The 72,089-nt window shown below is 35.0% G+C and overlaps 5 protein-coding genes and 2 long non-coding RNA genes across 7 annotated transcripts; 3 read left to right on the plus strand and 4 right to left on the minus strand.

The window, feature by feature from the left end:
• The first annotated feature begins 8,841 nt into the window (after positions 1-8,841).
• On the plus strand, positions 8,842-11,541 carry LOC110801673 (putative serine/threonine-protein kinase-like protein CCR3). The gene has a single exon (XM_022007069.2). It carries the CDS (start codon positions 9,021-9,023, stop codon positions 11,415-11,417), a length of 2,397 nt encoding a protein of 798 aa, XP_021862761.1. The 5' UTR covers positions 8,842-9,020; the 3' UTR covers positions 11,418-11,541.
• A 3,221-nt stretch (positions 11,542-14,762) lies between these two features.
• LOC110801674 (NF-X1-type zinc finger protein NFXL2) lies at positions 14,763-24,514 on the minus strand. The gene is made up of 13 exons (XM_022007070.2): positions 23,294-24,514; positions 23,090-23,203; positions 22,954-23,009; positions 22,365-22,431; positions 18,946-19,038; positions 18,701-18,786; positions 18,411-18,573; positions 18,022-18,195; positions 17,362-17,552; positions 16,339-16,420; positions 15,967-16,173; positions 15,371-15,460; positions 14,763-15,272 (listed from the first exon to the last, which is right to left on the minus strand). Exons 1-13 carry the CDS (start codon positions 24,443-24,445, stop codon positions 15,114-15,116), a joined length of 2,634 nt encoding a protein of 877 aa, XP_021862762.1. The 5' UTR covers positions 24,446-24,514; the 3' UTR covers positions 14,763-15,113.
• Positions 24,515-29,337: 4,823 nt separating this feature from the next.
• Positions 29,338-35,936, minus strand: LOC110801699 (phosphoinositide phospholipase C 2). Its single transcript, XM_022007102.2, has 9 exons — positions 35,228-35,936; positions 33,303-33,499; positions 32,997-33,132; positions 32,621-32,851; positions 32,311-32,549; positions 31,284-31,401; positions 31,032-31,184; positions 30,832-30,918; positions 29,338-29,981 (listed from the first exon to the last, which is right to left on the minus strand). The coding sequence occupies exons 1-9, from the start codon at positions 35,534-35,536 to the stop codon at positions 29,688-29,690; spliced, it is 1,764 nt and encodes a 587-aa protein (XP_021862794.1). The 5' UTR covers positions 35,537-35,936; the 3' UTR covers positions 29,338-29,687.
• A 5,020-nt stretch (positions 35,937-40,956) lies between these two features.
• Positions 40,957-46,848, plus strand: LOC130470043 (uncharacterized). The gene is made up of 5 exons (XR_008930115.1): positions 40,957-41,283; positions 42,054-42,206; positions 42,469-42,720; positions 42,809-42,868; positions 46,598-46,848. It is a non-coding gene; the product is annotated as an uncharacterized lncRNA (long non-coding RNA).
• A 7,711-nt stretch (positions 46,849-54,559) lies between these two features.
• LOC110801686 (aspartic proteinase CDR1-like) lies at positions 54,560-56,088 on the plus strand. The gene has a single exon (XM_022007086.2). The coding sequence runs from the start codon at positions 54,634-54,636 to the stop codon at positions 55,990-55,992; it is 1,359 nt and encodes a 452-aa protein (XP_021862778.1). The 5' UTR covers positions 54,560-54,633; the 3' UTR covers positions 55,993-56,088.
• Positions 56,089-57,856: 1,768 nt separating this feature from the next.
• On the minus strand, positions 57,857-64,169 carry LOC110801697 (uncharacterized). The gene is made up of 6 exons (XM_022007099.2): positions 63,926-64,169; positions 63,553-63,678; positions 61,035-61,075; positions 58,433-58,516; positions 58,277-58,336; positions 57,857-58,188 (listed from the first exon to the last, which is right to left on the minus strand). The coding sequence occupies exons 2-6, from the start codon at positions 63,668-63,670 to the stop codon at positions 58,111-58,113; spliced, it is 381 nt and encodes a 126-aa protein (XP_021862791.1). The 5' UTR covers positions 63,671-63,678; positions 63,926-64,169; the 3' UTR covers positions 57,857-58,110.
• A 1,325-nt stretch (positions 64,170-65,494) lies between these two features.
• On the minus strand, positions 65,495-69,569 carry LOC130470055 (uncharacterized). Its single transcript, XR_008930116.1, has 3 exons — positions 68,092-69,569; positions 67,904-68,007; positions 65,495-65,721 (listed from the first exon to the last, which is right to left on the minus strand). It is a non-coding gene; the product is annotated as an uncharacterized lncRNA (long non-coding RNA).
• Positions 69,570-72,089: the final 2,520 nt, after the last annotated feature.

The following is a 72,089-nucleotide window of genomic DNA, read 5'->3' on the forward strand; positions in this document are numbered from 1 at the left end:
AATCTTGTTGCAGAAACCCTGAACCTACTCATTCAAAAGGCAGTAGGCCAAAATCTATGGGAAGGCATCGCAATATGCAGGGAAGGGACAAAAATCTCGCACTTACAATATGCCGACGATACGATGATTTTTTGCCCTCCAAAGTTAGAATATCTGATGAATGTTAAGAAAGCTTTAATTTCCTTTCAACTCGCCTCTGGTCTGCAGGTTAACTTTCATAAGAGTTCTATTATTGGGGTGAATGTAGATGACTCTTGGATCAATATTGCGGCAGCCCTTGTGGTGCAAGGTCGATAAACTTCCAATCAAGTACCTTGGTCTCCCAATTGTTGGAAATACATCAAAAATAAACCTATGGGGTCCTGTCATCAATAGAATGGAAAAGAAGCTGGCCTAATGGAAAGGAGGGTTGCTGTCCATAGGGGGTAGAACAACTCTCATCAAAGCATCACTCTCCAACCTTCCCCTATACTATATGTCTATCTTTCCTATTCCAAAGGGAGTCATTGAGAAAATCACCAGACTACAAAGGAATTTCTTATGGAACGGTACTTCGGGTGCGAAATCTCTCCCACTGGTTGCGTGGGAAACCATTCAGCTTCCGAAACACCTAGGCGGCTTAAACATGGGTAACCTACTGTATAAAAATATGGCTCTCCTTTTTAAATGGGTTTGGCGCTATTTTAATGAGTCAAAATCATTATGGAAGCTGATTATAAAACAGAAATATGGATATGGCCCGACTCACAGTATCCATGATTTCTCCCCCCCTGTCCAAGGAGGCTCGTGGCGCTCTATTTGCAAAGAAATTTTTCGTCATGAACCCTCAAAGTCATTACTGAGCAAATGTGTTAGGATGAAGACTGGTAATGGCTCCCAAACACTTTTCTGGCACGACCTTTGGATTGGAGTTTCCCCCCCTTAAAGCAATCTGCCCGCGGCTGTTTCGAATTAGCACACTACAAAACGCCTTTGTATCCTCTTGTGGCTTCTGGGACGGCTGTCAATGGAAATGAGCTCTTTCGTGGAAGAGAGCTCTTAGACCACATGATACACAGGAAAAAAAATTGCTCATCTCTATCCTCAACCGCGTGGTTCTCTCGCCAGATGGTGCAGATCACCTCATATGGACACCTGATAAATTGGGGGATTTTTCTGTTAAAAGCTTTAGCATGGAGCTAGCCAAAACTTCCACCCCGAATCATATTGACTCCATTAAAGGCATGTGGGGCGGACTTATTCCATTCAGAATTGAAATATTCTCGTGGTTTGCCCTCCTTGGCAAACTAAACACGAGAACAAAACTCGCAAAGTTAGGCATGATAACATTGGCTGAGGACAAGTGCACTCTATGCGGGGAAGCTAACGAATGCTGCGATCATTTGCTACTGCACTGCCCTTTCTCTTGGAATTTATGGCAATGGTGGATGAACATATGGGGTATATCATGGGCCTTCCCTTCAAAAATCCGATCATCAAATGAGCAGTGGCAATTCCCAAGGGGTGGAATTTTGTTCAAAAAGGTCTGGAAAGCTAGCTTTTTCGTCATAATGTGGACAATTTGGAAGGAGCGAAACATGAGAATCTTTGATAATAAACTCAGCTCAAGGGAGGAAGTTCGTGACTTGGTCTTGCTAAGGCTGAGCTGGTGGATAAAAGGTTGGGGAGACCCCTTCCCATACAGTTCATCGGATATTTTACGTAACCCGACATGCTTGCACTGGCCTGCCTGCACCAGTAAAGCCCCAGGTTCAGCTGCGGCTTCACCTTCTCAAATCTGGTCTCCTCCCTCCAGTAACATCCTCAAATGGAATGTTGACGCCTCAGTCAAAAGGGACCATACCAACGCAGCTATCGGAGGAGTGCTTCGTAACAATCAAGGGCACTTTGTATGCCTATTCTCCACTCCCATTCCTAATATGGACATCAATAATGCTGAGATACTAGCAATTCACCGTGCAATCAAAATATCGAGAAGCTGCGATCGTATTTCATTCTCCAAGCTTATAGTTGAATCGGATTCCGCAAATGCAGTAAAATGGTGTAACGAGAGTCACGGCGGGCCTTGGAATCTCAACTTTATCATCAACTATATACGAAATTGTAATACCCCGAAATTTTAAACTCGATTTATTAAAATTAAAAATATTTATTAACTTAATTTCGTTTTAATTAAATTATGAATAATCGAATTTCGTTATTTTAATCATTTTTTTTACGATTTATTTTAAACGATAAATTTATAAACTGAAATTATTTATTTTCGTTAACGATAATTTATTTTAAGGAATCATTTTTAATTAAACATTTTATTACAAATTCTGAATTTTTGCCAAATATTGTGAATTTATTATAAAAAAAAATTAAAAAAAAATGAAAATGTCAGCTTTATTTTCTTGCTCCCCACGCTCAAACCAGGAAGTCAACTTCCTTCCTTCTCCTTTTCCCTCAATCTGATACACATTCATTGCCAAGTTCAAATTGGATTCTTACTCCTTCCCTTTACAAATTCAACAATCAGAGATCAATTTCCTCAACCAAAAACCAAAATCAAAAACTCCAATTCCACTCCCCTCCTCTTCTCTGATTCGAACCACCACCGTGACCACCATCGATAACCACCTTCGACCACCACCACCACAGCGAACCACCTTCGACCACCACCACCCCAACAATCACCTTCGACCACCACAACACCCTCCCCTGCTCTCTCCTCCTCCCGCGTCCCCTGCCTCCTTCTTTCTCCCTCCTCTTTCGCCCCACGCCACCACCACAACCATCGCACCACCATCACCACCTTATCCCTCCGATAACCACCAGCAACCGCGTCCACCCCAACCACCGCCCAGAACCACCCTTTCGTACTCGCTCTCCCTCACAACCCTCCCCTGCTTCCCCTTCATTTTCGCACTCCCTCCTCCTCTCGCCTGGACCACCACCGCAAACCACCGCCCTCACCGTCGCCTTCCGGCGCTGCGTCGCCCAGCCAGACGCCTCACCCCCCCCTTCCCTCCTTCCTCCTCGTGCCCTCCTTGCTCCGCCTCCCCTGTTTCGCCCCATCCCCTGTTCTTGACCCATTTCCCAGGGAACCGAAAACAAAAAAAACAAAAAAAAGAGAGAGAAAGTTAATCTCTAAATTTTGGAGCCTTGATTTGTTTTTCAAACCTAACTCCAAATTGGGCCACATTCCATTTGGGCCTTGGGTAAGACTAAATCTGAATTTTCAGATTTTTAATACTTATGGTTTAATAATTTTTACAAAATAATTATTTACTAATAAAAATTGTTTATTATTTTTCAGATTTTATTATCAATTTTATGAGAATAAAGATTCTGGTTTTATTTATCAAAACAGAATTTTTAATATTATTTACATGAAAATCAATTATAAAATATATATATATGTATTTCGATTGAAAATTCGATTAATAATAACATTTTCATTAAATTCCGAAAGTATATTTTTTTTTTAAATCCATTATTTATATTAAAACTCGTTATTTATAAAATTCATTACTTATAAAATTTATGATTTTATAAAATATTGATTTTAAATTATATTATCGATTTAACTAAAATAAGTTACTAAATGGATTTATCAAGGACAAAATTTAAATAAGATTTTCGTGTAAGTTAATTAAGGAAAATATATATATATTTTTCGATTGAAATTTCAATTAATTATATTCTTCACTAAAATTGGCGTTTAAATTATATTTTCATTAAAACTATGAAAATATATATTTCTTTAACATTATCATTAGAAAATTTGGTTAATTATAAAGTTTCGAAATTATTAAGTTAAATTATTTATCAATTTGGTACTAATTCAATTATTTAATATTTTTAAAGAAATTGGACTCGGAGCTCAGGGCGAACGAACCAACGAAAACCCTTAGCAAATCGCGGAAGTGAGGTAACGGCTATTGCTAGTACCCGCAATCCCCTTATAAATGTATTATGAAATTATGACGTTATGATTGAATTTATGAATTAAATGTTTTGACATGTTTTATGGATTGTGGGAATGAATTATGATTTGATTGAATTATTCGTTATAATATGATTTGATTGAGTTTTCTCATAAAATGATGTTCTTATGATGCCACGAATGAAATGATGTTTTATGGATCCCAGGATCCAAATGATGCTTTATGATCTACAAAGAGTTATGTTGTTTCAACTGAAATACAAACCAAGGCTTGGTAAAAATACATAAAACATGATAAATGAAAGTGAAAGACCTGGTTTGTCTAGCGGTATATAAACTACCATCTTCCTATCTACCGGTCATGCATGCACCACGGACACCTATCCACCCATGGATCACGAGCCCAGGCTCCCATGGTTTATGAGCCCAGGCTCAGGGCCCCGGCCCATGTTACGATGATGAGCCCAGGCTCAGGGCCCAGGCCCAGTGGAGAATTCCTTCACGGTTCGTACTTGCCGACAACTAGCATGTTAAATTGCAAAGTTTATGAATGAATTAAATATGATGTTTTGTTAAATGTTTTAACCCTTCTATTCTCCCTGTGTTATTAAATAAAATGAATTGAAATGAATTTACGCTGCTAGAATAGTTCGTTACTGAGTCTTCGGCTCACCGTTTTGTTTTCCGTTTTAGGTACTGCGGAGGATGATGGACACGAGTAGTGGCGAGGAGTTTCCTTTAATATTATCCACCTAGTTTATGTTTACGGATCTAATAGTTTTAATAGTTTTAATTAAAGACTTTTAGTAAGTTATGCACTTTTATTTTGATAATATAAAGGATTATATATATATATATTTTGGAGTATTTAAAGGCTTATGGTTGATGGTTGCCTGGTAATTCCCGAAAAGGAAGTTACGGCAGGTAATGCCCTGACCAATTAGGTTAATTCCGCTGCTAATTATGCTTTAATTATTGAATTAGAGGTCGGGGCGTTACAGAAATGCATCAAAGGAAGGTGAAAACATCGAAATCATTCACAAGAGCAGGAGAACAAACTTTGTTGCTGATTCAATGGCCAAACAAGGCCTAGTAAGATCGGATGAATTCATAGCATGGTTGTAATAGCTGATGACACTTCTCTAAGTTATTTCTCTATGATACAGATGTAATGTGTAACATGGTGGCTCTCAATTGCTGCCCATCGGCTTATTAATAAAATGCTATCCCCAATTATCAAAAAAAAAGGGACAACCTAAAACATCCTTACGAATGATAAAGGAGAGGGAAGAAAACCAAAACGACATAGAATGACAAACAATACCCTTTGACACCATTAAATCTGCCGCTTGATTAGCCTTCCGATAACATTGATCGATGGAGAAAACTCACATGTTTGATCCCTTTGACACCATTAAGGCCTTGTTTGGCAAATGGCTTTTTGATGGCTTTTTGGTTGGCTTTTGGCTGTTGGCTTTTTAATCTGGTCAAACAGCCAAAAAATATGTTTGGTAACTGGCTTTTTAGCTTGCTGAAAAGCCAGCTTTTCCGCCAAAAATGAAAAGCTAGTAACACTAGCTTTTTGGAGTTGGCTTTTGGCTTTTCACTATCTAAATTACTTTTTTGTCCTTATTTTTTACTAATTAACTACTACCTCCGTTCCTTAATGTTCTTTACGTTTACTATTTGCACGCACTCCAATGCAATATTTAACCAATTATATATCCATTTCTGTATGTGAAAAATTTATAAAAATTTGATATTTTGAAAATACATAACGAGACCAATCTAACAAGATCTTATATGATAACGTTTTGATGTATACAACAGTGAGAATCCACGGTCAAAGTTTTCATACTTTGTACACATATTCCAAAGCGTAAAGAACATTAAGGAACAGAGGTAGTAATAGTTAATAATTAATGATTAACAATTAATAATTAATAATTAACAATTAATAATTAACAATTAATAATTAATAATTAATAATTAATGATTAACAATTAACAATTAATAATTAACAATTAACAATTAACAATTAATAATTAATAATTAATAATTAAAAATTAACAATTAATAATTAACAATTAACAATTAATAATTAATAATTAGTAATTAATAATTAACAATTAATAATTAATAATTAATAATTAATAATTAGTAATTAGTAATTAACAATTAATAATTAATAATTAACAATTAATAATTAATAATTAATAATTAATAATTAATAATTAATAATTAATAATTAATAATTAATAATTAATAATTAATAATTAATAATTAATAATTAATAATTAATAATTAATAATTAATAATTAATAATTAATAATTAATAATTAATAATTAATAATTAATAATTAATAATTAATAATTAATAATTAATAATTAATAATTAATAATTAATAATTAATAATTAATAATTAATAATTAATAATTAATAATTAATAATTAATAATTAATAATTAATAATTAATAATTAATAATTAATAATTAATAATTAATAATTAATAATTAATAATTAATAATTAATAATTAATAATTAATAATTAATAATTAATAATTAATAATTAATAATTAATAATTAATAATTAATAATTAATAATTAATAATTAATAACTAAAAGTTAATAATTACGGAGTACTCCGTATTAATTAATGGCTAATAACTAAAAGTGAATAATTAATAAATAATTAGTTATTAATTAATAATAATTAATCATTAATTATTAATGATTAATTAATAATTAATAATTATTATTAATTATTAATTATTAATCATTGATTATTAATTATTAGTTATTAATTATTACTCCATAATTATTAATTAAAATAATAATTTATTAATACTATTGCATAAAGTAATTTATTTTTAAATTTATATTTTATTTATTTGTAATTACGTTTTACTCCGTACATAATACAAAGTATGTATTGAAAAATGAAATAAAATACATTAAATGTCCTTAAATGTCATTTTACATAGCTACAACCAACAGCCAACAACTGATTTTACCAAACATATTTGTAACCAATCCATAGTCAAACAGCCAACAAAAGCAGCCAACTTGAACAGCCAGTCAAACCCGCCAAGTAAAACAGCCGACAGCCAACAGCCAACAGCCAACAGCCAATTGCCAAACAGGGCCTAAATCTGCCGCTTGATTAGCCTTCCGATAACATTGATTGATGGAGAAAACTCACATGTTTGATTTGTGCATGTGAATGTGCCATATTGTACTTTCTCCCATGCCAATTGTGTTTTTGACTTTGGGCTGAAATTCATAGTTGTTTGGTAGGTGCGTGATTGACCATTTATTGAAATGTTGATGTACTTTTTGGTACAGATTTTAGGTTGTGATTTAACTACTCATACATGTTTCTGTTTAGGTTCAAGGAATTCCCATTCAATTTATACCAGATTCTGATTAGTGACCTTTTTTCCCTTACGATTACGAATCCAGCATGTTGAAAGTCTTGATTCTAGTGAAATCGATGTTGTAGTATGACAAGGTCCTCTAATAAAATGGCTCATATACATTGTATTTTTGTTTTAAAGAAGGAAATCAAACATGATGAAAATTACTCTCATCTTATAAAAATACTGCACTACTCCATATTCCGTACTTGGTTTATGTGTTTTTTTTTGGTAGTTAAAAACAACTCTTATTCCTTTCATCACATGAAGATTTGATTAGTAAAAATAATTTCGTTTTAGTAAAATAATGGAAAGAGTATATTCTACGAAGTACATCTTTGTTAGATGCTTATTATTTTTTAATTATTATTTAGAAAACTAATACGGTGCATACATGGAGTAAAAAATGAAATTGTGAAGCTAAATCAAACATTAATTACACAAATTGACGATCGATTTTATCATTCATTCTAAGTAGTATCAACTTACGGAGTTTCAAAAAAAAAAAAAAAAATATGGAGTATCGATTTACTAAACATATTTTCTTTGAAATTTCACACAAGGAATACCTGTGCATAAAGTTTGAAAGAATAGTTACTCCCTCCTTTCCGTAATACTAGCCCACTTTTCTTATAAAATTGTCCCTTAATACTCGCCCCGTTTCTATAAATGATATACTTTAACGAATATTATATCATTTCTCTTAACCATGAACCCACATATATTTCTACTTTTTTAAAAAAAACACTAAAATATTTAACTCATCACACCCGTTTATTTGGCACATTTCTCACTAACTATATTAAAAAAAAAGTACTCCACTATCAACTATCACCTAATAAATTACTCCGTATCAGTTAAGTTGCCTAAAACTATGTATCGGTCAAATCGGATCGAATATTGAGACAGAGGGAGTACAAAATTATAGCATGCGATTTTTGAGTAAATAATTTTCACTTTCTACAAGAATATACCACGCAAAAAATCATAAAATGAAAACAACACATGAATATGAGTACTATTGAATTAAAAAGAGCTGTCTAGTCTCCAAAAGCGGATGCCAAATCCTCAATCAAATCCATTTGCCATTATTCCTTTATATATTTGTGTAACAATTAGCTAAATTCCTATCACACTGTCTAATAATTAATTCGTATTTAGATTTTCAAACTACCCTTAATAGAATATCAGTTGGCTAAAAAACAGATGATATGTCAATATCCCCCTAATAATAATCTGGAGTATCATTTAAAAATCACAAAATTGAAATAGGACTCCCAAAATAAAATAACTTTTTATTCAAATTCGGACACAAAAATTTAATATGTGGGATGTAAAATGAGATGGATAATTTTTTTTATATAATCTCCGTACAAAAACAAAGTAACCAAAGTCCAAATAACAGTCGCACTGGTCAACCCAAGTTAATTTCCTAGAATAAATATTCAATTTCCTTTTAACGGAAAATAATAATTAAATTCCCTCCTTAAAACCCAAATAAATAAAAAAATTCCAACCTTTATGGTTTCTCCTCTGTTTTCTGTTCATACTTCTCTGTTTCCTCTTCATTTTCACTTCAAACCTTTCTCCTTCTTCTTCCTCCTCCTCCAATGAAGAAACCACAAATTTCCATTTTTAAACCCCTAAATTATCTCTTAATTAATCTCAATTTATGATGATCATAAAAAACCCACATATTTCTGCCATTTTTTTCTCTCTCTTCCTCTATCTTCCCACCACCCTCCATGGCCTCGGCTCCGGCTCAACTCTTTCAATCTCCTCCGAAACTAACACCGTTTGCGGCATCGTTTCTGGCGAGGTAAACCGTCGTATAGAGTGTTTCAAAGACGGTCAGTTAATTTTTATTCAACCCAATATTTCTTACGACGCCATTGCTGGTGGTGGGAACTTTTTCTGTGGGCTTAGATCAGGTGGAAGAAGCTTACTTTGCTGGGATACAACCACAAATTCATCCACATTTACCCCAAAAAGGATTTACTACAGCAACTCATCCTCATTAACAGATATTTCAGTTGGGGATAATCAGGTTTGTGGGGTAATTAATGGTACAAATGAGGTACAATGCTGGAGAGGAGTGATGGGTTCAGATCAAAACCCATCTGGGTTTGATGCTTTTGGGTCAATTTCATCTGGGTCTGGGTTTTCTTGTGGGATTTTGATGAATAATAGTAGGGTTAGATGTTGGGGTAGTAATGAAACCCTAGCTTCTGAAATTCAAAATCAATTTGTGGGTTTTTCTATGGTTAATTTAACAGCTGGTGGGCAACATGTTTGCGGGTTTAATTCATCTGGGTTTTTGGTTTGTGTCGGTAGGAATTTATCTGGGCAATTGGATTTTCCTTTTCATTTGAATGAATCATCTGGGTTTACAAATCTGGCACTTGGATCTGATTACAGTTGTGCAATTAGAAAATTGAATGGTTCTGTTGTTTGTTGGGGTGGAAATGGTTCGTATTCAAGTAATTCCATTCAAGGGGTTGATTTTGAGTTTTTGGTTGGTGGGTTAAATTTTATTTGTGGGTTAGTTACTAGGAATTCTTCAATTATGTGTTGGGGACCTGGATGGTTGAGTAATAATGCATCTTTGGGGATTGAACTTCCTTTACCAAAGATTCTTCCTGGACCTTGTGTTCAATCTGATAACTGTCAATGTGGTGTGTATCCTGAATCTGCATCTCTTTGTTATGGTTCTGGTAATATTTGCAACTCTTGTAGTGCTCCACCATTAGTACCGTCTATTGAAGTACCTCTGCCACCTCCGGTTTTGCCACCCTCAACATCGAGGGGATTAAGGAGAGGTCTTTTGGTGTTTGCCATTGTAGGGTCAGTTGGTGGGTTAGCTGGGATTTGTGCTATAGTTTATTGCTTGTATGCTGGTGTTTGTTTTGGTAGAAAGAAGATTCATAATTCAGTTCAACCAACGATCACTCGAGGGGGTTCGAGTAATGCTCATACCTCTAGCAATAGTCCCCCTTCGAGGTCCTTGACTCTTAGACGTCAAGGGTCTTTAGCATTTAGACGGCAAAGGAGTGGAACATCTGGTGCTAAACACGCGGATAGAGCAGAGGAGTTTGCCTTCCAAGTACTAGCTAATGCTACTGACAACTTCTCATTGGACAATAAGATTGGTGCTGGTAGTTTTGGTGTGGTGTATAGGGGTAAATTAGTAGATGGTAGGGAAGTAGCAATCAAGAGAGGTGAAACAGGTCCTAAAACAAAGAAACACCAAGAAAAGGAGTGTGCATTTGAATCAGAATTAGCATTCTTGTCAAGGGTACACCATAAGCATTTGGTTAGGCTTGTTGGGTATTGTGAAGAGAGGGATGAAAGACTCTTGGTTTATGAATTCATGAAGAATGGAGCACTTTATGATCATTTACATGGTAAAAAGAATGTTGAGAAAAGAAACAGTGTAATCAATGCTTGGAAAATCAGGATTAAGATCGCGTTAGATGCTGCACGTGGTATAGAGTACCTACACAATTATGCAGTCCCGTCTATAATCCATCGCGATATCAAGTCTTCAAACATCCTTTTAGATGCTGATTGGATTGCAAGAGTGTCTGATTTTGGATTGTCTTTATTAGGTCCTGAATCTAATCAAGATTTCAGACCAACAAAAGCAGCAGGGACAGTTGGGTATATTGATCCAGAGTACTATGGGTTGAATGTGTTAACTGCAAAGAGTGATGTTTATGGTCTTGGTGTTGTACTGCTTGAGCTATTAACAGGAAAGAAAGCAATATTCAAGAATGACAGTAGTAACAATGATGGAGATCCGATTAGTCTGGTGGATTTTGCAGTACCAGCAATTTTGGCAGGGGAACTGGTGAAAGTGTTGGATCAGAGAGTAGGATTGCCTGATGTTAATGAATCAGACGCGGTTGAGCTTGTTGCTTATACTGCGTTACATTGTGTCAACTTAGAGGGTAAAGACAGACCTACAATGACTGATATTGTATCTAATTTGGAGCGCGCTTTAACCCAGTGTGATGATAGTCATGGTACTATGTCTAGTGCCGGAATATTATCTATTGCATCAGATTGAAAATCAAGCAAAATTGATTGGGATTTTTGGCATTCTTTTCTTTTAGCTTTCCTACATTTTGTATTGATCATTTTTTACATGACTAATACATGTTTACGGAATGTATATAATTCATTATCAGGCATATTTGTTGTAGAGTAGGAAAACTTGATTAGTTTCGCCCCTGAAAATTTACAAAGTAAAGTGTAAATTTAAATTTCTTTTCCGTTCACTATATTTACTTTTTTCAAACTTTTCTTTCGAATCTGAGACATGTACGCAAACCTTCAGTTTTAACCACTAGACCAAGACATTATTGGTTTCGCTGTCCTTTTTGAGATTTCCCTTATGGGTATGATGCATGAATTTGGGTCAAGCAATCAAAATCAGAAGAAGGAACAAGGAAGACCCTTAAATTAGATAAGAAAATCTTGTGGAACTCTTGAAAAAGGATGTTATACCAGGAGACTTGGCAATGACCTTAATAACCTTTATAAAAAATAGAAACGGTCTAAAGAGACGACGGTCTTAAGCGGAGTCTATGAATTTTCAAGTCATACTGGCGATGGAATGGCGTTTTCTAAATAATGGATTTGGTATATTGACATGCAACATTTTTATATTTATTTTAATTGGAAATTTGGGTAATTTTTCTAGATATAACATCACAACTTACGAACATACAAGCAGCTGAGATGTTGGGTGTCATGAGTAGCTTAGATATCCTATTATGGAAAATGACACTAATAATTGACTCATTCCATTGTATTTTTAAGAAGTAAATTCAAAGAATAATGTACGTTCTAGAGATTTTTGTTGGAAATTTGTATCTATAAGAACATTTCATGTCCTTCGGATTTCATCTATCTATCATAGATTCCTAGAAAGTGTTGTTTCATCTAATTGATCACACTAGAGAAGTTGCACACTTATTAGCAAATACGAAGTACTTTTTATATACTCGGTACGTATCTATGACATGTATGTAGTATCTATATCAGTAATATCACACATCCAAAGTATAGTGCCACACTAAGTCACAATGCGACTTGGACTAGTCCATGCTACTTTGTGTTTTTTACAGTGTAAATAAATTGACAAATAAGTGATTCATGTGGACTATGTCATCTTTAATAACACCTTACTATTAAAAACGTATAGGAAATGAGGTATATAGAGTAATTAAGTATAAATAGGTTCACATGGACCATGAAACTATAGGAAAATGTTTGGTTGACCCTAAGAGTTGGCAACCCCTAAGATACATAAAACATAAAATAATATATAAGCATAATTAATTGGAGAGAGAAAGTGTTGTATGTAAAGTTTCAATGCATTTGTAACCAATCAAAATTCAATATTGAAAGGGTTACCAACCCTTAGGGTCACTCTATCATTGTCCGAAACTATAAAAGTATGGATTTGTTAAGATATGAAAACTAGAGCCACAAATCCTAATAAGTGGATAGGATATGGATTATGATTGTTGTAATACTAAAAACCATAAGAATAGAAATTCCAAACCAATAAATATTGGCATTGAATTTGGTCAAAATAGGTGGACCTAAATAAATATAATTGATTCCAAAAATATAATGTGCAAATGTGCAATTGCTGTTTTCTTCCAAAGTTTGATGCATACATTACATGCCCAAAACCAAAATAATCCAATTTGACACTCTAAAAGTAGAAAGTGACAAAGGAGGGCTCTTCTTCTTTCCTACATTTCTAAGGTCTAACAACCTAACAGAAGAACCCACCACCTTGTTAATAATAAATAAAGCCTTACACTTTTCATTATTAATTAGTTTTATAATTTAAAAATTTATACAAATCCAGCAATTTTATTAAATTAGTCGGTGCCTCAGCCTTTAATTTTAATTTAAAATAATCCAACGCATATGTTTCATTTGGCCGGTGTACGTGGTCTCTATGCATTATCCATCTAGCTCTGTTGAGTTGTGTTACATATTTACACTGAAATTAATGTGTGTTTAAAGTGCAGTTTATTTACTATTGTGAAATATAGGCCTGAATTGCACCCATTAGGAGGAGTCATAGTCTAATGTTAACGTGTATTGAATATGATGAATTATCTTCATAGATTTAGTTAGTGAGACTAGTCACAAGACATTCTATGTACTCTTCTATCTATAAAAATAAATAACGATCGTAGCTGTAACAATTTACAAATTAACCGAGTATGTAGCACGGAGTAATTCATATAGATTACAGAAGTGGGGCACGAATATTAATTTGGACACAAAGAAAACCCTATCGAATATCATAGTAATCAAAGAAATGCTTATAAGTTATAACTAAAGCATGTCCTCACCCAGGAAATGTCACTTGGTAGAGTGGAAGTAGCTGTTTTAGCATTTTATCAATTTATTCCCCTTTTTGGATCCACATGTATGGATTGTGGAAACATAGCTGCATACAACTAAATTCACCATATTTCATTTTTATTGCTATCCAATCCATACACATTATAGATATACTCAACCAAGTGTGTCTTGGCCTAGTGGAAAGGATTCCACCTTCCAATCAAAATGTTGGGGGTTCAATCCCCACTAGGGGCACTTTGAGGGAAGGTTCCCCTTATCACTCCCCCCACTCTCAAAGTGTCTAGTCTGCTTATCACTTAGGATGATGCAAGACGAATAAAGCACAAAGGAAATGTAGACATGGAAGAGAATAGTCGTCCAAGATAAAAGAAGGAAGTCGAAATCATGTGGTTCAATCTTGTAGCTCTACGTACAATACAAGTTAAAGGACCAAACAAACATATTTGACTGTCATTCAATTCAGATGTTCTTTAATTTTGGCAGGGATGCTTATTGCTGATTGCTTTACCCTTTTCCCCTATTAATACTTCCCCCGTTTCACAATAGATGCATCATTTCTCATTGCACGTATACCAACGCGCTTATTTGAACATTAATATCTCTAAATGCGTATAAGTAAAAATTATAAAAAGTTGATATTTGGAATCCTTGCATTAATACAATTTAACAAGATCTCACTTGACTATGTTTTTTCTTACACAACAGTGAAAGAAAGGTTGTCAAAGTTAATTGATGAATAATGCGCAAATGAGAAATGATGCATCTATTGTGGAACGGAGTAAGTATTAGATACTCCGTATTAGATTGTTGACCCCTCTTTCCATTCCTCTTTTGACCAGATGCCCTCACATTCCCTGCCACCCTCTCGTATATGTTACACAAACATAAACTAATTAAACAGCCCTCAAAATTTTTACAACATATAGTTTAAACCACTCGATTGGTAGGCAGTAATAATAACTAGTTACAGTACCCACTTACCAATTACCATGATGAATCAAAAGAATTACAGAGTAGGTAGGCCCGTACAGTAATAATTTCCAACAACACAAGCTAGGCAACATACTGTACTTGTTACATACTTGATACTTCGTATTCCTTTATATGTCCACAAGTAGGATGTTACAAGTTACAACTCTCATAAGAGATAAGATACAAACTATTTTGTATAACATTTTTCACACTCGATGTACATTTTAAACGCCTGATTTACAACTCTGCAAGTAAAAAAACTTCTATAATACGGAGTACTAGCTACGTAGAATATAATTCCATATTGTGTAACAAAAATAAAGTATAATCATGTATTCATGTCTGTAAAATATCCCTCGTTTTCTAATCACAAACAAGTAGAATTTGCTAGTGGTTGTTAAATCCTTTGGTATCTTGTCTTTGCACGCTGTTCTTCAAGTTCATTCATCCAGTCATTGAGCGACAAGATACCCTTGTATCCATAGTATGCTAAACCGACTAGAGCTACCAAAACAATGATCAACATAACAAATCTTTGCAGATAGGTTAAGAATTTCTGTTCATAAGCAGATAACTAGTATTAGTCAAGTCCAGGAAATCACTATGGATTTAAAGATGGATAATATCATTCACTAGAGAGGGCATAAAAAGCACCTGGAATTTTGAAACTTGGTTTGTTTCTTGTACTCGCTCACGCCTCTTTCGTCGCTTTGGTACATGTGTTTCATTCTCGATCACCTTTTCCTGTTTTTCAAGCAGCAAGTAAAAAAGAAGTTGATTTTACATCCAGAAAGAAGTGGAAAAGTGGTCATTCGGTTAGTTCTGGTCCCATATTCGGTTCAATCAGGATAATACCGGGCCATCTAAGTTTGAGTTTGGGCAGGGAAATTGGCTACAATGGTAAGCTTTTCCAGGTCTACATCCAGTTGGGATTACAATATGAAATTAAAATTAAGTACTGGAAATCAGCTAAGATGCTCAACTTTGTATATATCTAGAAGAATTAGACTAATTACCGAACTGTTAATAGTGAAGGAGTATTTTTTTTTTATTTTAAGACTTCTTTCTACCATCAAACTTCCGGTCACCTAGGTAGCAGTATGTATGCATTGCTTTAATATAGGATGCATTAAGAGGAAGCTATGGGAAGAGTAAGAACTGTTATTTATCAAGTGCTATATAAAATTTGTGTTGCATGGCCAACGCAATAGCAGCAGGAAAGCAGCTTAAGCCAAGCAAGAAAAGGTTACCTCTGGTGCCTTAGATTTTCGCTGCAGTAATTCTGACTCAACAGCTTGGGCTTTTTTCTTACAGCTGGAATCACAGGAAAGAAGTCCATTTCCAAATTGTGTTCTATGTATATCTTTAGGGTCACGACCAGAATTTCTATAACCGGTTTGAACATCAAGACACAACCACTCCTTTTTCAAGTTGTTGCATCTGCATCGAACAGTAACCTTGCAAATAGGGAAAAAAAACTACTTTAGATGAAAGGTGGAACAAAGAATGATAGAATGTAAATATTGAGCTATGGAAAAAGAATATTTGCATTCTGAAATGTGTCAGATTGTTTGTGCAATACTTAAAAACTCCCACAAAAAGAGCAACTCAAGAGTAGCCACCTTTTTACTGCATTTCTCTGGTGAAGGACAAGGACCAGGATGACAAATCTCCGGGCATAGATGCGTACAATTAGATAACTTTCTGCAAATACAACAAAATACATCATAAACTGGGAATAGATCCTAAGTTCATCATAAAAAAATATTTTTAAAAAATCACTCCAAGATCCCAATTTTTTTTTAAAATGCATATTCACATGATCTCTACTCATCCAGTTGAAAAACTGTATTTAATCCATATATTGTTTAATAAAATGGCATTCAACCAGAATTGAATTGTTACAGAAAATATGCTTCCTCAATTTCAACATATAAGACATTTTAGTCGATTCTTTTTTGTTTGAAAATATAATTCATGCTACAATATCAATACAACATTTAACCAAGATTAAAAGGTGTTTTTTTTATACATACACTATCAAGCATCAATACAATAATGTATGTCATTTGACGTCCCTAAGTAAATTTACATTAACCAAATCTTAATATGCATAAAATGGTCAACATGTTTTTTACTTAAAGTCAACAAGGTCGAACTTTTCGAACTCGCAGGTTTACCATTATCAGAAGTGATCTATGTGCCCTTTATATTTTACATAAACAATTTTCTTGTTTAGCTGACAATATTCTAATAGTGTTCCTGTTTTTACTTCGTAAGCTGATCATACTGTAGGGTCTAGGACTCTAGGTGACTATGTTATGAGAACTTATGACTGTCTCCTCATGGTTCAAGGCTTCAACTTATGCCTATCGAAGAAGCAAAATCCAGAGGTTTCAGTGAACAACTAATGTCTTTGTTCCAACACCATATTAAACCTAAACGAATACTCCATATAAATATTTTAATTTTGATATGTATTTGTTAGTTTTGACTTCTATTGTAGATGCCGTATGACTTCAAATTAATGATTAATCTACTTTCAAAAAACAAAAACATAAGTAATGTTCGCACAGGTACAGACACCTGTTAGAAGCGTGAATCTCTTTGTAAAATTTCCTTTAAAAAGGATGTATAGGTTTTACCTGTGGCAATCTCCACCACATGAACGAGCACTCAGTTGTTCCTTTTCGGATAAGGTGTTGTAGTATATACATACAAAGGCATGGGTCATTGCACCGCAATGACATGAACGCTTCAAGAGCACTTTGCACGGGGGGCATTCTTCAGGATGGCATCTCAGTGGGCAAGGGTGTGAACATGAAGGTGCCCTTTTCTGAGATCAAGGAAATAGCACTTTAGTCATCAGCAGAAAAACATACTCTGTGAACTCACAAATAACTGAATAACTGAACAACTCCAGCTGCCGAGGAGGATCACAGAGACAAAGAGCTAAACGTAAAAAAATAAACAAAGAGAAAAATTACAATATTTACAATGAAAAGGAACTCCAATTACAAAGAAAGAAGAACTACAAAAAAGGGGGACCAGAAGTCCATGGACTGCTGTACATTACAATTCTACTATTATAGGTGATATCTCTCCTTCACTACTCCCAATCAACAAAATAAAAATTTATGGTGGATGTCCGGATGCAATTTCTTTACTGATCTACATTAGTTAGGAGCAAGACCGCAATACTAATGCATTTAGACCTCCCCAAAACTTTTGATCTGTACAAGGTAGAGGCTATTGTACTAACATGAAATGTCAAACAATAATTGGACCAAAAAAGTATATTCTACCTTTTGGCAGGGGAGAGTACATTCTTCACACAGCACTCCTCTTGTACGCTGATCTGACGAAGATGATGAATTCTGACGGGGATGACAAATCTTCGTGCAATAATGATTGCTACAAGCAAGGGGACTTCCACACAAGTTGTCACATGAAAATTGCGGGTTTTTTGAACAAATCATCTGCAAAGAAGCCCACAAAAGAAGTATAACCATATTGTCATGTAGTATATAATGCAATTGCAGCCTAATAAAAAATAATAGAACTAGTTGGAAACTAAATAAGACTTTAAGTATGTGCTTCGAGCCTTAGATCCAACATTATTTACTTAAAAAAAAAGGCAAAGAAAGCAGTCAAAATTAAACTAAAAAGAACTTCGATTCTATATAAAGCCAACCATTCTTTCTGCTGCAAAGTGTTGGCCGAGACAAGACCTCCACACAAGCTCCGGACAAGGTGGACATGGAGTTCCAGCTGTTGGTTCACTTTGGAAATTGTGTTTCTTTCTCTTCGGTTTCAGGGTGAACTCTGGGTTAGGCGGAGGTTGAGGACCATGGCACCTAATATTAGGGGGGAAAAAGAACGGGAAGATAAAACTCTTTAGTAAAAAAAAACAAAACAAAAAAGAAATTAAGACTTTATCACTTCATACACAATCTATTTCGATAGAGCAGGCAATACACTGACCTTAATTTGCAGGCATGACCGCAAGGATACTCTTCACCACAAGGAAGTCGACAAGGTGGGCAAGTTCCATAATGACATTTGTGCGGCTAGTGCATAAAGGCAGTGTAAATTGTATAAGTGATCATGTTGGTATGATAAACCATGGAATTTGAAGCTACGAGGTATTCCATGTTATGAAAAACCGACAAATTCAGCAGAAACATTTTATCAGAAAGACAAACCAGAATTTTGTGGAGGCCACATACCTTACAATTTGATCGGTGCCTACATAAAGGAGCTATCTGACATTGTTTACGGCAACGAGGCGGCTTCTGTTCTGTTTCTGTACCACAAGGGACCTGGTCACAAGTACCCATATAGCTTATAAACAAACATAAAACAAAGGGAAGTGCAAAGAACAACAGTTCCTCCTTTTTAGGTGACACACTTTCCTTTTTGGAAAGTTCTTTCCCGTTGACACACTTTTCATTTTTGGTAAGTTTGTAATGTAAATTTCCTATTTTACCCTTAAATGAGTATGTGGATATGTGGTTACATGGTTAGTGACTTAGTGTATAGGGGTATTATTGTCTATTACCTTCCTTTGTCACCTTTTTGTTAATATATGCGCCAAAATAAAGTGTGTCAACTAAAAAAGAACCGAGGAAGTAATAAATAAAAAAATATAAAAAAGCATATTAAGCTGCTAACTTTGAACTAGGCAACATGCATGCCCACTTAATATGATTAAATAGATAGGCTAGAACCTGTCCATTTTCGATGGAGCCAAAGGTTCATTTGTTCTTTTGGTTGTGGGATGTAATGGACTAAATCAAAATGGCTCTTAAAACCTTTTCGCTTCCTTTCCATGAAGTAGGAGATGGTCGTCCCGTTGTCGTCCCGTTATCACTTTTGGATCAATTGGAAACAACCTCTCTGCACGGGTAAGGTTGCGTACACCCGACCCCCCCTTACCCTGCTTCTTGCGGGAGCCTCTTTGAGGCAATGGGGTAATGATAATGATAATGATAATGAGATAGGCTAGAACCGGCAACGATCAACAGGACCCGGAGGTGTTGGGGGTTGTTAGTGTTGTTATAGCCCAATAATGATTTGTCCTCACACAAGAGAACATTGTTCATATTGCTTACATTACAAAATGACCATAATGCAATATTTCAAGATAGTATATAGATACTGCTTTCACTTAGATACTACTTCGGTCATAAATTGAACAGTTGCATTCTATTTACCTATCAATTTCTAACTGGTATGGAGAAGATGACATTTTTGAGTTAACAAACAAGGGAAACTGTAAAGAAATTCAAAAGAAAACAATGAAGAGAAAAGGATCCTTAACTGGGAACACGGAAATGGGTGCTGATCTCAAAATTGTAAAATAAATTATGGGTGGGAAGGAATGCTTATAAATATAGAACACATAAAAGTATTAGAATGTAAAAAGAGAGAAGATATGAATGGTTCGGTAGGCACAATTTGATAGCGCAGATTCCAAAAATGTGTTTTTCCTCATGATGTCTATCAAGGGATGAATACTAGTCCAATTGGCATTGTAACAAGAACTGTATTGGAATTTGGGAAGATAGTTGGCATCTTGTTCCACCAGATTTCCGCTATTCAGAATTCTAATGTCAATTTTAATTGTAATAAGAGGATTTTCAAGGTTTAATTGCTGGATACAGGCCAACCAAGCAACCAGAATAGGTTTGATGATGATAATTTTTTGGGTCTAACCATCAGTGTAGGTTGGCTGACCTTTCATGCAGCAAACAACAGAATGTCATGGAATGTAACACATCAAGGAGAATAATAATTTATAATACCTTCCTACTCTAATAAAGTCCCTCTGTCTCAGAATACTCGTGATAGTCATGGCACATTGTTTAAGAGATAAGTTGTTATTTGGTTTCAATTGTTACTTTATTAAAAGGAAGATGCGTAGGAGTTAGTGGGGTATTTTTTATATTAAATGATAGAGTATGAGACCCTAACTTTTTAGCAGCAGAAAGAAAGGCATTAAAGTATTAGTGGGTTGTTCCCAAAATAAAATTGTGAACAGTATATAGCAAAGCATGGAAAAGTGTAAAGAGTACTCTGAGATGGAGGAGTATGTGGTTGTGAAAAGGTATTAAGATTGTTATGTAACTTTGATAAGATTCTGTTGTCATCGGAATTGCAGTAATTTTTTCAACAAATTTTGAGATGGTGCAACAAAGCTAATTCTTATTGATAATTTGCCTTTACCGATGATGAGACAATTAGAGGTCCACTATGAGATCTATATAGAGAGGATGAAGGATAAATATTTATAACCCAAATGTCAGCACATGGCTCCTGTTTATATTTCTGGGGATCATGTCTCTAATTGAGTGAATAAATGTAAAAATAGGCACATCTAGGCTCCGTTTGGTAGGGCGTAAAACGTTTTCATTGTAAAATGATTTTCCATGGAAAACATTTTTCAAGGGAAAACACAATTTCAAACTAGTTTTCCTTTGTTTGGTAACTTAAAGGAAAATGGGAGAAGATGGTGAAGATTGAGGGGGAAGAAAGGAGAGGGAGGTAAAGAGGGAAGAAAGAAAAGTGGTTTCCCTCTATTTCAAATGGAAAAGGTTTTTTACCTTTAAGGGAGTCATGGAAAATTGTTTTACATCCCTTACCCAACCAAACAACGTAAAATGATTGAAAAGAGGAAAATCATTTTTCATGAAAACGTTTTACGCCCTACCAAACGGAGCCTAATCTCAATATGAAAGATCTCCTCCATATCCATCTTAGATGAGACAGGTTAGCTGTTAAAATCGAGTTAGAAACTGTTATTGCTGTCCAAAAGCAAGACTAAAACCAATTCTGACTGATTCTGATCCTGAAACAACAGTTTACAATTCAGCCATACATCACTCTATAACCAACCAAAGTGCCACTTGACACTTATGCACAGGCCGAAGTTAGTATACTAGTTCTTGTATCTATTTGTTTGCCACTAATATTTTATGTCTTGCGCCACTTAGAACAAAGTCTTCAATCCTTATAAGTTATACGACTTTTACAACACACTCTTTTGGAAATTCTATTATATAGCTTTCTCATTCTAGAGACAGTTAGTAGCCTTTAGGTAATAAATACTTCCACTATACATGTGCTCGCTAAAATTTTGAATGAAATACACTCAGTTTGGGAAGCGTGTCAATTATCAGAGAGGTTCCTTGTATCACTTATCTCCGACAAACAAAGGATAGTTGGTTATATTTTACCTTCGGTGTTATCAAGATTTTGAAATGAATTAGTATTAGTTTCAGGAATAAGTAGTTTGGTTGTTCTGAGTTTTTTCTCTTAACAAAGTCCCTTCAAGATGAACTGACTAGGAGATATCTTGGAGAACTTCCCACCAGCAGTGAAGGGTTATACCATTTGACTAGTCTCATAGGGGCATGGTAAGGAGAGTAATTTTTAAAAAGAAGAAAGCAAAGTCCATAGGATGGTATCTGTTACTGCAGGGACAGTATTGTGTGCATTCGACCCGCAATGTCCATGCTCTAGATAGGAGTTAATTAAAAAACACTAGGATAACATTGATGTTAATGTAAGGAAATTTTTTTTAAGTTCATTGAGATTATATAACCACCTGTTCAAAAGTCTGAAACTATAAAGAGAGATTTCTCACCTCAAAATGTGTCTCACCACAAGCGCATGAAATGGTTACCATGAGCGGGCAAGGTGCACAGGGTCCCCTATCAATAAACCACAGAAGCATAAATTACATTCTTCAGTGAAAGGAATAACAATTATCAATTACTCCGTACTATTTATGTCCAAATACATCAACGATACAGAACGATACATAGTTATGACTCCTAAAGAGGACTGATGATTTACAATTAAGATTGACGATTGAGCTAGTATTTTTTTTCCCTACAAAAGCTTGACATACTTGCTTAACATGATGGCAATGAGCCAAAACAAAGAGTTGAGCTAAATAACTCACACCACATCGAAATCAGACCTTAACATCAGTAATTAATTGATCCCTCACAAGTCACAACATACAAAGAGATGACAAGCACAATAAGCAGATGCTTCCTTTTTATTCTGAAGGCAAAAGGAAATACAGCACCATATAGTTAACTACTAAGAACATTTCTTCAAATGCTATCAGTGATCATGCAACACAATACCCACCACAACCTCAATCTGACAACCAGGAAGTCAGCAGAAAGATGAGAAAAACTAAATGCAGGAGACCAGTAATCTACCTATGACATGGAGAAGGGCATTTGTGATTTCTACAACGGAGCTTCCTGCCACAAACCTGAAAAACAGAAAGTTCACTACATTCAGAACATGTAAATCACAAAACTTATGTAACAGCCTTTGAATATTAAGATGCACCTCTGTACAAGGTGGACAGTCCCCGTCGCAGCAGCGACGCCTGCATGCATGGCGCTCACAATCACGGTCTCTCTTACATTTTCTTTCACATACCAAATCTTGATAGCAGGGAACCTATATAATTGTTAGTGAGCATTGGCCATAGCAATTTAGCAATATTATCATTTAAATCCACAATCAACCAAAAGGAAGGGAAAATTTCACCTGTTTGGTCTGGCTTCCACATCGACATGACTTTGTCATCATGATTCTACATGTCTCAACACAAGACCCGCGATGACACCTCTCATGGCATGTATGCTTGCCACAACTCAACTTCTTATCACAAGTTGCCCCACACAATTTCACCTCCACATCACAAGCTATCCCTTCATAAACTCTCCTACCACAGGGACAAGTCCTCTTCCCTTTAAGAGGGCATTTACCGCACACACCCCCATGGCACCCTCGCTCGCAAACATGCTTCCCGCAATCCAAACCTTGCGCACATGGATTATCACATCGAAAATTCCTATCACAGCACTCTCTTTCCTCCTCCACCTTCCCACATTGGCACTTATACACACCCTTCTCCCTACATGGTGAGCACTCCCCATTATGGCAAATCTCAGCACACCTATGAATCCCACAATCCAAAACCTTAATACATTGCTTATTACATGAAAATTCCTTAAATCCACATCTCCTAACATCCTGAATCCCCCCACAAAAACACCTACTGTTCACTAATTGAGGGCAAGAAGGACAAGGTCCAGGGTGACACAACAAAAGACAAAAATGCCCACAGTTATTCTTCAATGGCCTCCTACAAATCTCCCCACATGAATGAGGCAAAATCCAAGGATCATGAGGTGGGTTTTCTAATTTACTACAAAAGCAATAGTAATTCTTAGGAATTAAAGATTTAGAGTACTCAAATCTACATTTAGGACAATTCCATACCGAAGTCTCGGCGGCGGTCTGGGCCGAGATGGGGAGGCGCGTGAGGGCGCGCAAAGCAGCTTGAGAAGTTGCTTGTTGAGCCCATTGCTGAATACATTGGAGATGAAACACAGAGAAGCAAAACCCATTGCAAGACCATGTGGGGTCAGTGGATTTGATGCGTTCGAGGCAAATGAGGCAAGAAAGAGCACCTGATGAAGAAGAATTGAGGAATGATTGGATCTTTATAAGGTCTAAAGATTGTGGGGAGGAAGAAGAAGTTGAATCATGGCCGTTGGTCTCAAGGTAGGCTTTGAAGATGGTGGTGGAGAGATCAGCATGGCGGAGATATGCGGCGGAACTTGCGGCGGTGTCGGAATCATAGTCAGAGGTGTCGGAAGAGGGAGATTGTGACTGGTTTATGGTGGTAGACATTCTTGGGATTTTTCAAGTAAAGACTAGCAGGAGAATGAAAAGTGTTTTTGTTTTGATTCTTTTGAACAACAAAATTGGTTATGTACTGTATTTGTGTTACCTCTGTTGTGTGTACGGGACTTTGACTTTGTAGGACGTTTTTTCTTACATAAACAAAATCATTAATTTCGTAAATCACACAATGCAAACTTTTATATAAGGCAGACTTACACAAAAGACCACCTTGTGTCATATAAGTTAATCAATAAAATCAATTAGTTAAGCACTAGAGCTAATTAGTTAAACATTGAAACCAATTTGTTAAACAATGAAACTAATTAGTAAAGCGCTAAAACTAATTAGTAAAGCGCTAAAACTAATTAGTTAAACAATAAAACCAATTAGTTAAGCAATCAAGATGGTCTTTCCGGTAAGGCGGTTAATCCCTTATTTATTTTATAAGAAATATTGTTACATGATAATCATATTAAAAATAATTTAATTTTACGGATTTTTCATGAAATGACCCCGAGGTTTGCGTTAATGCACCAAATACCCCTAATGTTTCCAGAATGCACCAAATACCCCCGAGGTTTTATAAAATAACACAAAATGCCCTTAATGACCATTTTCCGCCCATTCCGTTAACTTTTCCGTTAGCGTGAATTTACTTTTTTGCCCTTACTCAACTATTTCTCTACTAATCCTAATATTAAAACTTAATTATATTAATTAACCCAAAAATATTAATTAACTACAATATTTTAAAAAAAAACCCAAAATTTTTTTTGGGCTCTTCTTCTTCAACTTCTGAAACTCGAGCTTCCTTCTGAAACTCTTCTTCTTCAACTTTTTTTGGGCTCTTCTTCTGCAACCTCCGAAACTCTTCGTCGTCCTTCGTCAACTCCTCTTCGTCCTGTGTCTTCTCCTCTTCATCAGGTGATTTTGATGATCGAAGAGAGGGAGCAGCGGGTGGAGCTGCGGAATTCGAAGGCGGTTGTTGGGGTTGAGATTGAGGTGGCGATTTTTGTGGTCGTGGTTGAGGTTTAGGAGAAGGGCGAGAGAGGACGAGAAAGCCGCCATGGCCGAGGCGGGAGGAGGCGGAGAGGGAGTAAGATCCCCAATTTAATTTGAATAAATTCACTCCAAAAATCAGATCCCCAATTTAATTTGAATAAAATTACTCCAAAAATCTTGATCTATTTGTCGTATTTTCCTCTGTTCTTCGTTCTGGGTTTGATTTTTATGGAGTTTTGGGTTTGTGTTTTCTGGATTTTGAGTTTGTCCTAGATCTGATCGTTTTATCTGGGGTTTTGTTGATCTTGGTTTTTCGAGGGTTTTTGAGTTCGTGTTTGTTTTGATTTGGGTAATTGTTGAACTGGGTTCTCTGTTTGGGTTGAAGGTGAAAATTGGGGTTAACAATGAAAATCGAAAATGGAAAGAGAAAGAGAAAGAGAAAGAGAAAGATTAAGGGGGAAAAGGGGGAAAAAAAATTGAATGTTAACGGAAAAGTTAACGGAATGGACGGAAAATGGTCATTATGGGCATTTTGTGTTATTTTATAAAACGCCGGGGGTATTTGGTGCATTTTGGAAACATTTGGGGTATTTGGTGCATTAACTCAAACCTCGGGGTCATTTCATGAAAAATCCGTTAATTTTATGAATGATGCCCAAATTTAAAGCGAAATTACTAAATTAAATCAAAACTTGAAACCTGAAAATATCTGATCTAATCCGAAAAAATGGATCTGATATGATCCGATCCAATATGAAACGAACCAATAATGACCCGAAATCCTGACCCTATCCGACCATCAAAAAACCGAATTAAACTCGAAACCCGAAAGGATCCGACCCATACCCAAACCCGATCCAAAGTGAAAGTGACCCAAAATAACCCGATATGAATTCGATCCAAACCACCTGTTTGCTAGGTGTAGGCCTAATAATGGATGTCATTATTTGTTTAAAAAAGACGCTCAATCAAAGAATCAAACCTCGATTGTGTATAATTAGTCAGATATTACCACTGGGCCAAATTAGTTTCTTGTTATCATTCACACTTAATGCTATAGATAGTTAGATACTTAATTTCAAGGGGGATTTTTTTTATTGGGCCCTGTACGGTCGCTCCGCTCACACCCCCTCTCCGCCGCCTTTGATCTCGATCAAATATATCTCAATTACTTAAGAATATATCATACATTAAAAGAAAGAATCAATAATTAATTGATAGATATATTTCCTTCAATTCTTTCATTAAAACAAATCAAAAATGATATGTCATTTATAGTAGAGAATAATTTGTGATCGATTAAGTATAACATACATCCTATAAAAGGTTGGATTAGGTCTTCTCCTCCGATAGTTCAATACACATAAATCTTCGGCCAAGCCACAAAATAAAAGATAATAATAATCTGTAGTGAAAGATCGAGCAAGTGAAGTAATGGAGATGAAGAAGGCGGTTATTTTGCTTATGTTGATAGTCTTTTTGGTGGTTGTAACAAAACCTCAATCAACCTTGGCTGTCCGACAATTCCCCTTACCCTCAAACGTTGTATTACAAACTATGGATCCTAATGGTTTCAAATGCTCTCATTATGGTGAAGCATGCACTCTCCACAACGACAATTGTTGTCCGGGTCAAATTTGTGCATCTAACGGGTTTTGCACGGACGCTGTCGCAACCCTAAATTTGAATAGAAGCTAACTTGTAGATGTTTAACAAGAACAACATTTTAAATAAAATTGTTTACTTTTTATTAGTCTCATGAAATAATGTTTAATATGCTCTTTCTTGTTATCGTTTTTATTTATCTTTATTTAAGATTCAATTTCCTATCTTATTTTTACATCTTGATTTAAGGAACATCTCAAACATTTTTAAAATTGAATGATATCAGTAGCGTTACCCGATATGCAAATTTTTAGATTTGGTATCCGATCCAAAAACCATGTTGGTTAGACTAGCCTATTTTCTAAACCAAATATCTGTTTGGATTTTTAAATAATTTTATTAAACCCACTTTTTACACGTGCTCTACATAAAATGAAGGCAAATTTGTCAGAAACCACCTTATAAAATAGAAATTTTACGAGAAACCACCTTTTAAAAATAAAATTGCGAGAAGAAACCGATTTATAAATATTTTTGCGAGATACCACCTTTAGCCAGATTCTTGTAGTTGACTCTTTTTTTCGACTTTGACTCTACACGTGACTTGTACATGACTTTTTAAAACAAAAAATTAAATCGTTTTTTCTATTTTTCCCTACAATTTCACTCTATTTCCTTTCTCTCACTTCTATCACGACTCCATTTTGTCGAACGATTAACGTTCTTTTTTTCGTCCATTGAAAGCTTATTGGGCTTCAATTTTATTTTTGAAAAATTAGTACCTTCTTTAAGCTATGTCAGTATGTCACTCTAAATGGAAAACTCCAGAGAAGATTTAAGTACGTACAGTGAACATCAGAGGAATCTATCAACTGAAGCAGTAAAACATTCATCGCCGACTTTCTTGTTTGATTTGCAATTTTATTCCACTTGAATGCGATGGACAAGTTCTTTCCATTGACTTTGCTTCAAAACCAACATACATCTCTTTATAAACTTACCGAGTCAACTGGCCCAACAAGCTTTCAATGGAGACAAAAAAAATGGCGCAGTGATATAAGTTAGCGCCGATATACCTTTTATTTTGTAAGAGATGTATGACTCTTATAACCTTACTGTTTTGTGTTTATTTTTTTGAAATTAGTCTCGAATTTGTTTTTTTTATAAAACTATTAATTTATTAATTAAGCGTTTTAAGTAAAGTTTCTAAGTTGATAGATGCAACAATAGGAACACGACGACCCTCAGTCTCACAAAAAAGAGGATAAATTATCGAATTGCTCATAGCACCTTAAATTTTTCAATAGATGTCCTATGCTATCGATATAACTTGGATCGCTAGGATTGTATTTAATAGTGGGGGGGATTTTTCAAATATAACTATGAAAAGTTGTTACTTTGCGAGTTACTAGCTTAAAATTTTATTTTTGCAAATTACAGCCTTAAAAATTACCCGACATTCAAAAACTACAACCTCGAGTCAGATTGCGATAAACTTACATTGAAAAGGACATCAAATATAATTCTTACAAATTTTATATAAGGCGCTCTTACACGGTGTCATATAACTTAAACAATGAAACCAATTAGTTAAGCGATCAAAGTGCTTTTTTTGATAAGGCACGGTCTTACACAAAGTTGCCGCATTATTTTTAACTCATTCAAAATGCAAAGCCTAACCTATTTCTGGGTATGTTTTTGTATAGCTCCAATAGATCCTTTTACCTTTTAGTAGAAAAAGGATCTAAGCTAAATATAGATGTGAATTTAGCAGTATTACTAAATACAAACTATCCTCTTATTTTTTGTACATATAAATAAATTAAGTAGCACGTAGTAGAAGGCAAACAAATACAATTATCCTATCCTTTTAAAAAGAACAACCACGTGCAACACACGTAACTTTTACTAGTTTACTACTAAACAGTATAGATCACTTGATCATAACAAAAACAAAAATTATGCCGTTTTTCTTTGCCACCGCGGATGGTAGATTGAGAATTTAATGAAAAAATCGTACTTCGCAAATTTTGACATCTTTTAGGATTTAAGCCAGAAATTTGTATTTTTGGATTTTTTTTAGAATTAAATGCTGATTAAAACAAAAATTGCCAATATGTTATGATGTTTATTCATTAACCAACTTTTGTTGATTCTCTAATGTTTTTACTAGCATGCAAAATTGAAGACTGATCAAGACCAATTTTTCTGACTTTTGTAGAACCTGCACTGGTACTTGGCACCAAAGATTGAGATGACTTACTCACTTACAGAATAATCATAAAACTGTAGAACACAAACAGAACATGCTGTCAACTGAATAAAAGAAAAACATAAACAGAAGTTAACAAATGAATGTAACAAATCATAATTTCACTCACAAAAAAAACAGTATTCTCAACATCCAAATGAACCATATTTACAAGGACAAAATCATGGTCACCAACACCTCTAACCGTTCTCGTAGCACTCGTACAAAATGGCAGTTCAGTTCATGCATACTGAATACTCTGAACTGCATGCATGATGGCTCAAATGCCTCGTTATTCCGTGGATCTAATGACTTGTCACGTTTCACACACAACGAACGGCAAAGCAATACAGCACACAAAACGAGGGGCTAATGATACAACAGGATAACTCAAATGAACTGGAAACGCATAAGAAGCTTGACTGATGGGTACTTGATTCCCTCACGGTTACAAAGTGGAACTGACCGAATACCTTCGCTGATCTCCCAAACTGGCAAAACTGTTTGACCTCCAAAATCATCTTTCTCGGACATGTCATACTCATGAACTTCAATCCGGAGGAGTGCAAGTTCAGGAACGCTCAATGGAAATTCAAACTCTTCATTCCAGGCCGGTATCCAGTTATCTTCCAGTGTTTTTGTTTTCTTCATCACAGTATCAGCTGCCACTCCAGCGATCCCAACCTGAAAATGAATATTTATTGGGATGAATAAAAAGAAACCTAACGGTCACCAAGAAGATATAATGTTTTTCTTTCCTCCTAAAAAAAAACAAGACTTAAAGCATGTTGTACAGAACAATGCTCAGTTCTTTTGTAAGCTGTTGTTTCAAACTCAAGATAACAAAACACCCTAGAAGCAACCCTCTTATGTTTTTTAGGGGACCAAAATCACCAGAGAAATGCAGTAGACAGCATCACTATCAGCTCAAACACAACCCCCTCCTTCTTAAGGTTAAGTATATATTTACTCTGTCCAGAATTAATAGCCAAATACCATTTTAAGATGTCCCGTTACATTCTCTAAAGTAGTACTTCCTCCGCCCCCTTTCATTTTCTACATGGGGTTCTACACAGTTTAAAGGAGAGTGAGAAAGTAGAGAGAATATGATGAATGGATGAGTATTTTGCCAAATTTCAGAGAAAAATAGAGGACAGCTTCACATACAAGTTATAATAAATAAAAATAAAAAGGCACAGATAACAAGAAAAATATAGCAAATTAAAAGGGTGTGTGGAGGGAGTAATGGTTCATGATTGGATTTTTAAAAGTTCCCTTGCTTATATTGCGTAACAGGGACAGGATGGGATAGATATAAGATTATAAAACACAACAATTATAAAGTGTCCTTTTTGTAAAACCATTATTATTAATTATGAAAAGTTGGGATATAGTGAAAGCATATTTTGGAATTCGGATGGAAGGAGGGGGTGTAGGTAAAGAACCGTTAATAGCAGACTTAACTTGCAAGTCAAGCCTAATATTTCATTAAAAGAACCTCGAGATATTAAGTTGTATTACTACTGCAGCTTACCCGGACATAAAAATCTGGAGGGGAAAATTGATCAAAATGTGTATGTTTGAAATCATAATACCATCCTTCTCCCATAAATACAGTCACCTGCAGAAATAAGAAGGTTAATCCAGCACATTTTTACCGAAAGTTCCATTTTGGAGGCAGACAGTCTGCATAACTTTTCATCGAGATAGAATAAATTAGTTTAAGCTGCTAACCTTCAAAGTCTTTTTCACTGGAAGTTTAATTTTAGGGTCAAAGACCTCGCCATTGGGACCACTATTCAAAAGAAAATGTGGTTTTTTGACATAACCACATCCACCATTAGCTCTGAACATTCCTTGCATCAGCCAGAGGGATCTTCCGCATCCCTGTCATTGGAGGAATATATATTTTCAATCAGTATAGGGATAATGAACAATATAGGATGTGCAAGCTTCATTGCTTTTTGAGAAATGAAGGATAAAAACCTGCATGTTAAATGCAACCATCTGAGCTCCATGCATCCATCCAACGAGAGGGTTGTAATTTGATGATGTAATTCGTGTTCCCTTAGGGTAGATCCTAAGCATATTTTTGTGTGTGAACCTGGAAAAAAGATGTGGAAATTTTTGTTTTAACTGCACCAGAATGATTTGCATACGCAGGACATTCAGGATAGAGAATGAAGAGAAGGGGGCAAAATAATCAGCTGAAAGCTACTGCCTCCATCAGGAATTAGCTGTCACATTATCCCAAACTCTAAAACCTAATAATTTTACAATATTTGGGCCATTTCTATCCTCTTTCCCTCTATGAATTACAAGCAATAGCATATTGGGGTATAATAAACCATTTCTGTATTAAGAAATGTGACAACTTTTTTCATAAATCCCAGACTAGCATATGTCACTATAAATTTCGGACAGACTACGGAGAAATACCAATTTGCAAACATGTACAAAAGATAGTGTGACCATCAATGCATAAATCATCAACAAAGTAAGCAATCAATGGCAGTATTATGCAGCAATGCAGGTCCAACAGCAGCTGGCTTCACTTAGAATAATTGTAAGTCAAACTCTGAGAATTTCTGCGCTCATCTTTATACTTCTGAGAAGTTGATGGAACAATGTCGACAAACCACCACTGGTAGTGTGGTGTGGGTGTTACCTCAGGAGGAGTCTCAACTCACAGAGGTCTCAAATTCAATTTCCTCATAAGTTACACCTAACAAATGCCCCTTGGAGTTACAGTTATAGAAGATCCATGAACAAAACCTTTCTTTTTCAAATATAAAGGTAGTGAAAGGAAAATAGTTTAGATTCGGGGAAAATCTGTATCTTAGTTGGTCAAGGAAGCATTTAGTTGTTTCATCAAGTGAATATGAACTATTCTCTCACTGATCTATTCTCTCAGTCTTGTCAACGCACTGTAAGACAATATAGAAAACGTTGTACATAAAGAAAAATTTGCAGGGCTCACTAAGAGCAAAATGTTAAAACTGGCCATAAATACCTGACAATATCCTTTCCATATTGTATCGCTGCCTTCTCAAGCTGAGGTTCACTCAAGCTAAGACGTCTCACCTTATTAGGATCCACCTTTAGTGCTTCGCTTAGACCACCCTTGGGTTTTCCAGCATGAATAGCAATAATACGCGTGTATTCTGGTGCCACAAACTTTTTTGACTTGTTAATGTCATCATCAAGTTCATCTTCTTCCTCATCATCATCTCCATCGTCCAAATCGTGATGCTGGCATTCATCATGTTATAAAAAAGAATCCGAGGCACTAGATAGAGGAAATTTCTGAGCAAATAATTTACCTTCTGACTATGAGATTTAAGACTGGGGACTTCTTTTCCCCAAGCTTCCTCATCTCCGGAATCCTTGCTAATCTTCAGTGAATCTTCGTTTGCATCTTTAGCTTCACGGTACACTATTGGAGGTTTAGTCGATATCATAACATGTTTCTTTAGTGATTCAGGGGAAGGAAGTTCCTTAAAGCATTCCGAGTCTGGTGTAAACAGCGTGTCTCCAAATGTTTGAGTAATCATCTACATGATAATTAAAAACAACAATGATATAAATCCTTGGATAATTTACAACGCGCAACAAGAAGAATCTAAAACCCACTATAAGATGAATTAACGCTAAAACAACTGAATGACCATCAAATGTAACATGAGACCAGAGATTCACCTCAGCAGTTTTAGCCTGAAGATCGGCAGTAAGGTGGTCTTCAAGAGTTATCACAACAGGGTACTCGGATGCAGAGAAGGCATGTTCCTTGATGGACTTTAAACATTTAATGAGCTCAACAGGTGAAGTCATTGTCCTACACAAGAGTTGAAATGTAGCCAGATAACGTTAAAGATAAGTGAAGTATTGCAAGAAGAAATCAGTTGATTAAAATTCTTCACCACTGTTAGAAATTTTTCACATGCTCAAACTCAAGAAGACAAGTAATATATCTTTTTTATTTCTTGATTCGAGAGTAGAGCATACCCTCCATGAAGAACATCGACATTGTCTTTAGAAGAGTTGGGCCATATATCCAACTCGATCACTCTCACAGACTTTTGCAGTGCATGTTTGATAGGAACATCACTACAGTCACTGGTCAGTTGATTCCCGGTAAGATAAGAATTATGACCAGTAAATATGAAATAGTGCGAAAGAGGAGCAGTCATATCTTGGTGAACCTACAAACAGTGGAAATACTGTAAGATGGATGAAATACGCATGACACAATCATAGACATATTATGGATTAAGAATTGGTGTATGTGCAGGGAAGAGGGGGGGGGGGGGGGGATGAGGGATATAATAGAAAATCTGATGGGTTTCTATCCTTAGCAGCAATAGAAACTAAATGACATCACCTGCTCACTTTGCATAAGACCATAACCTGACACTCTTTTAGGGTCCGTTTGGTTTGGTGTAAAATATTTTCAGTGCAAAATGATTTTCCATGGAAAACATTTTTCAGGGAAAACACAATTCCAAACTAGTTTTCCTTTGTTTGGTTCCTTAAAAGAAAATGAGAGAAAATTGAGGGGAAGAAGGGAGAGGGAGGTAAAGAGGAAATGTGGAAATGTGAAAATGTGGAAAAGTAGTTTCCCTTCCTTCAAATGGTAAAGGTTTTTCTCCACCTTTGAGAGAGTTATGGAAAATTGTTTTTCATCCCTTACCAAAACCAAACAACGTAAAATGATTGAAAATGAGAAAATCGTTTTCCATAAAAACGTTTTACACCCTACCAAACGGAGCCTTAATGTGCACAATTGCCGATACCCAGAAAATTTGACTTAATTTGCAGAGTTATGGACTCTTCTAGGTGTGACACAAATGCTGGGGAATGAATTTAAATATGCAAAATTTTGGTCCACAAACCCACCCAAAAACAGACTGTTTTTTAAAGATTAAGCAACAAAGAAAGCACAACCAAGCTCCTGAAATAACCTTCAGATACTAACAACCAGCAATTAGATGGTACACAGGAACTTAGCAGACACTTAAATCCAAATAAGATGTTTTTTTTCCGGGTTGGGAGGTAGTTTGGGAGTGCAAACATGGATGACATAATATCCAGCTCCATGAGCATAATATAGAGACCAGTTGCATAAGAATTCAAGGAGTATGGAAATTCCCTGAATAAAGAAGTATCAGGTGTAACCATCCATCATCCTTTGAACAACCACCACTATCCTAAAGAAACAGAATCAGACTACAGCATCCTCCCTCAACTGTAATAAACATGCCATCCAATGGACGTACAGTACACCCGGGTGTATAACGGACTCGCCCTTCAGGCAACCCTCTCCATATTAAGTCCTACTTTCAGCATTATCACAAATTTATTTCATCTTACCAAATGAGCAGTTTCTCTCCCCGTATCATTAATTGGCAAGTGTATCAACTATCACAAAAAACAACAGACAAAATGACACTTTTATAAAACATAAATATGCTCATTCAGGCAATACTCTCCGAATTAAGTCCTACATTCTCTACCTTTCCACATTGCAGAAGCTTGCTGGGTCCCACAACAGAGTGAAAAATCAGTACAATTAGAAAACACAATCCAAGGGCAAAATTCACCCTGAATTGGGTAGGCAAAATTCACCCTAAATTGGGTAAGCAAAATTCACACCAAATTAGGTAAGCACAATCCAAAACTAAATTCAACACAGTTAATTTTCTACAACATATAATTAAAAAATCAACAGCACAGAAATCCACCACATATGGATGTCACAAACAGTGGTACCCGAGACCTTGGATCGAATTCCGTCTATAACACTACCTCTATGGCTATCTCTGTACCAAATAACAAAATCCACCACATAAGCCACTAAAGTCAACATATCCAGATGATAATTTAACCTCAAAAACTCAAAAAAGTTGCAATAAATTATCAAAAATAATTACCCCGAGTTTAGGAGAAATGGGAGGATTAAGATCCCCAAAGAGATACTTGAAGAACCCTTCAAGATTAAGGCCAGACTTATGAAAAACAACCATAGGTCTAACGTTATCAATAATGACTTGAGCATCTTGAATAGTAGCTTTATCTTCCTTTTGTTCTTCAACCAGAAAACGATGAAGATGAGTGGAAGTCATTACTCCATTTTCAGAGTAATTTCCAAACAGGGCCTTAATTTCTTGTGGGGCCTCGGAAACTGTGAGCTTGAATCTTCTTCTGCAACAAAAACATACTTTGTACGTTTGTTTTGACATTGGTAAAGATTGGAACTTTTCTGGGTATTTCAGAAATACTTGGGATTGTTGAACAAAATCACAAATTTAGCAGGAAATTGTTGTAACAGAAGAGTGACGTTTGGCTTTTTGTATCCCAAAAATTGATGATTTTTTAAAGACTTGAGTTTGGTTTTGTTGATTAATTTAATGTTTGTTATGATTGTTGATGATTGTTGATGATTGTTGTTTGTTCAAGTAAGGGATAATAATTTTCAGAAGAAATGGGAAAGGTTAACATAGAAGAATTAGATCAGATGGATCAAAGTCGGCAAAATACAGGTGGATTTGTACAGTTTGGGGCCCAAACAAGAATAATGGTGTATCGGACTTTTTTTGAAGTGGGTGTGTGTGTGACACTGTGATTTCTTTATCCGTTTGGATTTTAGCTTTGGCTAACATATTCAAGTAGCTAATTTTCTACGTACAATCAGGTGAACTATGAATCTATAGCCCTGTTCTTTTTTACTTAATTTTAATTTTAAGACTTATTTTACAGTCCAGTTTAATTCAGTACAATTCAACTTAATAATAATAATAATAATAATAATAATATTATTATTTATATTTATATTATTATCATTATATATAAATAATTATTTAATATTAATTACTACTCGTATAATTTATTATTATTTTTAGTAATTAATTACGGACTATTAATTATTAATAATTTAATTATTTATTATTTAGTTATTAATTATTTATTAATTATTATTAATTATTATTTTTATTATTATTTTGTAATTAACTAGAGATTACTAATTATTAATATTTATTTATTTTATTTATTATTTATTATTATATTGTTTATTATTTATTATTTATTATTTATTTATTTTTTGTTATTTATTATTTATTATTTATTATATATTATTTATTATATCTTATATATTATTTATTATATATTACGGAGTATATATTATATATATTTATTATTTATTATTTATTACTTATTACTTATTAGTTATTACTTATTGCTTATTACTTATTTCAGTAATATTCTGTTAAGTTTAAGTTAAGTTTAGTTCAGTTTAGCTCTAAAGAACAGGGCCTATGAGTATGTTAATACGGAGATACTCCGTATTAGAGATGGCCAGTGGGTCGGAATTGACCCAGGCCATCTTGACACAACCCACAGTGGGTCGGACACACTTATGACCCATGACACAACCCACCCAATCTGAATATTATTTTGATGTGTTGTGGTTCAAATTTTTTCAACACAGCCATTTCGACCCACCTCATCGAACCAACACAACCCGACACGGCACACCCGACCCACTCAACCCAACACACGAACCCAACCCACACAACACACGAACCCAACAGGCGAAACTCATCCTGATATAAACAATTTTGTATGTTTAAAATGCTAATAAGTTCTAATTTTATGTGTAAATATACATTAACCACATTTATGTGAGTAAGTGGATAACATAATATTTAATTAATTTATGTTCATACAAAATTTGTAACTTCTTAACGCTTTATTAATCGTCCAAAATCACCTGACCCAAATCAGTTCCTAAAACTCATGTAAACCCACCAAGCCCATCTGACCCATCGAAATCACATCTGTCGTAACCCACGAAACCCATTAGACCCACCTGACCCACGTAACCCACGACCCATCATGTATTGTGTCCATTTTTTTCGACAGAGCCCACGACTCTACCCACCCTAATTTTAGGCAGGCCGTGTGTCAATCATCCCCGACCCACGACCCACCAAATCCACCCACAACCTACCCAACCCGCCACGTTGGCCCTCTACTCCGTACAATACAATTATGACCGGTTGTTTGCTCATGTGATTAAAGCCTGGTTTAAAGGATTCTCTCTGGAATAAGCCAATAAGGTAATTTATTCAAGTAGATGTTGCCATGTTGGGCCTTATACGGGCGATATTGACCCGACTCGAAAGAACATACTCCAATAAGTTATGATTGAAATTAGATAGGCGAAAATTTCGATTATAAACTACTGTTTGTCCGACATGACCAAAATGGGTGGGTTTCCATCAATGTTGTCATTCTCTAGATAATTTATATTCTATAATAATTGAAGACATTGTTGTATTTTTCTTAAAGAAGTAAAGCAGAACAATTGCACCAACCCAACATTTCATTGATTTGCGGCTTAATTACCTCAAAGTGAGGAAGCAAGGCTGCTTATATACAGCCCTAGAGTTTTACTACAACCAATAGGAATAAAGACAGCTAGCATAGTTGGAGAATCAACCTAGAAACTACCAATGACAACTAGGACCAATCATGAATTGCCACACATGACTGACAAAACGGCTAGTAAAGTACAAGATCACATGCACATAATTTCTACAATTTCTAGCTGAGTTGGGCTTCATTTCTTGGGATCAAAGTAGCCTATCTTCAATACTCCCCTCAAGATGAGAGTGAGAATTCTGAACTCCCGACTTGGATAGAAGGTGATTGTGCTGGTGTGTAGGTAGCAGTTTGGTGAAAACATCTGCAAGTTGTTGAGATGAGGGAACATAGCTAGGTTGGATCAGACCTTCAGCAACTTTTTCTCTGATAAAGTGACAGTCAATATCAACATGTTTAGTCTTCTCATGATGAACAGGATTAGCTGCAATGAAAATGGCTGCCTGATTGTCACAGTTGATTTGAGTTGGGTTTAGATGTTTGATTCCCAAATCTGTGAGTAGTTGTTTGAGCCACATTACTTCACAAACAGTCAAGGCCATTGATATGTACTCTGCTTTTGCACCACTCCTTGCAACAACACTTTGCCTTTTTGATTTCCATGAGATAGGTGATTCACCCAAGAGAATACAGAATCCATATGTGGGTCTAACCTGCCCAATCACTGTCACAGTAAGCAGTGAGTTGAGCATTGGATTTGCTTGACAGTAAAATGCCTTGATTTGTACTATTTGCTAGGTACCTTAGTACTCTTCTAGCTGCCTGCATATGGAATTTGTTGGTTTGTGCATGAATTTGCTCAAAACATGAACTGTGTAGGAAATGTCAGGTCTAGTTAGGGTGAGATATATAATCTTCCCAACCAATTTCTGATAAGCTTTTGGATTTTCAAGGACATCTCCTACATCAGCAGTTAACTTGGAGTGATAGTCCATGGGAAGTTTGAGTGGTCTGCAGTTCTTCATTTTGTATTCTTCAAGTAAGTCAAGAATGTACTTCTTTTGAGAGTGAAATATTCCTTGTTGATATCTGTCCACTTCAATCCCAAGGAAGTATCTGAGTTCACCCATGTCTTTCATGTGAAATTGAGAGGAGAGGAAAGTTTTATTGTCATTGATGGCTTGCATATCATTTCCAGCCAGAACCAGATCATCAACATATACTAGGATGACAGTAAAGGATTTTCCAGCTAGTTTAGTGAACAGTGAGTAGTCAAATTTTGATTAAGAGAATTGAAAACTCTTTAGAGCCTCACTTAGCTTGGCAAACCATTGTCTGGGACCTTGCTTGAGACCATATAAGGACTTCACAAGTTTGTACACCTTGTTAGAGTTGTGTTGTAAGTGCTCCCCCTCTCTTTGAATCACAATTCTTCCCCCTTTGCCACAGTAGCCAGGAGGGAACTTCATATAAACAGTTTCCTGCAAGTCACCATGCAAAAAACCATTCTTAACCTCCATTTGGTGAACATACGAATCTTCTAAAGATGCTACAGCAAGTAATGATCTCACATTGGCCATTTTGGCTACTGGGGAAAAAGTTTCCTCATAATCTACACCATATGTTTGCCTGTTTGCTAACACAACAAGTCTGCATTTGTCTATTTCCACCCTACAATCTCTGTGAAACTTGGTTTTGTATAACCATTTGCACCCAATAACTGTCTTGCCATGTGGTAGGTTAGTAATTTCCCAAGTGTTGTTTGTCTATAAGGCATCTAATTCTTCATTCATAGCATCCACCCATCTCTTATGTTTTACAGCTTCTTTATAGTTGGTTGGAACTGTGTTCTTAATTACTTTGGCTAGGAAACAGAAGAAGTCATAGGTGGTTTGGGTGTGAATCAGGTTTTGGAATTTTGAAGGTTGAATCAGACATGCATAGTTGGCAACATGATAGTCACCGTGCCAGCTTGGTGGTTTATGAGTTCTTGTGGATTTTCTGGTGGGGATGGGTGATGGTGTTTGTGTTTGAGGTGTTGTTTGGGTTTGTGGTGGTGTAGGTGGTTCCTGATTATCAGTCGGAGTGATGTCATTTCCATATTCAGTCCAATCACTGCAGGTAAGGGTAGTTTGTGGGTTTCTGGCTGTTTGTGGTTTGAAAATTTGTATGGAAAGACATGTTCAAAAAACTTCACATCTCTACTGGCAAACACTATGTTATTGGTCAAATTCAGTAGCTTGTAGCCCTTTTGAGTGACAGAATAGCCCAACATTAGGCATGGTACACCTCTTTCTTAAAATTTATCATTTAATCTACTTGGGTTACTAGCCATAACAAGACATCCAATAGATTTCAAATTTTCCTATGAGGGAAGAGTTTTGTGAAGTACCTCATACGGGGTTTTATTGTCTAGCACTGTGCTTGAAAGCCTGTTGGTGATGTAGACTGCAGCAAGTACACAATCTCCCCAAAAATGAAGTGGCAATCCCCCTTGAAATATCAAAGCTCTAGCCATCTCAAGCAGGTTTCTGTGTTTTCTTTCAGCTCAACCATTTTGTTGTGGTCTGTTGACACATGATGTCTGATGTATGATGCCTAACTTATCAAAGAAGGGTCTGCATTTTTCATTATCATCAAATTCCAGGGCATTGTCAGACCTGATAATCTTTACTTTCTTGCTGAATTGAGTTTTGCACATGTTGACAAAGGTTTGTATGGCTTGAAATGCATCAGATTTCTGCTTGAGTAGGTGCACCCATGTAACCCTTGAGTGATCATCAACCACAGTAAGAAAGTACATGTGATTTCCTCTAGTTTTCACCCTGTATGCACCCCAGATATCTATATGAACAAGCTCAAATAAGTCTTTTGCTCTAGATTTGCTGACACTGTATGGTAGGTTAGTAAATTTTTCCATGGGACAGGTGATACACACATCATTACACTTGTCCTTGAAGCCTTTCAGGCCAGGGATTCTTCCTATTTTCTGCAGTGGTACATGGCCTAGTTTATAGTGCCATCACTAGTAGAAAAAACCCCTGTTGCAACCCCCTTGTTGCAGCGTACATGTAATAATACGCTTCAACAACCAGTAGGTCAACGCGGGTCAAACTTTATAAAGGGTTGTTGCAGCGTACAAATTAATTGCCCGCAGCAAGAGAGTTTTTTGCAGCGTACAAAGTAAAAGCCCCCTGCAATAGCCCATTTATTTTGCAGCGTACAGATAAAAGCCCCCTGCAATAAAATTTTTTCGCTGCAAAGCTAATTAAGAAAAACATTTCATCTCAAACCTAAGGACCATTTCCACGCTCAGTACTCCCTCTTCTTCCCTCAGCTTTCCCTGCGTACTCTCTCACCTCCTCATTCTTCTTCTTCTTCATCTGCTCTCTTTCTCTCTCTAATTCGTGGTTTTTTTGGGTTTTTTGCAAGTAATTGTTGAAATTGGGTGAGGAGTGTGGATCTGGGAAGAATGCTCCTGATTTATTGCTCTGCGACGGTTGCGATCGAGGCTACCATTTATATTGTCTTAAGCCTATTCTGGCTGCTGTTCCTAAAGGCTCCTGGTTTTGTCCGCCTTGCTCCGGTGGCAAGAAGCCCAACAGTATGTTTCTGGGTTCTCTTTATTTTCATTTAATTTTATCTGAAATTTTGTGGGTCTTGTTTTCTCGTGCTTATACGCCATTTTACATTAATTTCAGCTAGAAATTTGTGGGTATTTTGATTGCTGAAGTTGGTCGGATTTAGATGTTATAATCAATTGTTCTGATTTTGGGTTTTGATCTATTTTAGGATTAATTGGGTTAGCAGTCTGTTAGTAGTTGATTTGATTTTCTGGGTTTTGTTAATTTGGTGAAATAGCTTAATATTGGATTGAATTGAAATTAGGGTTTGTTCCAGACAATCCCGATTTTAAAGATCGGATTAAATTGGGAAAGTACATTTGGGGAAAATGGGTGAAATGGTTTATTGCTTCAAATTGGAGAGAGAATCTAGTGGTGCATTGCTGGAACAAATGGTGAGATATGACACATTGCAATTTGCAAATAAAAAAATTGAGTGCTTTGCATGTTGATTTGGTTGAATTGTTGGAAATTGATCATTGCTTAGGTGGTCCAATTCTTGTAAAAATCCGTTGTTGGACTTGATTAATTGTCTTTAATTGTTCAAAATTATGGTTTCGAACTTTTGATTATTGAGTTTTCTAATGATTTTCATCCTTCTGGCTTTTGCACATTTAAGGTATCCTTTTTATAGATTATATTTACTCACCATTTTTGCTCTGGTTGCAATAAAGGAAGGGAAAGGTAATTGATTAAGGGGACTGCGGTTTGTTATAACAGCTACTGTGCTTGACTTTTTGTGTTATTTCAGCAAATCAATCAAATGATTGCGGATGTTGACAAGGATGGAAGTGGTGCCATTGATTTCGATGAATTTTGTCACATGATGACTGCTAAAATCGGAGAAAGAGACACTAAGGAAGAATTAATGAAAGCATTTCGTATAATCGACCAAGATAATAATGTAAACCTCTGTTTATTCTTGTTTTAGTGTCTTATTTCAGTCATCAGTGATTTGTTTTGTCTATTTGACCAATCTAGATTTTCCAGGTTTACGTACTAATCTTCTTTTGTGATATAAAAGTACAATCTCTGCATCTGTTTCCAGATTCTTTACTTGTAGATTTCCAATATGTAGTTCAAAATCCCCATATATATATATTGCAGGCCATTTTGGTAATTCCAGCTGTTATCTTACCTAAATATTGTATTGTTATCTGCTACAGGAACACTAATGTCCCTGTCTTCCCTGAAGAAGTATGTGTCACCTAGTTGGGGGCAGCCATTTGTAGGAGCTAGCATTTTGGCAGTTTCAGGGAATGGAGCTAGCATTTGGAGAGAGGCTGAACTTGAATCTTGGGACGACAAACTCAATAAAGGCCTGGTTGTATTTCGTGACGATGGAAGCTCAGAGACGGTGGGGGCAGAAGCAATGTCATTATCATTCGAGTGACAGATCGAAGTAGACTGATCATAAGGTTAGAAGTTGTTCACTCTTCTCTTTTCATGCTATTTGACATCTTGTAGCTTCATTTTTGTAACATCTTTAAAGATTTATTATTATAGACTCTACGAAGGCTTGCTCAGAACCGTGAGGCAGCAAGGAAAAGCCGGTTGAGGAAAAAAGTAAGACATCTAATTTTGTTTCTTGCATGTACTTTGGTGTTGGTTAATTATTTAATTTGTTTTCTCATTTAATTAATTAATGGAATTAGCTGAAGAAGGATTCCATGTGGGGAAAAAATAAGTCATAAAGCTAATATGAAAATCGGCTAAGTTTCTACTTGTTTTTATTTTTTGGTCTTTAACATGCTCTTGTATTATCTTTCTTTTTCTTTCCCTCCCTTTTTCTTTTTTGGAAATAGGCATAGGTTGTTCTTGGATTTGGGTGGAAATAGGCATATGATTAGTTGTAACTTTCCAAGACTCAATCCAATCTATTTATGTACATTTGAGACTTGTTTGGCTATATAGGTCATATTTAGGCTAAAATGACATTTTCGCTCCCAACTTTGAACTAATGAACCTAAGAACTCATTTCAAACTTACTATATGATTTATATGATTAGCTTTAACTTTCCAAGACTCAATCCAATCTATTTATGCACATTTGAGACTTGTGTGGCCATTATAGGTCATAATTAGGCTAAAATGACATTTTTCGCTCCCAACTTTGAACTAACGAACCTAATGACTCATTTTATTCTTATTACATGATTAATATGCATAGTATTAACTTTATAAAACTCATTCTAATCTATGTATGCACATTTGAGACTTTGGTCGTTATAGGTCATAGTTAGGCTAAAATAAGTCATTTTCGCTCCCAATTCATAACTAGATAACCTAAGGATTCATTTCAAACTTATTACATGATTAATATGATTAGTTTTAAATTTCCAACACTCGTTCCAATCTATCTCTGCACATTCGAGACTTCTTTTGCCGTTATAGGTCATATATAGGCTAAAATGTCACTTTCGTTCCCAACTTTGAACTAACGAACCTAAAAACTCATGTCAAACTTAAATACATGATTCATATGATTAGTTTCAACTTTCCAAGACTTAATCCAATCTATTTGGTTTAGCATATTTTGGAATTAGTATGTGTTTAAAATTATCCAACCCCAGGCTAAAATGACATTTTCGCTCCCAACTTTGAACTTAAGAACCTAATAGCTCATTTTAAACTTATTATATGATAAATATGCTTAGTTTTAAGTTTCTTAGACTTATTATAATCTATTTATGCACATTTAATGCTTGTTTTATCGTTGTAGGTCATATTTAGGATAAAATAAGGTATTTTCGCTCCCAACTTTAAAATAAAGAACCTAAGGACTTATTTTAAACTTATTAGATGTTTAATATGCTTAGTTTTAAGTTTCTAAGACTTATTCTAACTACTTATACACATGTAAGGCTTGTTTGGTCGTTATAGGACATATTTAGGCTAAAATGACATTTTCGCTCCCAACTATGAACCAAAGAACGTAAGGACTCATTTTAAACTTACTAAATGTTTTATATGCTTATTTTTAACTTTCTAGGACTCATTCCAATCCATTTATGCACATTTAAGGCTCATTGTGTCGTTATAGATCATATTTAGGCTAAAATGACATTTTCGCTCCCAACTTTGAACTTAAGAACCTAATGACTCATTTTAAACTTATTATATGATAAATATGCTTAGTTTTAAGTTTCTAAGACTTATTTTAATCTATTTATGCACATTTAATGTTTGTTTTATCGTTATAGGTCATATTTAGGCTAAAATGAGGCATTTTCGCTCCCAACTTTAAAATAAAGAACCTAAGCACTCATTTTAAACTTAATACATGTTTAATATGCATAATTTTAACTTTATAAGACTCGTTCCAATCTATTTATGCACCTTTAAGGCTCATTAGGTCGTTGTAGGTCATATTTAGGCTAAAGTGCCATTTTCGCTCCCAACTTTGAACTTAAGAACCTAATGACTCATTTTAAACTTATTATATGATTAATATGCTTAGTTTTAAGTTTCTAAGACTTATTCTAATCTATTTATGCACATTTAATGCTTGTTTGATCGTTATAGGTCATATTTAGGCTAAAATGAGGCATTTTCGCTCCTAACTTTAAAATAAAGAACCTAAGCACTCATTTTAAACTTAATACATGTTTAATATGCATAATTTTAACTTTATAAGACTCGTTCCAATCTATTTATGCACCTTTAAGGCTCATTAGGTCGTTGTAGGTCATATTTAGGCTAAAATGACATTTTCGCTCCCAACTATGAACTAAAGAACCTAAGGACTCATTTTAAACCTACTAAATGTTTTATATCCTAGTTTTAACTTTCTAGGACTCATTCCAATCCATTTATGCCCATTTAAGGCTCATTGTGTCGTTTTAGGTCATATTTAGGTTAAAATGACATTTTCGCTCCCAACTTTGAACTTAAGAACCTAAGGACTCATTTTTAAATTATTATATGATTAATAAGCTTAGTTTTGAGTTTCTAGGACTTATTCTAATCTACTTATACCCATTTAATGCTTGTTTGATCGTTATAGGTCATATCTAGGCTAAAATAAGGCATTTTCGCTCCCAACTTTAAAATAAAGAACCTAAGCACTCATTTTAAACTTAATACATGTTTAATATGCATAATTTTAACTTTATAAGACTCGTTCCAATCTATTTATGCACCTTTAAGGCTCATTAGGTCGTTGTAGGTCATATTTAGGCTAAAATGACATTTTCGCTCCCAACTATGAACTAAAGAACCTAAGTACTCATTTAAAACCTACTAAATGTTTTATATTCTAGTTTTAACTTTCTAAGACTCATTCCAATCCATTTATGCCCATTTAAGGCTCATTGTGTCGTTTTAGGTCATATTTAGGTTAAAATGACATTTTCGCTCCCAACTTTGAACTTAAGAACCTAAGGACTCATTTTTAAATTATTATATGATTAATAAGCTTAGTTTTGAGTTTCTAGGACTTATTCTAATCTACTTATACCCATTTAATGTTTGTTTGATCGTTATAGGTCATATCTAGGCTAAAATAAGGCATTTTCGCTCCCAACTTTAAAATAAAGAACCTAAGCACTCATTTTAAACTTAATACATGTTTAATATGCATAATTTTAACTTTATAAGACTCGTTCCAATCTATTTATGCACCTTTAAGGCTCATTAGGTCGTTGTAGGTCATATTTAGGCTAAAATGACATTTTCGCTCCCAACTATGAACTAAAGAACCTAAGGACTCATTTAAAACCTACTAAATGTTTTATATTCTAGTTTTAACTTTCTAGGACTCATTCCAATCCATTTATGCCCATTTAAGGCTCATTGTGTCGTTTTAGGTCATATTTAGGCTAAAATGACATTTTCGCTCCCAACTTTGAACTTAAGAACCTAAGGACTCATTTTTAAATTATTATATGATTAATAAGCTTAGTTTTGAGTTTCTAGGACTTATTCTAATCTACTTATACCCATTTAATGCTTGTTTGATCGTTATAGGTCATATCTAGGCTAAAATAAGGCATTTTCGCTCCCAACTTTAAAATAAAGAACCTAAGGACTCATTTAAAACTTATTACATGTTTAATATGCATAATTTTAACGATCTAAGACTCGTTCCAATCTATTTATGCACCTATAGGCTCATTGGGTCATTATAGGTCATATTTAGGCTAAAATGACATTTTCGCTCCTAACTTTGAACTAAAGAACCTAAGGACTCATTTTAGACTATTAGGACATTGTCATTAGTTTCTTGAATGTTAAAATGTGATATTTAATTTGTATTTAATCTAATGTTTAATTTAAATTTCTGTTTTTGTAAAGGTCTACACTCCGAGGATTGCGCCTTATGCGAGGAATTTGATGTGGTTCGTGAGCAATGGGCCAAGTTTTTTACCAGCAAGTATTTATTATTGGCTTTAGCGCGCTTGATCGAGTTGGTTTAGTTGTTATAGAATAAATTTTATATTAAAATGTATGTTTATGTTGAAATTGGAACATATATTTAAATGTAATATGTGCACTTAATTTGGTTTTGGGATATATAGTATACAAAACTCCAGTTGTTGTTTTTATATTTGTTATACAGGTTGCGTTATTCTATTATTGTTTTGACAGGTTTCTATATTTGGTGCAAGACACTCTAGGTATCCCTAAACAAAATTAGAATTTTCCCGCCAAAAGTGCTTTGTTGCAGCGTACATATATATTGTACGCTGCAACAAGGGAAAAAAATTTCGCAAAAATTTAGACTTGTTGCAGCGTACAAATAAATGTACGCTGCAAAAAGTTGAGTCTTTTGCAGCGTACATATATATGTACGCTGCAACAAGTCCAAATTTTTGCCAATTTTTTGGCACTTGTTGCAGCGTACATCTAAAAGCCCGCTGCAACAAATCACTTTTTGCAGCGAACTTGTACGCTGCAACAAGTTCAGACTTGTTGCAGGCCCCCCAGTTGCAGCATACGATGTACGCTGCAACAGGGGTCTAAAAGCCCGCTGCAATAAGGGTTTTTTCTACTAGTGCATAACTTTGTCTCACTCAGAGGCCGGTGTAGTACTGGATATAGTGGCTGACAACTCAAATGTTGGAGGACATGTTTCAGCAGTCATTACCTTACCACATTGAGTTCCAGTGTACTGTTTAGACATTGCCTTTTTTAGATCAGTCACTATCTCCTAAAGAGGTTTGTTGACAAGGTAGTACAGACCATTCTCAGCTTTGCCTATCCCTCTAATAGCTTATGTGTTAGTGTCTTGAATCACACAGAAGTTAGAGTAGAAGTTGACTTTACACTGAGTATCTGTAGCAAGCTTCTGCACAGACAGAAGATTGTGTTTGAATTCAGGCACATAAAGAACATTGGAGAGATTTAACCCATTTTCGAACTTCATCTTCCCACAGTGTGAGATGATTGATGTGTGACCAGTGGGGATGATCTTTGGCTCATTCTTTCACTTCTCAGCATACTGTAACATTTCAAAGCTTCCAGTCATGTGATCTGAAGCTCCTGAATCAATTATCCATTCAGTTCTCACAAAGTCTGCATGGTGACAACTCACCATACCAGCATAGCTCATGTCAAAATCATCCTCTAAATCTGATTGACTTGCCTTAGATGGAGTTGGAAGAAGTCTCATCAATTGTTCAAGTTGCTCAGCTGTGAACATAGTGAAGGAAATAATGCCCTTGGTCCAAGTATGCATTTAATGCTAAGTCTAATAAATGCGGTTCAGTGTTAATTATACAAGTTAATATTTCAGTGAGATCAAGTGAACTTTATGCCTAGCTAGAGGCCGCTTCAGTTCAAGTGGAATTAATAATATTAATCCACAGCTTACTCTTGACTGAACCCATAGGGTACGTCACACAAATAGTACGTGAACGGATCAAGTATTTAATGGAATTAAATACTCCATTTATGAATATTCAGAATCGACGGATCTCGGTTCCAGTGGGAGCTGAAATCGTCAAAAGGCAAATTATGGATATTCCGGAAACGATGATATTGTCGAAAACGGAAATATGGATCGTATCGGAAATATAAATATTATCAAAGTCGTAGATTTTGCCGGAAACGGAAACATGGTACGTATCGGAAAATATTATCGGAAATGGAAATATTGCCGGAATCGGAAATATTGCCGGAAATGGAAATATTGTCAAAATCGGAAATATTATCGGAATCGGAAAATAATTCCGGAATCGGAAATATTAAATATTTGTTCGAAACGGAAATTATTTCCGGAATCGGAAATATTAAATATTGTTCGAATCGGAAATGAATTCCGGAATCGGAAAATTAATCGGAAGCGCGTCGTACGAAATAAACATCGGACGAGCTTGCTAGACGAAGGCCCAGCACGAAGCCAGGCCCACGCCTAGTAAGCCCAGCGCGCAAGGCAAGAGCAACACATCAAGCCAAAGGCACGCAAGGCCCAGCGCAAGGCCAAGCCCAGCGCGCCCTTGGGCTGCGAGGCTGCGTGTGGGCTGCAAGCCTGCTGCGGGCTTCTCGCGCGCGCGGGCATGGCTTGCTCGCTTGTGGGCCGTGCTCGTGTGCGTGTTGGAGTTTGTGCATGAATCGAATCCTTAAACGATTAGGATTAGATTAAAAGATTAATTTCCTAGGTTACTAGTTTTAAGTAAACTCTAATTCTAATAGACTTAGAATACTTGAATCCTAGTAGACTTCTAATTCCATATTCCTACTCTATAAATATGTGATGGCATTCACAAATTTATGTACAACATAATTTTCAATTATTCACCTAGTTTTAAGGATTAAAACTAAGTCTAATATTTGCCTAAAATATTCGAACATATTCATAGAACCTTAGGTGCAATTCTAGTTAATTAAATCTAAGGCGGATCCGAACGTGTTGTGGACTATCTACGGAGGGACGACATTTGGAGTCCTAGACTTGTTCTTGTTCGGTTCGGGCGCAGCTAGGGAGGGCACGCTACAAAGTGTATGTGTCCTAAATTATGCTAATTGTTATGTGGCAATTAATTTTGATTCCTGGCTTTATGGTTTTTCCGCATGATTTATATTCAATTATATGTATCATAACCTAACACATAGTAGGTTGTTGAACACTTGAGTTTGAGCTACTAGTGCTACCTTGCACATTTGCAGCTGTTCTACCACCTCCTCTTCCATTTCTACCTCTTGACCATCTTCCACCCCTTGTGTTATTTCCATAATCTCTACCCTTTCCTCTCTGATCTTTGTCTTTTTTACCCTTTGGATGCCAGCTAGGAAAGCCTACCACTATCCAACATTTGTCTCTAGAATGGCCAGTTCTGCCACAGGCTGAACAATTTTCATCAGTTCCCTTGTTGTACATGGCTAGAGGTTCTGATTCTTCCTTGATGGGCTTAAGAATCTCTCTTTGAGAATTGAGACTCTTCTTGTTGCAATGCACTGCAGGCAGAGTCAACAGATGGCAAGGGATTCATCATCAGGAGATTGTTTCTCAATCCTCCACATACATCATTTACACCATTCAAAAACTGTAATAATTTTTATTCTTATTGTTGTTGATGCAAAGCATTTATGAAAGCATTGATTTCAGTGGTCATAGAAGTTATAAGTGGGTATGTGAAAGAATCAAGTTCCTCCCACAGGCCTCTCAGATCTGTGTAGTCTGCAATAGGTTTACCCTGTTGTTTCATCTCATAAATTTGCTTATTCAGTTTGTACTTTCTTGACCCATTTGTCACAGAATATCTTTGATCAAGTTGCTTCCATATTTGAGCAGCATTTGTGCCAAACATAACTGACTTCTTTATATTTTCAGTAACATTCCCAATAATCCATGAGATCACCATGTTGTTACAAGTGTCCCAATGTTCTTGTTTTACAGAATTAGTGGGGTCTCTTTTTACTACACCAGTAAAAAATCCTAGCTTTCTTTTTGCTCCTAGAGTGATTTCAAAAGATCTCTTCCAAGATCTGTAGTTAGAGGCCCCCTAAAGCTTTTCTACTACTACTGAGGTGCTACCATCAGAAGGGTGCAAGTATAGAGGACTAGTGGTTTCTATGGTTGTCATATTTCTATTTTTAGACTTAGACCTGGGCATAAAACGAATCACACAGCAAGATGCACACCAAAGTTTGAAGCTTTAACAATCAGACTATGCTAATCATGTATTCAAGCTACTACTGGTTGAAGTATGTATTATTTAAGAAGATGATACCTGAAACTGGTAGCTCTGATACCATGAAGACATTGTTGTATTTTTCTTAAAGAAGTAAAGCAGAACAATTGCACCAACCCAACATTTCATTGATTTGCGGCATACCTCAAAGTGAGGAAGCAAGGCTGCTTATATACAGCCCTAGAGTTTTACTACAACCAATAGAAATAAGGACAGCTAGCATAGTTGGAGAATCAACCTAGAAACTACCAATGACAACTAGGACCAATCATGAATTGCCACACATGACTGACAAAACGGCTAGCAAAGTACAAGATCACATGCACATAATGTCTACAATTTCTAGCTGAGTTGGGCTTCATTTCTTGGCATCACAGTGGCCTATCTTCAATAATAATAATTTATGGAGTAGTTTACATGACCCAACTCAACTCAAACTGAATAGTTCATCACTTATTTGCAATGCCATAAAATCGAATTGAATTATGAATGGCTCGTATTCCATGCATCTTTGAATTATGTATGCAAAGGTTTTGAAGATGAGAAAGTTCTAGGGGGGAATCGTGACATGTGATGGTTTAATTACATGTAAGAAATAAGCTCGTCTTAGTGTCAAAATATATATTTCATCCATTAGGCCCTGTTTAGTTCACCTTTATTTCATGACGTTGTTACTTATTTCAGATCGGATTAAACCATATGAGATCATATTTAGATCATATTAGAAAAAATAAGTTAAAAACGTATCAGACCATACCATAACAGGCTAGACCAGATTGTTGGTGGTGGTGGTGATGTGGTGTAATTGTGATCTATGATTTAAGGCATAATAATAAGTAAATAAAACATTAATAAAACATGAGCTTTCAAATCCACATAACCAGTTTGTCTAGATGAGAATTGATCTGCCCAGATCATGTCCAGATCAAAATCGATATGCCCAGGTCATATCCAGATCAAAATCGATATGCCCAGATCATGTCCAAATCAAAGCCGATATGTTTAGATCATGTCCAATTCAATGCCGATATGTCCAGTTTAGAACAGTGCTTCTAATAATTTATATGGAAGTTGATTTTCTAACGTATCCTAAACCTTCTAAAAGAAAGAAGTTACCCTTTGCAATAGTGAATTGATAGCTTTACCCCTAAAATTCTTCTTTGAAAAAATTGTAATTCTCTAAAGAATAATATATTGTAGGATTTTCCCTTATACACTTCAATTACAGTTTAGCCCTCTATTTAGACTCCTCCCTTGCCAGTTAGGGATGGCAACGGGTCGGACCTAACAAGATCCGCATCCGACACGATTAGTAAGGACCTAATATTAGAGCCCGATTCCAACACTGATTTGCTAGCCTCCGATTGCGGATCTACCGGACCTTCGAACCTCAGAACTATCGGCCCTACAAAACTATCCGGCTAATGCATTAATAATGATTTATAAATTTCAACAAAATAAATTACTCCCTTGGAAACCGTACGTGTAGCGCTCGATCAATGAATACTAGTGATAACAAAAAGACCAAGTGATGTTGACAATTTTGAAAATAAATTGTCCCATTCATCCAACCGTCTAGAGTTCGACTCAAACAACCGTCTAAATATCTTTACTAATAGTTCTTAATGCCATCCATATCAACAATTAACAATACAGTTTGTCTTTTTTATTTCCAGGACTAGAGAGAATGATGAACGTGATTCCAACAAACATACATCTTAAATAAACACTATTTGCATTAAACAAATTTGAACATGTTACTTACTACATTCTCTGAGATTTTAAGTTAGAGCTATTCTAATACGGAATAATATAATTTTAAATAAAATATATAGGGGCAGCAAGTTCACCCATTATTAATCCGCATACTTAATTATTATTTATTAATTAACATATTCTAGCCAAGTAGCCATGAATTATGAAGCTAGTATCTAGTGATCATTTATAATATATAGCAGAATAATAAAGAAACTAGTGTTTGGCCCGGGCGTTGTCTAGGGTTTTGAATTTTATTCGGATTTATTTGTTGTAAATATGTGTCCATGTAGATGGCGTCGTCAAAGAATTATGGAGTTACACACAAGATTAACGACCGATTGACAACCTTCCCAAGCTGAAACTCCATGTTCTATTACCCCGAGTGCATGTAATATTTTCTATAGTAATTCAACCACTTACTCGTTATTACATTCTAATATCCTGAGTTTTTATTTTTAAGGCTTAATCTAGAAAAGTAATAACTGTACATATAAATTAAGTAATCATTCCCTTTTTTTGCATTCACTTTTATTCAATTTGTTATTTATTGTGAAAAGAACATAAATGTTTATATAGAAATGTATAACATAAGTTGTAGTTGGTTAAGATAGTTGGATGTTGAAATTTTAACAAAGAGGTCTGATGTTCGATCCTAGCTACATGTTTTTTGGTTGTCAATGACATGTCATGATGCTAATTAATGGTGACGTAGCGTAACAAGGAAAGGTATACGTGACACGTATACGTTCTTAAGAACGCCTTTTAATATATTAGTATAGATGATAGTACTACTCCATTTATTAGTGAAAATCGTTCCCTAACTCGAGCCTAGAAGACAATGCTTTCGTTGACCGAAAGTGATTCTGGTTCAATCTATATGAGGTCTTACTCTAGCGGTTAAGATCAAGGCTTGTGCACGATAAGTCTCAAATTCGAATCCCCCTGTCCCCATTTGTAATCTGCATTGTTTTTGTAGCACATTCACACCAAAAACTAAACTGCGCTCTACTCATATACGGAGCAGAGATGTTCCATATAATCAACATGGCCTAGGGGACTGGTGATATGCCAAAATCAGTGTACTTTACTACTAACACTATAAATCGTTATTTCAAGTTGAAGAATTATTAAAATTTATGGGCTACTTAACGTATCACAAATGATTTTACGATGAAATTCATTTTATGTGACCCGACTCTCTTCCAACACGGACTTAAATTTGCCCAATTAGATGTCAATCGTGACAAGTTCTTAAAAGCTACAATTTTATTTGAAGCTTGTGTCATCCTGAGCAAAGATATAGATATTGTTTCTTTGATGTTCATGGATAAAGTTAAGCCCACTTTTTTCCCTACAAAATGCGCTTATTTTTTAAAGGCCATGATCTCCGTATGGACCTCGGGTCATGTCAAGCTGCTCGTGAGTTTAAACGGAAATTAATTTAAAACTAGTGTGTGGTTCGGGCGATGCCCCGATTGCTACATTGAATAGTTATAAATTTTAGATTTTTCTTGAGCAAAATATTTGATAAATACATGTATAGCATGAAGTGAAAGCATTCATCAAGTTCGTCAACTACATAAACACACTAAGTCATTTATCACGAGAAATAATTTTTCAATTGCATCATCTTACAATTTGTATAATTTGTTTTCAGGAAATAAGTGATTCAAAATTTACAAACACCAAATTAGACTTATGCAGTCATGCAAGGCATTTATGTAGTTGATGTTTATGAGACTTATGACATCATGTTTATTCATGGTTGTCCTAATTGTTTAATTATTATTTTTTTCCAAAATAGTCAATAGAAAATAAAAAGTCACATAAAAGTTTAGTTGTTGTAAACTTCATGTTAACATTCATTTATAAGTTAATTAATGTGAAGAGATAAACCACAAATGGTTGTTGTAATGAGAGTTATCCTCCACACTTGAGGTCTTGATTAATTCAAATCGGTTCCAATCCGTAAAACTCATTTTTATATAGTAAGAAATCAACTTTAGTTAATAAAAATAATTCCAATTCAATAAGTATCAAAGTGTATATGTACATAGTTTAGTATAGTGATCTTAAATTCCATAAATACACGAGATTTCAAATAATTCGTATTCATATAATTTAACATATATTTACGTATTTGGATAAAAATCATTCTGATACAATTTATCTAATCCAATATCTTCTGATACGGTTTATCTAATCCAATATCTTATGATATGATTTATAAAAGGAAATAGTTTCATTTCATTTCCTTAGTTATAAAATCTTCCAAAAAATTAAAATGGAATCAATGGTTCGTAAAATGATTTATTTCCATATTTGCATGCTTAATTTCCCATGCATAATTATTAATTCTCTCCTATATAAATAAATTCAATAATACACAAACACCAAAACAAATTAAACAATTGCAACTTCTATCAAATTTCTTCAACCATGGAAAATTTTCATTTTCTACTTCTTTCATCACTTGTCACTAGCCTAATCTTCATCTCTCCTACACTAGGAGCGCCCCTTCAACAAGGCTTTACAACCAATCTCATCCACCGCGACTCGCCGTTGTCTCCGTTATACAACCCTTCCTTAGACAAATGGGAACGTGTAAGGAAGTCCTTCCACCGTTCTTTCTCTCGAATCAATCGTTATAGTCAAGCATCATATGTGTCTCCAAACGACGATATAGTGTCCCCAGTTAAGTCCGCTAAAGGGGAATTTGTCATGGAGGTGTCGATAGGCACTCCACCCGTGGTACAACTTGGGATAGTTGACACAGGGAGCGATCTCATATGGACACAATGTCAACCTTGTGTTAAATGTTATAAACAAAAACTCCCAATTTTTAACCCTATAAAGTCATCCACTTACAAAGTCCAACCTTGTAACTCTAAGGCATGCCACTACTTGGACCCTAGTCAAGGGTCGTGTACTGCAAGAGACACTTGTTCCTATTCTTACTCGTATGGAGACCATTCCCACACTTCAGGGGATATGGCCTCAGACACATTAACTTTTACGTCTCAAAATGGCGGTAACAACGCAACCTCGTTTCCTAGTGTTTCCTTTGGATGTGGTCAAGATAACACCGGTTCCTTTATGGAAGATGGTTCTGGTCTGATTGGTCTCGGGGGTGGGCCCCTCTCCTTGGTATCCCAACTAAGCTCGTCGATTGGTGGGAAATTCTCGTATTGTTTAATCCCCTTTTCTAACCAGGGGAATAATTTAACGAGCAAGATTAGTTTTGGGACAAACGGAGTAGTATCAGGGCGTGGAGTTGTTTCCACGCCCTTAATCATCAACAAGAGTAACCCAACTTTCTATTTCCTAACCTTAGAGGCTATAACAGTAGCAAAAAACAGAGTATCCTTCTCTAATACCAAAAGATCTCCTTTAGTAAGTGATGATTATGGGAGTAATGAAGGAAACATAATAATCGACTCAGGAACCACATTGACCTTGTTACCAGAAGACATGTTCACTGATTTGGTCAATGCGTTGAGTCAGGTTATCCAAGGCAAGCAAGTTGACGATCCAACAGGAAATTTCCAGTTGTGTTATCAAGCGAGTGAAGATCTAAATATCCCAAATATAACTGCACATTTTACTGATGCAGATTTACAGTTGACGCCTGTTAATACCTTTGTTAAAGTATCAGAAGATGTGGTGTGTTTTGCTATGATACCAGCAGATTCTATGGCAATATTTGGTAATGTAGCTCAGGGAAATTATTTGGTGGGATATGATCTTGAGGAAGGTACTGTCTCCTTTAAGCCGACTGACTGCACTGAGGGGCAGTAAATAAACATGTCTTATCCAGATTAAAAATTAGTTTCTTAAGTTCATATATATACATGTGTTCTTAATTTGCTTTTATATAAGATTTTTCATGTAAGAAGAATTATATAAATAAAATTCAGTTAGACAAATGCAAGTATGATCACCTTTTGGTGGTCGTGTTTCAAGGTTTTATAAGGTACTGATTGGGAGTTTAGCAGAAAAAACGCGCATCTGAAGTCATCTATTCATCTGACTATTCTGCTTCACTTGCAAACGAAATCTCCCTTAAATAATGAAGTATGCAGCAACATTAACAAACATCGATCTTTCTCCAAAACTCCTACGGAGTAAAAGATAGCATAGAAAATCTGTCTACACTACTAAAGCTAAGCACAAGTGAAAATTAAGAACTCTTAAAAACTTCAGCAAATAGTAATGTCAACAAAAAGACCTATTGCGAATTTGTTGTGAGTTGGGTTACATCCCAAATGCCAACTACTCCTTGCCAATTAGTTTCTCTTTTGAATCTTGCGGCTTTGCATTGTTTAAATTTGACAAAATAACTATCACCTAAGTGGATTCAACCTTAGTTCTAAATTTTTGTTGACTTGACTTTCACCAACCTGAATCATTCCTCTGTTGAGCCTTCTCATTAATTAAGACCGTTCTTTATTTCACACATAATAAATTCAAATAAGTTCAATTAAGATAAATCAGAAAAATAAGTTTTTTTTTCATACTTTACACATAAATAAATTTATTTCAGACATAATAAGTTTTTATTTAAAATAAAATATTTCATCCGTCCAAGATTAGTTGTTACACTTGCCTTTGTATAAAGTTTTAGGTGATAAGTGGTTGTTTGGTTAATAATTTATTATTTTATTAAAAAAGTAGATGTGATAGGAATTAGTCAGGTATTTTTTTTTTAACTGGATGAGAGAGGGTGTGGGGACAAAAAAATTTAGTGGGAAGAGATAGACAATATAATAATTGTGAGGTCATTCCTAATTTAGAAGTGTGACAACTAATCTGAGACGGACAAAAAAAAAGTAAAACAACTAATATGAGACAGAGAGAATAAGTTCAAATAAAATAAGTCAAATAAACGAACCCTACTTTCAATAAGACAATAATGGGACAATGAGCTTGATATGCTCTTAAAGTGCAAAAGAATAAGACGATTATGACCAATACATGCCAATCCGATCAAAACAAGCCCAAAACACCTCCACGAATTGAGGCATTGGATCCAAATTCAATCCCGAACAAAGATAGATACGATTGATATCTCAAGCTTGTTTGTCAACTCGTTGTATTGTGATCGATTTCAACTGTGCTTTAAAAGGAAGCTCAAGACCGTTGTTTGGTTGATATAAAAATTAAAAAATGAAGTTGAAACTCAATGGAATTTGGACTTCCTCCAAAAACATGGGAAGTAAATTTCCAAGCGCCCCCCAACCCCCGTTCAATCAAACTGCATGGAAAATTCCGATGGGAAGTAAGTTTCGTAGGAATTTAATAAATAAAGGAAGTAACTTCCCTTGAAGTACTTCCTATGTGAGATTTAATTCCCCAGGTCAACCAAACAAGTCCCAAACATATGGAACGCTGACATAGAAAAGCTCTACCAATAAAGTCCATCTTCATAGAATGTTTTTGACAATACAAATATATGTGCCATAACTTCAAACTTCAAAGTGATCTACGAAAATGGAGAGAAGACAAGTTCTGTATTTACTGCCTCTAGAAGATTGTAATACAAATTTTGTTTAAAGGCACAAAATAGCTACCAATCATAGAGACGTTAGCAACTGAAGTATTTTGAAACTTCATCAAAAAACTATTTTGGAGTTCCCTTAAAAAGAATATGATGCAAGCGATGGAATAAATAACATGAAAGGTATATTATCTATTACCTGATAGCACAAAGATATACTCCATATCGCAAAATGAACATGTACGTTGTACTACAAACTAGATATGGAGTACCATACAATGTTCCCAACCCAACCTGCTGCGGAAGTTTATAACCCAACATGCACCAAAACTGACGGGTTAGACAAGCAAAATTACCAAATAATGGCTTCAAGATGACAACCAACAACGTAGCTCCCACAATATACTTGAAAAAAAGAGCTAAGAGTTTTCCTTCCAACGGTGTCGACATGAAGGGCACTCGTAGAAATTAGTCTGTCCTTCATCTGCTGATCTCGTCTGTATACATTTTAAATTCAGCTCTCCAAATGAGCAATCAAGTTAAACAAATAAGTGAAAAATAAGTGCAAAATGTTATAGAGCTTACTTGTCTTGAATCAACCAGCTCAACAGGACTGTGTGCGCACTTTTCACATGGTTGGTTAATCTGCAAAGAAAATTACACCAACAACAGACATCAGAACTCCACATTCCAGGAAATGACAACGCTGTATTTACAGGTTTTCATATCAGCTCCACTTACCTCTTGTCGTTGTACTTTCACTTCGCCAGACATCACTCCATCCACCTTCACGAATGGCTCCATTTGTAATGCCCTTCTAATATCCTATAGGATAAATAACCCAGAAAGTGTCAGCTAAACCCAAAAAAAATAAAACATACGATGTACTTCCTCCGTTTTTTTATAATTGCACCATCTTGGTTTTAGCACTATTCTCTTATTCTTATATAGTTATTTTTTGTGATTTATATGTAAGGAAAAATATACTCATGTGGGATCTTGTTAGATTCGTCTCGAAATATACTTTCAAATTATCAAATTTTTATAATTTTTTAAAATGTATAATGAGAGATACTAGTAGTTAAAATAGTGCGTTGGCAAGCGTGAAATCCCAGATGGTGCAATTAAAAAAAAAAAATGGAGGAAGTATCAAATAAAAGTTCTTAGTATGTAATATGGAAAAAGTCTGAAGTCAGTTCGAAGCAACTAAGAGGACCCAGTGAAATTTTTAAGAAAAAAATGAAACGCATAATCCTAATTCTCTTTCATGTTAAATTAATCCCATAATTTGATTATTCAGAAATAATACCAAGTTCTGGGGCTGTCTTTTCAAAATTATTTTAAGTGTTTCTTTCCTGCACAACTAACCCTAAAAAACCCAACAAAGATAAGAAAACTAACACTTGAACTATTTTGAGAAAGTCCCCATAAAACACAGAATTAAAATTAATTTAAAAGATGGAAGTTACTTGGGATTATTTATGGTCATTCTTACTTAAAAAAATAACCAAGAAATCAAAGAATACCCAAGAATCTTCTACCACCATCTAATAGCCAGCGAAATAGCATTTAAAAGGAAGATTTACTCACTACGGAGCGTCAGAGTATATTACAGAATGGGTGAGAAGAAGGCAGCATAGAAATGAAGAGTCCCTGTGGTTTACAAACTTAAACCCTCTTTATGTCTCTAGAAGACTTCAGTAGTTCACCTTGTAAACCTTAATCTCAGGCTAGGGATCATGTCACAGTATACAACAATAACAACAGCAGAAGACATTACTGACCAGATAGGTAGGTATGAAGGCTGAAGGGGTCCTAGATTCCTAGGGAACAACAATATTTATTGGAGGATGTCGTTCTTTGGCATCAGAGACAAAAGCTTTTGACATGTATGATGTAACAATGGTATCACCAGTCATCCCAACAATCTGTGGAACCGGAACTATTTTGTGAAGAGGGTATCGCCACTCAGCCCAGTCATCGAGTCTTGCCAACAAATTATACATGTTAATAATATTCTGAAAGAAGAAATTTTAACTAAAGTTCGATTTTATGGTTTCAAAAATAGGCTGGATATCAAGTGTGCTTAATCAGGATTTCCTCTATAAACAAAATAAACAGAATCTACCAAATCCGGCCAAGGTTCAGTAAATAATTCAGAGGCTTCCATGAAAGCACACCAAGTACCTGCTAGCTCTCAAGTCTCACCCCCCCCCCCCCCCCCACCCCCCCCCCCACACACACACACACTGTAGCAAAAACTCAATGATGGTGGAGCATCTAATACCTAACATCTTACATCAGGACCAGGAATAAATAAGCATTCATTCTAATCTTTAGGTAATCATCTAGGGAATAAATAAGCATCCATAAAAATTCATGACGTGCAACTCTACAAACTAGCCTCAATTTCCTTGGAAAAGCTAGCCTTGTTTGTTAATTCCCCCATTGCTTGCAAGAATCAGCAGATAAGAACAGGTTAATCAACCATTAGAAATGTAAACTCAGTGTGACTACAAATACAATTACTGTTGTGCACCAACCCAAGCATCCCAGCATTTAGAATCATTTTACCTATGATACACGGTTTGATAAAGGAGAAATAGGGAAAAGACCTCGATGTTATCTCCAACAAGAAGTTTGATGGAGGCGTTAACACTGATTGAAGTGATGTAAGATTATAAGACTGGAAATCAGAAATATAGAAAAGAGAATGAGGACAAGGGCATCTGGGGGAAAAACAACAGTCGATTATAAGACGACGCGAGTTGAGTAGCTGGACTCTCCCTAAACAAAAAGCTAACACTAAACAAACAAAACTCTGATCATTTTTATCATACCTCCTCTCTAATTGATCTCACCTATATAACTCCCTAGTTGCAATCCTACCCAAGCTAAGAATAACATTAACTTTTTGTATTACCTAAAGTACCCATTCCCCTATTCTTGATGCATTACATTAGGTCAAAATGCATTACATTAGGTCAAAACGCATGGTTCAGACATGGACTTTCCATTTATTTTCCCCAACCCTTTCCGGGGAGCCTCTGGCTGCTACTTTATTCTGTTTTTATTTTCATTTTTTAAGATTTCACTTTTGCTCTTCACGGCATTGATATTTTGTATAGTGTAAAAAGTCCTCATACAATCAGCTAGGAGATTAAACCAACTATCAAATAATACGAAAATACGAAACAAGGCTGATAATATCAAGAATGTATGCAATTCATTATCCATGTACTTCTAGTGGTTAATGAGAAATTGAAATTTGTAACGCACTGGGGACATAATAAGCTCCAGTAAATAAGAAAGCAAACAGAGCAGCATAACTAATTAACCATACCTCTCCGGAAACTGTATAACATGTTTCCTTTCCTTCAACATCTGAAAACATCAACACACATTATAAATATCATACTGTCATAAGATCAAACAAGAGCTGGAAAAATTGTTAAAACATAGACAGGCATAACTATGGTGATAGTATCCAACAATGACTAGTTCATGAGCATAACCAAAGCAATAGTACTCTTATGTCATAATATGCATTTCCGGATAGTTTTAACAGTTAAGAAGAAAAACAGAAAATATCCAGATAGTAGAAGGAAAGAGCTAAACACACTAGAAAAATCACACCTTCACATTTGGGTCAATCATGTAATATTTTGAAGGCTAATCCTATGAAAGGATATAGTATGTCTAGAGGGTATAAGTGGCTTAGACCTGCTTTAACCAAGCTTTCCAGGCATAATCTGGTTTGACTAAACATCCCAAAGCATTGTTTCATTGCACGATTAGCAATGCTAGACATGTTGAAACTAGTTGTGTGACTAAAGACCGTTGATGAGACCAACTGTCGTTTGTGTGGGAATAATACATACTGAGACCAATGATCAACTCTTCTTCTCTTTCCCCTACAGTCAGATTTATTGGACTGAGGCGATTCCCAGTGTATACATAAGAGCAAAGAGCACTAAAGCGATATGAGTCCTAGAGCTTAAGCGTAAAGCGGAAGTGCAAGACGCGCTTCACCGAAGTGAAGCACACATTTTAAGAATTAAAGGTTTTTTTACTATTATGTACGAAGTATATATATATCTTACTAAAATAACCACAAATACATCAGATTTGCTTCCTAAAATATATTATTCTTTGTTTTAACAAAAATAAAGCATATAACACAGTGTTTATCCAGAAGCTAGGACCGGCTGTTATGACTGTTGTCTTCTTCTTTTCTTCTTTTTCCTTTTCTTTTGAACTCTTGGCCTACTTTCTATAGTTAAGGATTCATAGGGTGTGGTCCAAAACATAATAACATATTAAAAAAAAGCTTTCAACGTAAAGTAATAAAAAATAAAAGAATTTCAATGAAGCACCAAAAATCGCGCTTTTTTTGCGATTCCCGTGCTTCATGCGCTTAAGCGCGCTTCGGCGCTTAATCATAAGGCTTCGCTCAGACCTAATTAAGCAATTTGCCCTCAAGCTTTGCGCTTCAGAGCTTAAGCGCGCTTTTTTAAACACTACAGTAATTCCTTGTACAAAGTATGTTTTTTTTTTTGTAGTAAGTGGATGCTTTAATATGTCAAAAGATATTTTATAAAGAAACTCGTCTTTTCTGCTTTTGCGGCTCTTGTGTATTATGCAAAAAAATGGTGTTGTGTGGGATGGAAAAATCATCCACCCTGATAAGTTGGTGAAACAAGTGAAGACCCAAGTTTCCATCCGTGTTGGATAGCTTATGCCAAAGACGATATCTAGTAATGACAGATTATGGTTTAGTGTTTGTAAAGCCTTGTAACTTTTGGCCTCAATTGTGCCTTATGTTTTTTTTTCCGTTCTTAATCTGTCAATGATTCTTTGGCTTTGGGGAGGCCCTTTCTAGAACTTAAGCCTTCCTCGGGAAGGTTGAACATTGTAACTGGTATTTGAGATTTCAATATTTTCCTACTTACCAATCAAAATATAAAAACAGAAACAAATTCTTTTGGTGTTAGACAGGATAGCAAATCCTTGTAGAGTTGTAGTTCATTAAATAAAATGACTCACAAGTCACATAAGATGGCAAGTTACACACCATTGATTGAGATGCTACTAAAACAATACACAACTAATACACTTAGGTTGCAAGACCATCTATCCAATAAAGCTCCGACTTACAAGATCTTTGTCTCAAATACATATTTCCTGAAAGCTCAATAATAACTCCTAGCAATGACTTCCCATAATCCCATAGAAATGAACATATCAACAACAGAAATGCTCTTCACGTGTTTATGATTGGTATGAATCCATAAATTCATATTGCTATAGTCATGAGGGTGAACTCAAAACTTGGTACATAATGTTAACAAATGAATTCGTGGGGTTCAAACTTTAAAGAATTAAATCCATGGCACTCAATTTCCAACTAGGTAACCAGCCTTCATATCATATCCAAGTGTCTTGGTTTATAGCTTCAAGCATTCAACATCCACGCCATAACTATCACGAAGCAATTTGCGACTAGTGCACTAATTAGTCAGATCAAAATTGGCTGATGGACTAACCAATAATATTGCTCTTACACTCACTAGATAAAATCTATTTGTTCTACCCTCAGAGTTGATGACATACTCTCCCACCCAATTATCTTCCTAGTACATTCAAAGTTCAAAACTATTGAATTAATCAAACAATCTCCTTCAAATCCAACATAAGGGGTTCTATCATCAGTACATACCCTTCAATCTAATCTTGTTCCTTGCCTCGACTCGACTCAACTCAATCCAAGCTAAATATATTTCCTTTGCTTATAGTTAAATACAGCATCAAAGAAACAATAAAGGTCAGAAGATAACTAGAAAGAAGGCAGAAAGTAATACCTTTGACATTTTTCTTAGTGCGGCACAAAGGGCATCGAGCATACTTAGTTGATGGCAAAGACAACATCGTCCCACATGAGCCACAGAACAAAAAATCACGCCTTCTAGAAAAATCCATACTAACTCCTGTACAACAATACCACCAAAACAAACAATTTATATTTCAGAATCAAATAGATTGAAGTTTGAGTTAACATACAAAACCCATAAATTAAGGGATTACTCAAAAACCACAAATATCAGAACCCTAATTTGTAACTTTCATCCAATACTTGGGAGATTAGCCCTCAACTCATTATGCTCCACTCATTAAACGGAAATTAAATATAAAGACCAAACAAAACAGGAGAATCGAAAAACGTTATGAACCAACCTTGAGAAAAGAGGAGAAACAGAAGATATGGCCGGCGAGAAGATATGGCCGGCGAGATAGAGAGGACAGCGGCCTCGATTATTACGGAAGAGGAGAGAAGGTTGGTGGCGGTGGTGAGAAGCGGGATGACGACCGGCAAACAGGGTGGTGGCAGGGTGTGGAATGCGTGAGGTTCGGCGGTGCGAACTGCAAAGAAGCCTCTGCTGAGTTTTTTTTTCCAATAAGCCAGTGAAGTTGGAATGAAAGCGCGGGGTTATTACCGGGTATAAAAGCGGTAATTGAAAACGCAGCCTATAACCCGACCCGTTCAACCGGTTACCCGCGTTATCACGGGTAGTGTCTTGCGGTACAGCAATAATTAACTTTGGGTTTTTCATTTAGGCGAATGTGGTAAATTAGCCCCATTACTTGTGTCTTATGTACGAATTAGACCCTTAACTTTCACATGTAGCAAATCAACCCCACAAATATTTTGTTATGTGTAATTAACCCCAATTGTTAATTTGCCGACCAAATATCATCGGAATTATATAATTTTTTCTGAATTATGACCTCTGTACGATAAAATACATCATGTCCTAAAAACCTCGAATCTGAATTGTTAAAAACCAAAATCCAAAAATCGAAATAATGTAGAGTTATAAAAAAAAACTACAGGTGACTACTCCGTATCATATATCATCAAATAAGATGCGAAAGAATATATATATACTCCATTACCGAACGGCCATTGTAACTAGAAAAATGAATAATTATATTTATGCTAGAAAGAAACATTATAGAATTTAATAAGAAAATGACTCACAAACTATAACCTAATACTAAGAATTGAATATGACCTTTGCAATATGATTGGGGTGATGGTTCATTCTTTCTGCTACTGGGAAATTGAAAGTTAAAGAAGAGATAAGAGAAAGAGAAAGAGCGATCGAAATTGACGATGGTGTTAGAGTATTTTGCGATATGGATTATGATCTACATAAATCACATGTACTTTTCTCGTACAATCGTTTTATTCCGGCGAAAACATATTTGTCTGATGATTTGACCAATAAATAATCAATTAGAGTTAATTACACATTAAAAAATATTTGTGGAGTTGATTTGCTACATTTGAAGGTTAAGGGACTAATTTGCACATTAGACTTAAGTAATGGGGATAATTTGGCACATTCACCTTTTCATTTAAATGCCCTCAAAGTTTCACATATGTTTCAAGTGGTGTCGATTTGGAAAATGAGCCCGCACTTGATTTATTTGGTGCTGTCAATTTTTGAATATGAGTCAGCACTTGACAAATTTAGTGCTGCCAATTTTGAAAATAAGCTTGCACTTGACATATTTGGTGCTGCCAATTTTGAAAATGAGCCCGCACTTGACATAGAAATGGGCAGCACAAGCATAAAAATGAACCGCACTTGATATATAAATGTGCCACACTTGCCCTATAAATGAGCCGCACTTAGCTTATAAATGAGCCGCACTTGATCCAGATTGTTATATAACCGAATTTCCCTGCTACATATATTATACAATTGGACCACGCCACTAGTTAACTTTCATACATCACATAAAAAAGTATTAAATTATATAGATAACTAAATTAATTAGTATAAAATTGCAAATATAAAGTCGTTTACATTACAATCATATGAAAACTAACATCCATAATCTAAGTAAGATTCACTACAAGAAAATATCAAAGACAATCACTGGTAATGAAGTTTGTCAAACTGTTCTCGAACTTCATTTATCTCCTCAATGGTGAAAGTCTGCTCCCTCGGATTGTTGAATTCCTTAAGAAGATACACCATCAAAAAATACATATATACTTGAGTTATATTATAAATATTGAATCGTAAAATAAATTAAGACTTAATTTGTTCATAACAATGAAATAATGAACTGTATAATAATAAAAAGGGCTTATTTCGGTCCCAACTTTCAACTAATGAACTTAAATAAGTATTTCAAAATCTTTCCATGTTTAATACATTTAGTTTATGATTCAAAGACTCATTACCACCCATTTTGGTCAAGTATTGCACATTTAAGACTCGTTTGATCATTATAGGTCACATTTTGACTAAAATGGCTCATTTCGGTCTCAACTTTCAACTAATGAACCTAAATGAGTATTTTAAACCTTTTACATGTTTAAAATACTTAATTTAATGTTACAAATACTCATTTTCACCTACTTTTGTCAAGTTATGCACATTTAAGACTCGTTTGATCATTATAGGCTACATTTTGACTAAAATGGCTTATTTCATCTCCAACTTTCAACTTATGAACCTAAATAATTATTTTAAACCATTTACTCCCTCCGTCCCAGATTAGTTGTTACACTTTCCTTTTTCGTCCGTCCCATATTAGTTGTTACACTTCTAAATTAGGAATGACCCCACAATTATTATATTGTCTCTCTCTTCTCTTTTTTGTCTCCACATCCTTCTCATTCAATTAAAAAAATACCCCACTAACTCCTATCACATCTACTTTTTTCAATAAAATAACAATTGATAACCAAACAATCACTTATCATCTAAAACTTTGTGCAAAGTTAAGTGTAACAACTAATTTGGGACGGAGGGAGTATATGTTTAATATATTTAGTTTTATATTTCAAAGAGTCAAGTTATGCACATATAAGACTCGTTTGATCATCATAAGTCACATTTTGACTAAAGATTGCTTATTTCGGTCCCAACTTTTTCAACTAATGAACGTAAATGAGTATTTAAACCTTTACATGTTTAATATACTTATATTAATGTTTCAACAACTCATTCTCACCCATTTTGGTAAAGTTTTGCATATATAAGGCTTGTTTGATAGTTATAGGTCACATTTCGACTAAAATGGCCAATTTCGCTTCCAACTTTCAACTAATGAACTTAAATAAGTATTTTAAACCTTGTACATGTTTAACATACTTAGTTTTATGTTTCAAATATCCATTCTCTCCTAATTTGGTCAAGTAATGCACACGTAAGACTCGTTTGATCATTATAGGCCACATTTTGACTAATGGCTTATTTCGTTTCCGACTTTCAACCAATGAACCTAAATAAGTATTTTAAACCCTTTATAGTTTATATGTCTAATATACTTATTTTTATGTTTCAGAGTGTCAGTCTCACCTAATTTAGTCAAGTTATGCATATATAAGACTCGTTTGATCATCATATGTCACATTTTGACTAAAAATTGCTTATTTTGGTCCCAACTTTCAACCAATGAACGTAAATGAGTATTTTAAACCCTAAAATATTTAATATACTTATTTTAATGTTTCAAAGACTCATTCCCACCCATTTTGGTAAAGTTTTGCATATATAAGGCTTGTTTGATCGTTATAGGTCACATTTCGACTAAAGTGGCTTATTTCGTTTTCAAATTTCAACTAATGAACTTAAATAAGTATTTTAAACCATGTACATGTTTAACCTACTTAGTTTTATGTTTCAAATACTCATTTTCACCTAATTTGGTCAAGTAATGCACATATAAGACTCGTTTGATCATTATATGTCACATTTTGACTAAAATGGCTTATAATTCGGTCTCAACTTTCAACTAATGAACTTAAATAAGTTTTTTAAAGCCTTTCCATGTTTAATACAATTAGTTTTATGTTTCAAAGACTCATTATCACCCATTTTGGTCAAGTTATGCACATTTTAAGACTCGTTTGATCATTATAAGTCACATTTTGACTAAAATGGCTTATTTCGGTATCAACTTTCAACTAATGAACCTAAATGAGTGTTTTAAATGCTTTACATGTTTTATATACTTAATTTAATGTTTCAAAGACTCATTCTCACCCATTTTCAAGTTATGCACATATAAGGCTCAAATTCCAACTAAAGAACCGTATAAAATAAAAAATTGTTTATTTCGCTCCTAACTTGAGACTAATGAACGAAAATAAAGTGAAAGATACAAGTCTTAGATTGTGGATACAATTACCTTTCAAGAACTCGGTAAGGATCCCGTACGAGCTTAAGTTTTCCATCGATCCAAATAGAATATCGAACATTGGGGAAAATTATGTGCAATAAAAGCTTGGGGATCTATTAAAGAAATAATCATAATCAGATAGATTCTAAAAATAATCAGCAATAAGATTGAATTACTTTCAGCAGAAACTTCCTTACAATCGGGATAGTTCAATTCAGAAAGACTTTACGAAGACAAAATAGGACACACTGTCTTTACGGCGAGTCTCCCTTACTCCCTTGCATTAGTGGGGGGGTCTGAAATGAAAGATAGAGTAATTTGTCCAAAGACATCTCATGTACATATTTACTCATAGACTCATAGTGTCAAGGACCAATGAACTATTTTTATTCGAATAACATATGCTCTCTAAAAGGGGAGGGCAGAATACATGAGTTTACCATTAAGAAAATTCCAAAACATGAAAGAATTAAAAGGTAATTTGATTTAGACCATTTTTCAAGTTCACAAACATTCTCCATCTAAAAATGTAGTAGAACTTTGATTTAGACCTGTACTTCAACATAATTGGCTTATTAGGAGGCATATTTGCTGAACGATTAGAGCGCCATCTATGATTACTAATGGTTTTGGCCAATGAAAAATAAGATTTCTAATTTATTTTTGAATTAAAAAAATCGAGTGCCATGTAGATAATTAATTAGGTGCCACATAGATATTTAAATTAATTAATTAATTACTAATATATACAATTCCATCCAAAATCAAACGCTCTAATAATTAAAAATAAATCTAAAATAAAATTCATCCATAATCAAACACTAAAATAAAATTCAATCAAAAATCAAACATTAATCCAATATTAGAGCGCCACGTAGGAAATCTAATGGTTTCGGCCAATGAAAAATAAGACATCAAAATTATTTTTGAATTAAAAAAGTCGAATGCCACGTAGATAAATAATTAGGTGCTATGTAATACTTTTATTAATTAATTAATATTTCTTATATACAATTTCATCCAAAATCAAACACTATAATAATTAAAAAATAAATCTAAAATGAAATTCAATCCAAAAAAAAAACCAATAATCTAATATATAAATTATAGCAGTTGTACATAGGAATTTTATTTTAATGTAACAATTTAATGAAAAACGTGCATCGCACAGGCTAAAATCTACTCCCTCCGTCCCTTAATACTCGCACCGTTTTGACTGACCACCAATATCTTTAACTACATATTATAAAACTTATAAAAATATTAATATTTTGAAAATATATATTAAGATGAAGCCAACAATATATTATATACTAACATTTGTTTTCATATAATAGAAATAATATAGGGTCAAAGTGAATTATGTGAATAGTGTAAAAAGTCAAAACGGTGCGAGTATTAAGGGACAGAGGGAGTAGTACATATAAAGAGATAACTAATGGCCCTTAATTTTAGAATTAGCATCCGTGTGTACTTGTATAATTTATTTATTTAATACTACCTTTGTTCCTTAATGTTCTTTACGCTTACTATTTGCACGGACTCCAATGCAATATTTAACGACTTATATATCCATTTCCATATATGAAAAAATTATAAAAATATAATAGTTTGAAAATGCATAACGAGACCAATTTAACAAGATCTTACATGATAACATTTTGATGTATATAACAGAGAGAATCCACAGTCAAAGTTTTCATATATACTTTGGACACATATTCCAAAGCGTAAAGAACATTAAGGAAGGGAGGTAGTATATGTATAGTTTCCTATATATAATTGTGAAAACATGAGATTTAGTCTAAGGCCCTATTTGGTTCAATATTAGTAAAGGAAGGGAAGAGAAGAGAAGAGAAAGGAAGAGAAAGGAAAGGAAATAAAATATATTTTTCCATGTTTGGTACTATGAAAGAAAATGATAGGAATCCCATGTTTGGTACAACATTAGTAAAGGAAGAGAAGGGAAGGAAAGAAAAAACGTGTGTTTAAGCTTTAATATTTTGTTTGACAGATTTAATTTTTTCTTTCCTTCCAAATTCCTCCAATTTTGGGAGGAAAGGAAAGTGAAACTTTTATACAGTGAGCTTTCCTTCCAATTCCCTTCATTTCCTTTCACTTTCCATATAATTTTTTGAACCAAATATAAGAAACGTTATTTTTCTTCCCTTTCTTTTCTTTTCCTTCCAATTCCTTCCAACCAAATAAAGCCTAAGTTAAACCCGAATTGAAGAAGTTTAGAAAATCCTTCTTATCAACAAATTATAAGTATAATAATGCAAAATCTTTTTCCATCATTATATCCTACTCAATTTTTAATGTATGTAATCCCATAAGAAAGATACAAGTATACGACTACTTTGGTTAATATGGAAATAGCTAAACTTGACATTGTAATTCCTTGTAACCATCATCCTAAACCATGCGACTTGTCGAAGAAAGTAGTGGACCTTATATTAATGTTCGACGAAAGCCAAGACTTAGTTTATTTTCATATGAACGGTCGACGATGGGTGAGTAGACGGAATTTACCTAAAGATGCTATAATGGCACACTACTTAGTCCTGAATTCCTGATGAGGTGAAGCAAAAGTTGCAATATCTGACTTATAGGACTTATATATGTACCGTTGTTGGTTTTTATCCAGACCGAGTTTGCGGCGAGGAGGAGTTTAGGGCGGCGTGTGTTGGAGACGACGGCAACAAAGTTTCCGAGGAGGAGACACCGATTATCGAGGGGTTAGAAAGGGTTAATGATAGTAATTCTGTTGATGATGATACTAATTGTAGTATCTGTCTACAAAATTTGAAAACCCTAGATATCATCGGAAGATTCGAAGGCCGATTGCGATACTATTACTACTGTTAGTAATAGTGCTGTTAATGTTGATGTTATACCAAAGCCGTTTTTAGCAATGTTGCCTTGTAAGCCTGTCTTTCACGAGCCTTGTGTGATTCGATGGATTCTTAACGATGAGACCTTTCTCAATTCCTTAGATTTATAGATTTTGATTAGGACCTTTAATTAATTTTATTTTTAAGGAACAATTGTTGCGCTAATTAAGACTCTGTCATTGATGAATTATTCTTTGGTTAGGGTTACGGAATACAACATTTGTGGTTTAGTGTGTTTATTTTGATGTTGAAGGAACAATTCTCGTGTCCGGACTGCCCCATATCGGATTGTTCTTTGATTAGAGTTAAAATTATTTGATTTTTTATACTATTGTTGTTTAAGTATCTTTGATGAATTCTTTTGCATTAATTTTAAATGTTATACTGTGAATAAAATTGATTAAATGTTAAATTTCAAACACTTTTAATACGGATATTTCATGAAATACCCCCGAGTTTTGAAATAATTCACCAAATGCCCATCAAATTCCAATAATTCACGAAATACCCCTGACAATTGACTTAATGTCCAAAATACCCTTACTTTTAACGGTCCGTTAGTCCGCCGTTATCCTAGTTTCATAATTCACCAAATAACCTTATTATTAAACTTATTTCACCAAATGCCCCAAACTTAAAAATAGTTATTCTGATGTTCCAACGGCTAGTTTTTTCGTTTGAAAAGTAGCCGTTGCTTCCCTTTACTTATTTGGCTCCTTCTTCTTCTTCTTGAACGGAGAACTGTCGATCTAAGACTCTACCACACAAATATTTGATGGAAGAAGCAGGCTCGCCAACTGTCGTTAGCGAGCAACGGGCTCAATCCACAAAGGTTGTACTACAAGTGTGATCCTTGCAACAATCTGAGATGGTGCAAGGGAGTAGTTGAGCAAGAAAACAGGGGGCAGCAGCATGAAGGACAATACAGGGGAAGCTTAGACGAAGGAGAAAATACTGAAAATAGGGGAAACGGTAAGATGCAATAGGACTTGAAGCAAATGAAGAAAAAGTTGATACTGTATTGTCAATACAAGACATCTTACTTTGATTTTGAAATGAAGAAAGGCTAATCCTGTTTATGTCATGGTTTGGGATGGATAGGCAGAACTTAGGAATCAAGAGAGCAAGCAAGTACTTTTAGCAAAGAAAGGTCAAGACTTCAGAGAACTCTTAGGAAAGAAATTGGGAGGCAAACAACATGTGAAAGAAGTCCGAGGGCAGGGTCTTATTATTGGTATAGAGTTGGATGTACAAGTTGGCCCGCTAGTTGATGCTTGTCGAAATTCAGGAATGTTAAATTG

This window comes from Spinacia oleracea, chromosome 1, assembly GCF_020520425.1.
Source record: "Spinacia oleracea cultivar Varoflay chromosome 1, BTI_SOV_V1, whole genome shotgun sequence".
NCBI classification, from domain to species: Eukaryota; Viridiplantae; Streptophyta; class Magnoliopsida; order Caryophyllales; family Amaranthaceae; genus Spinacia; species Spinacia oleracea.

Excerpts from the sequence above, each read along its gene's own strand:
- LOC110801686 (XM_022007086.2), top strand. The coding sequence starts at position 54,634 with ATGGAAAATTTTCATTTTCTACTTCTTTCATCACTTGTCACTAGCCTA.
- LOC110801697 (XM_022007099.2), bottom strand. The coding sequence starts at position 63,670 with ATGGATTTTTCTAGAAGGCGTGATTTTTTGTTCTGTGGCTCATGTGGG. Across the intron at positions 58,337-58,432 it reads TGAAAGTACAACGACAAGAG|ATTAACCAACCATGTGAAAA; the intron begins GTAAGTGGAGCT and ends TTTTCTTTGCAG. Across the intron at positions 58,189-58,276 it reads AGCTGGTTGATTCAAGACAA|ACGAGATCAGCAGATGAAGG; the intron begins GTAAGCTCTATA and ends AAATGTATACAG.
- LOC110801674 (XM_022007070.2), bottom strand. The coding sequence starts at position 24,445 with ATGTCTACCACCATAAACCAGTCACAATCTCCCTCTTCCGACACCTCT. Across the intron at positions 16,174-16,338 it reads CAGAGAAATGCAGTAAAAAG|GTTACTGTTCGATGCAGATG; the intron begins GTGGCTACTCTT and ends CCTATTTGCAAG. Across the intron at positions 15,461-15,966 it reads GAAAATCTAAGGCACCAGAG|GAAAAGGTGATCGAGAATGA; the intron begins GTAACCTTTTCT and ends CTTGAAAAACAG.
- LOC110801699 (XM_022007102.2), bottom strand. The coding sequence starts at position 35,536 with ATGTCAAAACAAACGTACAAAGTATGTTTTTGTTGCAGAAGAAGATTC. Across the intron at positions 32,550-32,620 it reads TTAAATCTCATAGTCAGAAG|CATCACGATTTGGACGATGG; the intron begins GTAAATTATTTG and ends GATGAATGCCAG. Across the intron at positions 31,402-32,310 it reads TATGGAAAGGATATTGTCAG|GTTCACACACAAAAATATGC; the intron begins GTATTTATGGCC and ends TCTTTTTTCCAG.
- LOC110801673 (XM_022007069.2), top strand. The coding sequence starts at position 9,021 with ATGATGATCATAAAAAACCCACATATTTCTGCCATTTTTTTCTCTCTC.